Below are 51,039 nucleotides of genomic sequence, written 5' to 3' on the forward strand. Positions count from 1 at the left end.
TAAGGTAGTGTATCACCTTCAGCCCTTGGGCAATATTGGTGTCCTATACGCCTTTTTTATGTTTTCTGAAAAAAGGAACTTCACAATAATGGTAAGGCTTAGATAACGCCTCATCTTCAACACTTACGCCTTGTTTTTGAGTTTTTTAATCAAGGAAAGAAAAAGAAAGGAAGGGGAGGATAAGAAAGGGAATGGAAGGAAATTCTTTTTAATAGGTGTGTTCTTGTGTTGGAAGGAAATTTAAGGAAATGAATGGATAACTTATTGGGGAAAAACTTATCTTTAGTAATCATTTCATTTTTGGGAGGATAATTTATTGGGGAAAAACATCAATTTAATCCATTCTAACTCCTCCGACTCATTTCCTTTCCATCCTAAAAAAACTTAAGAACACCTACTTTTTAATTATCCTTAGTTTTCCTTTTCTTTCCATAGTTTAAAAAAACTAAAGAACAGAGCGTTAGACTTAGCTACCAATGTAGCCCAGTTGTGACACGCGTCCCATTAGATTTTTTCAACTTATTAGTTTTTCATGATTTTTTTATGGACGCTCATTAAATTGTTGGACAAAGATCTCTATATTGATATTTTTTCCTTGTTTTATTTGTGCACACAATATACTTTATATTAGGAAAATATCTCTGTCTATGGGTAATATGAAACCTACGCTTCACATTGATTACTACAGATATTCAGAAATTTGCATCAGCCATAAAAATGTTCGGAAATAAGTTGTCTTTTTTAATTTTTTTTTGTTAAAGAGTTGAAGCCTTTTATTTTCTTTTTCTTTTTCTTTTTGAATATCCGATTTTTTTCATTTAATCATATATTTCAATGTACAATAAAAATACAAACAATCAAGGCCATCTCGAATTCTCGAGAATGTTAAAAATTTTTGGGCTGAAAGCGAAAAGAATTTCGGGCCTTAAGTAAAAGTTTTTTTTAATTAGCTTTAAACAATTAAATTTTAAAATGTACTTATTGTGTTATGATTTGGGTAGTGCAAAGTTCTTTTTTTATTAAAAATGGGCTTAATTAATGAAATAACTGGGTATTAATTGAATTTAAACATTAAAAGTGTGTGTATGTATATATATATTACTCCGGGCCTACCGGGTAATCGGTCCAGACCGTTTCCCATCCCCATCAAAGTCGGCACTGCTAAACAGGGCCGTCTCTAAGAATCCATTAAAATTTTGGGGCTCGGGACGAACATAAAAAGGGCCCTGAAATCACGTTTTTTATTATGTGAGAAATAATTAAACAATTTTACCAATTTGATTGCATTTCTAATGCCTAAAATGACAAAAAAAAAGTAATAATAATAAAAAAGTTACTAAAAATACCATATAAAACACAAAGAAAAGTTTTCTATATAAATAAAAACACCACCAACCCATAACTTTTTTATTGCATCAAGGAGTCACTTTGTAAACTAATTAAATTATATATATGATTTTTTTAATAATTATGGGCCTCTCTGGAGAATGAGCATAGGTCTGTAGCACTCCTCAACCCACTTAAGGGCAGGCCCTGCAGCAAACGATTATAGAGCCGTGTGGTGGTACCTTAAGTCGAAGAAGTATAGCGATGGGCGCAATGGGGAGTCACGGGAGCAGCTTTATGGTCGATGGTCTTAAATACCTGATTATTTATAAGTTTCCTTAATAGTAGCTAGGTATTAGTGTTGTTAACTTCAAATGTTACGGCTATTCGTTATAGATTGACAAGAGATTAACAATAAGTACCTGCAACAGCGGTCTGTTGACGCACTTGCAGAAGAATTGATTACGTTTAAAAGGGACGTTTGGATGCCATTTTAGTCTATCTGAGGTAGTAACGCTCCATATGTCATGTGTAGTATGAAGATGAGCATGATTCAAGGTTGTTTTGGAACATTTTTGTGAGTAAATGAAGTAACTGCTGACAAAATATTTTGTGATGCCATTGAAAGTTGGTTGATGTTTTGCAACAGAAATATTGTTATGGTACTTATAATAGAAGGTTTAAGGAACACGTGGACTATTTGAATGAAGGAGAATGTGACACGATTTCCAGTCGTTATTAACCATTTATTGATAGTACTTAATTACTGAACCTGATAAATATCCCCACCTAATACACATGCGAGTACGTAACAAATACTTTGTTTTTTTGTGACAAAGTCATGGCTAGAGTGCGCCTTGTCTGGGTCGATACTACGTATAACACATAATGCACTTTGATTGAAGAGGACCCGCGAAGATAAACCATTTTTAGATGATATTGCTGGAGTGTGATCGGTAAAAATAATTTAACTACTTGTCACATGCAATAATTTGATCAGTAGGACCGACTAGAGGCCATGCAAGGCTCGACCGTCATCTAGGGTCAAGTTGTAGCATCTTGAAATAATGAAATTTCAAAGTTATTTTAATGAATGGTGGATTTTTATTTTTAAACCTTGTTCTCATTATATTCAAAGTATCAAGGGGTTGAATATATGGAAATAATTTTAATGAGTATTTATAAGAGCCCGCTAATACTGTGTCACCAGTATTCCATTTCTTCCTCTTCCTCGAGCTTACTATGGTGTGTGTATGTATATAATTTGAATATGTGTATTTCTTGGGATTTGTCAAATTATAAAAATAAATAAGTCTGTTATTTGAAATAAAGGAACAAAATTGAAGATAAGAGAGAAATGAATACTATATAGAACAAACAATTTAGAATTTGAAAATGATAAATTTTATAAAATCTCTTTATATGCAACATTTGTTGTTTTATAACAAGTATTCCCATCGTCATCCAATATTTACATTTTAGATCACGTCTGTTAGTTATCATGTATAATGCAACATATAGTGTCCATAGGGAAAAAAAACTGGATATCGAAAAAACAAACCAACCCTAGAAAAAGATTGTTCTTGCCTATTTTATATTTTTTAACTTTCATATTTCTATTTGTTTGATCTTCAGTCAATATTTAGCTTTTACTTTCCTAACTATTTTATAACTAAATGTGACTCATGAATAGTTGAGATGAATGAGATGTGATATTAGAATATTAGAAGGAAAAATGACTATTTTATAACCCATTTTTTAACGACAAATTTTACTCATTAGATATAAATAATCTCACATTTGGTGTATTAGTCGATAATAATCTCAACTTTAAAAAGCATTACCAACGGTCCAACTATTTTTGTCTCAATGGTCCACCGTTAAAAAACACTTAACATCGTTAAGTTTTTTTTATGAGTTTCAAGCTGATGTTTTAGGGGTTTTATAGGAAGAAAGATATAAGTGACTGATGTAAATCTTATCTCGAAACGGTGATTCAAATTACTTATTTTTGTTAAATAGAAATCCAAACACCCTAATTGAAACATTGTTTCGTCGTTTGGATCACCATGCTGAGATAAAATTTACATCAGTCGACTCGTATACTTATTCCTATCAAAAACCCTAAAACATCGGTTTGAAACTGGTAAAAAACTTAACGACGTTAAGTGTTTTTTAACGGAGGACCATTGAGACCAAAATAGTTGAAAGGTTGGACCGTTGGTAAAAAAATTTAAAGATGAGGCATTATATGGTCGAGAAAATTCCATATAACGAGGGATTCTCTTTAAAAAAAGAATCCCTTAATTATTGACCTTTAATAATTAAGGGATTCTTTTTTTAAAGAGAAAATTCCAATTAGCCTCCCTAGAAAATATAGTCGTGAGATGGATTAACCACTGAAAAAAGAATTTGCACATGTTGTACCATTGGATTTCTCGGGCGGGTTTTTTTGACTCCTACCGTCAGTTGGTAATCATCTCTTATACAATAATAATAATAATAATAATAATAATAATAATAATAATAATAATTTCAAGTCTGCATCATACACTCATTACCTTCATCTCTCTCTCTCTCTTGTTCATCTCCATCTCACATCCACAGTGCACCTCCATCAAGCAATCAAGTATTCAATACCAAGATTCTTGTTTTATTATTATTCTTGAATCTTGATTTTTACACAAAATTACCACTTAGATTTACAACTGGGTTTCTTTCAAATCTTAAAATCTTGAATTGGGTTTTCATTTTCATTTTCATTAATGGGGAACGTAAATGATAGAAAAGACATATATGTGTGACTGTGTGTTTGTTTGTGAATGCAAATGTTATAAATAATAATAATAATAATAACAACCCCACCCATCTTGTTCTCAATCTCCCCCCCCCCCTCTCTCTTTGTGTACTTACATATATGTGTGTGAGTGTGTGTTTGTTTGTGAATGCAAATGTTATGATGATGATGATGAAAAAGATGATTGGAGATGGCGATGATGATATAAATATTTGTCTGATCTTCATATTACAAATCTGAGCCATGGAGGTGACTGTACCCAGACTTTTTCGTCCCGGAATTTTTAGTCGGCGCCGGAGCCATTAGGTGGGTCGTCGAAACTTTCGGGCGACGGCGGTGGTGGTTGATATGGGTTTTGTTGACTTGGGGTTTCGCGAAAAAATGGGTTGTCAGAAATCGGTGGCGGTGGTGTGGTTGAGTTTGCCGGAAAAAATGGGTAGTGGAGGATTCTCCGGTGGGTGGTGGGTGTGACGGATAGGGTGAGCATGGTGAAGGTGATTAAGAAAGATTACATGATGGTTGTTTGATGATTAATGGTTGTAATCCATGATATTGGAAAACCTGCAACTTTTTAGGGTTCTTTGGGTAGTTGGGTTGTTGTTGATTAAAGTTGTGTTTTTGGGTTGTTGATTGAAGACGATGAAGGAGTTCACGCAAAGACGAGAGTGCGCCAAGAAACGTAAAACAACACACTCAACCACCACTAGCCATGGCTGCACCACCACCGCCACCAGCAGCCGCTATCTTTCCCGCTAACAACAGCCTTACTAAGGTGGACCCCAACATGGTGGGCCAGGTTGTCACATGTGTAATAGATGGCATCTTTGACAATGGCTACCTCCTCTCGGCCCGCGTGGGGCCCACCAACTCAATCCTCCGTGGCATTGTTTTTCAACACGGGCATTTTGTTCCCGTTACCCATGTGAATGACGTGGCACCACATGTTGAGATGTGCACCCGAGGTGAATTTACCATTCCGCCCTCGAATCCAGGTAACCCAATACAAATTTCTACTCCTGAGTTAGTTTGTGCAAATCAACCCGAACAGCCCGTGTCGATAGAAAATTACCAAAATACCCCTGCGATGGTGACGGGCGAGTTTTTAAAAGACAACAGTTTTCGATTCGGTTCGGTTTCAGTTTAGTTATCAAGCAAAAAATCTAAACCGAGCCGAAAGCCCAACTTTAAGTAATTTATAAGAAAAATAATGAAATGTGTAATAATCAATTAATCAATAACTAATAAAAGAAAACTAGTCCCATAATCAAATTCATATAATTGTTTTTGAGTTTGAGACATCCAAAAACCAAGTATATATATATGGATTGGTTATAATATTAGGTTATTGAAGGGGATAAGGGAGTACCGTACAGAATTGGGCGTGGAAATAATAAGTTGAGAAGCGGCTATGCTACTGTAGCTGTGGCGGTTGCCGGTGGTGGTGGTGACCAACCTCCGGAATTTGAGAAGCCTTAACAGTGATGATGAAGCAGCCATCTTCACGACGGAGGGAGTAGAGTGTACTGTATATACAGGATTATTCGGGTGTATCTATATATCTATCTAAACAATTATTTGTCTCGACTCCGCCACAATACACTATACCGACAACGCTCGGTTTTTACTGAACTAATTTTACTTCGTGTTGGCTCCCAGCCACAACACCCGAGACCGACAACGGAGGGAGTGGAGTGTATTGGGATTATTCCGGATAAATATTAGGGATATATGAGGTCTTGAGCATACCCGAAAATTCTGTCACAGCTTGGGATAACATGACAAAATAAATGTTATAAAACCTACAGAAATCGAGCCGTCAATATAACAACTGATTACATACACGGACTCATAGTCATAGTCATAGTCATGTGATAGTCACATCAACCCTAATATATCTACTATGTTCACTAGGGGTGTGCATAAAACTGAAAAAACCGAATCGAAAAACGAAAACCCAAATAAACTGAACCGAAAAAACCAAAAACGAGTTAGAAACCGGTGGTTTGGTTTTGAACTTTAGCAAAAACCGAAATACTGGTGTTGGTTCGGTTTTGTATATTGTTAAGAACCGAATAAACCAAACCGCACCGAAATAACAAAAAAATTCAAAATAACCATAATATCTTAACAATAACCATTAAAACAAAATCTACCGATTACTATTTGTTTAGTTATAACATATGGTTAATCTATCTATAATATATATAAACGAAACCTTTAAAAACTCTGTGTTTGCTCCCTACATTCTCTTAAGCCACCAGATTGCATTATTTGTAAATTGGGGTTTCTCATGTATTTGACCCAAATTCACGAGTATGAGTCTTACCAAACCCATATATTCCTTAAACGGGTTATAACATCTCATTAAATTAAAAATTAATCTCACCAAATATTTGATATGAAAATCCTACAAAATAGGGATATACTAAAAATTAATATATGATTTCTTTATATATATATATATATATATATATATATATATATATATATTAGTTATAATTAAAAAACAATTTTAAAAATAAAATTTTATAAGCGGGTCATGGGTCTCACCAAACCCAAATAGTTTTTAAACCGGGTTATAACATCTTGTTTATATGCGAAACACTTTCATAATCAAATACTAAGTATATTATTAACATTTGTACAATAAATAAAAGGAAAACTGGATTTTATTGGTCCCAACTATCGTCTTTTAGTCACTGTCAGTCCCAACTAACGAATTGGCTGCTGACGGTCCCAACTTTTAACGTATTTGTTCCTAACGGCCCGCGACTAACAGAATTCTAATGTCGTTAGTTTTAGGTCGCCGGAAAAACGTTTGTTTGCTGGAAAACACACATTTTTTTCCCGTAAACTCAACAATTTTGTCCCAAACATCATGGTAACTTTGTATCGTATCTTTAGGAACCTTTTCCTAGCAAAAGCCCTAATTATTGAGGTCGCCGGAACCCTAGAACCATCGTCGGAATCAGTTGATGTGGCTTAAGTGATGGTGGTTGGTTGGCGGCGAGTCAATTAGTGGTGGTGGCGGTGTTCAGGTGGTGTTTTCCGGCAAAAAAAATTACTTTCCCGGCCAAAAACATTTTTCCGGCGACCTGAAACTAACGGCGTTAGGATTATGTTAGTCGCGGACCGTTAGGAACAAATATATTAAAAGTCAGGAACAAATACATTAAAAGTTGGAATCATCAGTGACCAATTCTATAGTTGGTACCGGCAATTACAAAAGCCAATAGTTAAAACCAATAAAAACCAATTTTCCTAAATAAAATTAAATTCCAAAAAATATTAAATATTATAAACAAATAATGTAAAACAACCCCCGTAATATGGGGATAAAAGCTAGTAACAAATATATTTTGTTTCTACATATGGTTAATAACTAATAATACCGTATTTTTTGTTTTGATTTTTGAATTTTTATTTTAAATGTATCTTTTTATTAGTTTTTAATATTTCAAGTCCAAATATTCAATATTATATATTAGTTTAAAGAAAAAAATATCATGCCCAGTTTCAATATTTGAGTCAAATTTTTTTTTTACCCAAAAAGTTTTGACTCGAATAGCAAAATCGAAAAAATCGAATCCAAAAACGAACCAAAAACCGAAACCGAATGGTTTTAAAAAATCATAAAACCGAATGTTTGGTTTTCGGTTCAGTTTTATTTAAAAACCTCACCGAACCACATCACGCACACCCATATCTTCACTCATAGTGTTACTTTTATGTTAGTATTTTCCATTCATTTCTCTATCAAATAAATACACACATATGCAAAGAGGTTGGCCCATTGTCGCATGGTAGTCTATAAAAATATTCCATTCTCTTTTGGAGTCGATACCATTTTCTGTGATCCGCATGCGTCTCTCTCCTATCACATTCCATCTTTTTCCTATTATCTTTCGTTTTTCTTCTGTCCGTTATTTCTTTCGAATCCTTTTCACCTCCGTGTTACACAAATACGATCGATCTCTTACCAACACCTTGGTGTATTATGCCTCCACCACTTCTAGGTTTTCTTTTCAAACGGCAACATACAACCTTTAAACATTAAACATATTATCATTATTTGTTGATGAAACAATATATACAAATGTAAAATAAAATTGCATACATTGGACTAGAAACAAAGAATTTGAAATCTCCCATTGCTTGGAGAGTTACAGTAACGAGCACACTAGTCATGGTTTAACAGGAATTAACACGGGTCATGAAGGTGAGGTGTACGTTCGATGGTGTACGATGATGGCACGTGGGTGTGGTAGTGGTGGTCAACAGCGACATGGTGGGTGTGGTGGTGTGGTGTATGTCAGTCGCTAGGTGATTTTGAGTAACAGGGATGACCAAGGTGGTTTTGAGAAAGGACGGAGATGAAGATGGTTGTCGCTTGGACGATACGGCGGTTGTGACTCATAGTTAACGCACAAGGACACATATTGCTACCCGGTGTAAAGAAGGGTTGAAGTGGGTATGATTTTGTAAATAGGGGTTAAAGTACGAAACTGTCCCTTCAGTTGAATTATTAAACGGAAATATGGCGAAGAGAGGCAATGTGATACCGCCTGACAACCACAACGACGCAAACAATTCATTGTTAAAACAAAGGGGCGCAAATGGTTCCCACCTAAAAACTACATGAATGCAACCTGCAAATTTATCTAGATTCTAATTTGATGCTAAACACAAAAAAGTTAGGAAACCATCATCCTTTTTTCATGAGGTGGGTAGTAGATAAAAGGCCAGATCAAATAAAGAAAACCGCACGTTCATCTTAAAAAAGGTTATTCCCCTCGTTATTTAATATAAGAAATAATATATGGATTGGTTATGTGAATATTTTAACCTAACGAGTAAAACTAATACGTTATGTTTTGTATCAATAACGAAATTTTCTTGTAACGGAATCCACGAAACCAAAGTAACCGAATAAAAAACCGACGGTTGGTTTTGAAATAAAAAAAAAACTGGTTTTTCGATTCGGTTTTAGTTTGGTATCAAGCAAAAAAGCAAAAAATCTAAACTGAGCCAAAAGACCAATTTAAAATAATTTATAAGAAAATAATGAACCGTGTAGCACAACAATTTCAGTTTCGAATGTCTAATAATCAATTAATCATTAACTAATAAAAGAAAACTAGTCACATATGAGGCATCCAAAAACCAACTATATATGGATTGGTTATATTAGGTTATTGAAGGGGACAAGGGAGTACCGTACAGAATTGGGGATAGAAATAAATATGTTGAGAAGCGGCTATGGTAATGTAGTGGTGGCGGTCGGTGGAGGTGGCGGCGGCAAAATTTGTCTTATGGCGACCAACTTCCGAAAATTGGGAAGCCTTAACAGTGATGATGAGGCAGCCATCTTCACTAGTGTATGCACAGAGGGAATAGAGTGTATGTATGTATAAACAATTATTTTTCTCCACTCCGCTGCAACACTTCAGACTGACAATGCTCGGTTTTTACAAACATTTGGGTTTTACTGAACTGTTTTTTTACTTCTGTCAAATTCGTGTTGACTTACTGCCACAACATTAGAGACCGACTATGGAGGGAGTGGAGTGTATTGGGATTATTTTGGATGAATATTAGAAATATATGTGGTCTTGACCAGACCCGAAAATTTTGTCACACCTAGGGATAACATGATGATATACATCTAGTTATACATCTCGAATCCCTTGTAAAGTTGTGTTTATTTAATGTTTCGGTTTCGTTTTAGTTCGTGTTTGGTTTATCTTTTATTATTTAACGTCTTGAGTCAAGTATTTTATATATTTATCGTGTTTTAACTCTTTTGGTGTCTTGTATGTTAAACTTAATTCTTTCAATCTTTTCATGCGAAGTTTATGCTCGTTTTGCTCATTATTAGTTACATGATTACTTCATTTACGAGTTTTGATTTATTTTCATGTAGATGGTGGCTTAGTGATCAAGGGAAAGAAGGTTTAGAAGGTTCTATCGTTGCTTGGAACCAAAGGATGAGATCTAACTTATTTAAGCAACAAATAACAAGAAAATTCGGTGGAGCCATTCTATAGCACGCCGCGCCGCGCGGAGCCCAAGGACCAAGGGGGTCGCGCGGCGCCTAGCCTCTCTGACCAACCGTTTTGTGCAAGTCCAAGCCCAACTTGTTCTATATAAGCATCTCATTATAAACCTAAATGAAGAGGAAGAAGTGGTAGCCGATTTTTAGAGGAGAACTAAGGTTGTGAAGGTGTTTTGAAGCTATGAATCAAGGAGGATCGAGAGTTCTTTCATACGGGTGTTCAAGGATCAATTGCAAAGGGTTTTATCGCTCTAACTTTCGTTCCTTGTTCGTTGTTTTTATCATGTCTTTCCACTTTGTTTTTATTACTTGTTTAGGATTGTTTTTAATAATGATTCTAGGCTAGACTTCATGTCTACCTAGGTTTGATGAACATGCTTGACGCTTGATTCTTGCTTTGTACTAATGTTTTGATTATGGTTTCGTTTTATTAATAGTAAAATACTTGGTTTTGTTTTCATGATGCGTATGAGTATTTGTTATCTTGATTGATTGTTAACTATTGCTTCACATATATCTTTTATCTCTTGATTTTGTTCTTTAGATTTAAGGTTTATGTTTAATCATTACTTGGTGTTTTGATTATTGTGATTGAATGGGCCCATTAGATCATAGAACCTTGTTGATAGTTGGTTAAGGTTTTGAATGTTCTACTAAATTTCAATAGCTGTAAGGTGAGGAGTTGTTCATGTGTCTTGGTCAATCGCATGCTAGGATAGATTAGTGACAATATTCTTGCTTATTGTGTTGATCCTTGTTCATGATGTCATGATAAGTTTATCAAGTTATCTAGGGTTTAGTGTTTCGTGAGATTGTTTGTTTTAGATACTATTAATTAACCCTAATTGATGATTGTAAGGAAATCAATAATACTTATTGCTTAATAATCTAATAATTGTTCTTTGGGATTTCGTTTGATCCGGTCAAGGGTCCTTAGGGTTTGTTAGATGAATATGTTTAGAAATCGGTTTCCATAACCATGTTATTTGTTCATTGCTTGATGATTGTTGATGCATGGGATTCTTACCTAGGTAGATTCCTTCTCTTATTGGTTTTGATCTTGTGTTTAATTGTTTGTTTCTAGTTTACTTGTTTATTTAATTTCTTAGTTTAATATTAGTTTAAAAACCCCCTTAAAACATTAATAATAAATAGTCGTGTCGTAAGTCGAGTCTAATTAGTTAATTTACGTAATTTATAGAGTCCCATGGGTTCGATATCCCGGACTTACTTAGCTTTAGTACAATTGACCGGTTCACTTGCCGTTGTTTTGTTTAGTTGAGTCTTAGGTCTAGTTTTTATTACTTGTTTAATTTAGTTAATATTTAATTGACTGTTTTGAGCATATCACATGACAAAATAAATGTTTAAAAACCTAGAGAAATCGTGTCGTCAATATCACAATCGATAACATACACGGACCCATAGTCATAGTCATGTAATAGTCACATCAACGCTAATATATCTACTATGTTCACCGATATCCATTCATTTTCTCTATCAATTAAATATACACTTACGCAAATAGGTTGGCCCATTTTTTGATGGTAGTCTATAACAATATTCCATTCTTTTTAGGAGTCGATACCATTTTTTGTGATCCACGTGCGTCTCTCCCCTATCACCTTCCATCTTTTTCCTGTTATCTTTCGTTTTTCTTATGTTCTTTATTTCTTTCGAAGCCTTTTCACCTCTGTGTTACACGAATCACAATCAACCTCTTACCAACACCTTGGTGGATTGTGCCTCCACCACTTCTAGGTTTCCTTTTCAAACGACAACCTACAACCTTTAAACATTAAACATATTATCATTATTTGTTGACGAAACAATATATACAAATGTAAAATAAAATGACATACATTGGATTAGGACAAAGAATTTGGAATCTCCCATTGCTTGGAGAGTTACAGTAACGAGCTCACTAGCCATGGTTTAACAGGAATCAACACGGGTCATGAAGCTGAGGGTGTACGCTCGATGGTGTACGACATGGTGGGTGTGGTGGTGCGGTGTATGTCAGTCGCTAGGTGGTTTTGAGTAACGATGATGGCAAAGGTGGTTTTGAGAAAGGACGGAGATGAAGGTAGTCGCTTGGAGGATAAGGTTGTAGTGAACAACGGAAGTGGCTCATAGTCAACGCACAAGGACGCAGATTGCAACCCGGTGTAAAGAAGGGTTGAAGTGGGTAGACTTTTGTATATAAGGGTTAAGATACGAAATTGTCCTTTCAATTGACGAATTTTTCAACAGAAAGATAACGAAGAGACATAATGTGATACCGCCTTACAACCATAATGACGCAAACAATTCATTTTTAAAACCAAGGGTCACAAATGGTTCCCACCTAAAAACTATAAGAACGCAACCTGCAATTTTATCTAGTGTTTTTCCTTGTGCATTGCTCTGCGATAGGTCAGTAAAACCCAAGTGTTGTCATTTCAAAGCTTTAAGATGGTACGTCAACTCGAATTCGGTTGATTTTGGTTGTGTGAGTTATTGTACGATAACTAAAATAAAAAACAAACAAACAAAATGGTTTAACAGGAATCAACACGGGTCATGAAGCTGAGGGTGTACGCTCGATGGTGTACGACATGATGGGTGTGGTGGTGCGGTGTATGTCAGTCGCTAGGTGGTTTTGAGTAACGATGATGGCAAAGGTGGTTTTGAGAAAGGACGGAGATGAAGGTAGTCGCTTGGAGGATAAGGTTGTAGTGAACAACGGAAGTGGCTCATAGTCAACGCACAAGGACGCAGATTGCAACCCGGTGTAAAGAAGGGTTGAAGTGGGTAGAATTTTGTATATAAGGGTTAAGATATGAAATTGTCCTTTCAATTGACGAATTTTTCAACAGAAAGATAACGAAGAGACATAATGTGATACCGCCTTACAACCATAATGACGCAAACAATTCATTTTTAAAACAAAGGGGCACAAATGGTTCCCACCTAAAAACTATAAGAACGCAACCTGCAATTTTATCTAGTGTTTTTCCTTGTGCATTGCGCTGCGATAAGTCAGTAAAACCCAAGTGTTGTCATTTAAAAGCTTTAAGATGGTAAGTCGACTCGAATTCGGTTGATTTTGGTTGTGTGAGTTATTGTACGATAACTAAAATAAAAAACAAAACAAACAAAATATAAAAATTTAGGTGGACCAATCGGGTGACGCCGGTCGGTAAAACTCGAGCAAAACCCGAGTGTTGTTGGTCACGAGCGTTGCGGCAGTGACTTGGTAAAACCCGGACGTTGTTGGTCCTGGGCATCGCAGCAGTGAGTTGACGCAAATTCAGTCGGTTTCGGTTACCTTTGTTATGGTATTAGAACCAAAACAAAATGACCGGTAAAGCCTAGGCGATGGTAAAACCCGAATGTTGCGCAGAGAGTTGATAAAACCCGAGTGTTGTTTCCAGGCGTTGTTGCGACGAGTTGACATAAATAGCCGTTTACTTATGAAATTTAATTAAAAAACAAAAATAAATATATAACTTGACCAATCGTACAAGCAAGTGAACCAATAATGATATTACGTCACCAAACTTCTCTTTTATATTATATAAAAAATAATAATAATAATAATAATAATAATAATAATTTGAATGCTAGACACAAAAAGTTAGGAAACCATCAATTTTTTTTTCATGAGGTGGCAGTAGATGAAATGCCAAATCAAATAAAGAAAACCGCACGTTCATCTTCAAAAATCTCACCTCCCTCATTTTTTAATATAATATACAAAAAAGATATATGTAAAATATTAAATATTACGAGAAAATGTTGAAGAAAATAAATTTAGGTATTAAGACTCATTAAACCGTATAAAAATAGACATTAAAACTTTGAACCGTGCATATGCATTATGGCTCGTTCTCACATGTTACAGTACGTTAAAACATGATAATAAAATTTAGACCGAAACAGTATACACTATCATAAAAAACAATAATCAAATCGTAATGGTGAAGAAGAACCCACTTACCCACCTAAACTTTAATAGTTAACATACTTAAAAACTTTTTTAATAATAGAATTTATCATGTAATATTGAACCAAAAGGTTATGGGTACTTATCTCACTTAAGACATTGAGTAAAATAATAATAAAAAAAAGACATTAGCTGCTAAAAAAATAAAATATGGAACTGAACTCTTTTTAGATATTAGCGAATTTAATTTAATTCTTTATAAGAAAATAATTGATGTAAGCCCAAGTGTAGAATATCGGGCCATGATGTTTCTAGAGGCTCAACATCGCGCTTCCAGAGGTGCTGCACGAAAATAGGCATAACTTGGGCTACTAGTCAAAACGACCGTTGGAACGTGGGCCATGTCGTGGTAACCAGCCGTAGGCGGGTTATCCCATTTATTTTTCCGAAATAAGCCTTCCAAATAGACTTTTAGGCCACTTTTATGTTTTTGTCAAGTTTTTGGTTTTCTTTTGGGTTGTTGTTTGGTCTGTGGCTATTTTTGTTGGCCCAAACCAATTTTGGATGTTTTAGTAATACGCTGAGTTACCTTGTGGCTATTTTTGTTGGCACAAACCAATTTTGGATGCTTTAGTAATATGTTGAGTTACCTTGTGACTGATCATTGATAATATTTTAATAAAATGAATTGGCTTTTCAAATTCCTGCCTTTTGGGGTAGAATTTGAGGGTTTGGGGATAGATCATCACGGGTATTCAAAGAATCAACGTGATTAGCCTTCGTTTACTATTAGTACGCTGCATCAATAATCCAACCATTTGATATTCATATACTGAACAAAATAATCCAACTACCATAGAGATGTGGGTAAGCGAGCAACAAGCTATGCCACTACCTTTTTTTGAATGACAAAACTGATGGAAGACAAAGTTATAGTTCTTTGACGTCGAAAACCTATCCTACTGTTATTGATTTCTTTTGAAGAGAGGTAGTGTATCAAGCTGTTCGCAAGGACCAACCTGATCCTCTTTCCTTAGGATTCCCGGTAAGGGGACTTTAGGAGAAATCCTATAAATCAGAAAATTTTTTTTATTTTATTGTTATAAACTACATTTAATGTATGTTTTTTCTTGATTTCCGTATATCTTTTAAGTTGTAATTTGTTATATATCATAACATGAGAAACTTTCTAAAAATAGGCATAATTTTTTTTTTAGTTAAATCAGTATAAAGTAATTAAAAAAAATGTAAAGAGGATCAGCCTACAAGATATTTTATCTTTAAGGGGATGGTGAAATATTACTAATTTGTAGCAGGACCGGACTACTTGATTAGTTTTTTCGATGAAATGACATCTTTTCAAGTCTGGTTTGCATATCTTTTGAGGGTGGGCATTAACTTCCACCTTAAATTTCAAATTCATGTATGTCGGTCCTAGTTGTGATTGTGACAATATATAACAATTTTAGTAACTAACATTCAACAAACATCTATTCGAGTCACATGCTCCTTCATTTAAATTAGGAAAATTGGTTTTTATTGGTTCAAACTATCGTCTTTTGGTCACTGCCGGTCCCAACTAACAAATTGGCTGTTGACGGTCCCAACTTTTAACGTATTTGTTCCTAACGGTCCGCGACTAACAGAATTCTAACGCCGTTAGTTTCATGTCGCCGGAAAAACGTTTTTTTACCGGAAAACACATTTTTTTCCCAAAAACTCAACAATTTTGTCCCAAACATCATGCTAACTTTGTATTGTACCTTTAGTAACCTAGTTCTAGTAAAAACCCCAATTATTGAGGTCGCCGGAACCTTAGAACCATCGTCGGAATCAGTTGATGGTGCTTAAGTGATGGTGGTTAGTTGGCGGTGAGTCAATTGGTGGCGGTGGTGGTGTTCAAGTGGTGTTTTCCGGCAAAAAAATTGACTTTCCCGGCCAAAAACGTTTTTCCGGCGACCTGAAACTAACGGCGTTAGGATTCTGTTAGCGGCGGACCGTTAGGAACAAATACATTAAAAGTTGGGACCATCAGTGACCAATTCGTTAGTTGGGACAGGCAATGACCAAAAGATAATAGTTAAAACCAATTTTCCTTTAAATTATAATCTTTTCCTCAAACCTTCATTATAAATACCAACATTGTTGTCACAAGAAATTAATTTAACACATCTATCTATCTCTATATACCTGTCTTCAATGGCAGCTCAAAATACTTTGTCAGCAATTACTTCATTTACTCACAAAACTATTCCACAGCTCTTAAAACCTGGCCATTTTCATGCAACTTTAGCACATGGTCATACACATACGTGGACCGTTACTCCCTCAAATCGACTCAAATGGTGTTCTAAGCGTAATGAATCCCTATGCAAGTGCATGAGCAGACCACCTCTGCAGGTACGCACTTATAATGTCTTTTTTATTCGCATGAAAATCTATAACGATTTGCATACCCAAAGCACGCATCTCCTTGGCATTGTTTGACGGGAAAATTCCCTAAATGTCCTATTAATGGAAAGAGATTACATTTTTGTCTCCATAAATAAAAGTTTTCAGAAATATCCCTTATAAACACATCTTTGACGACATGTTTAGCCATCAAACGTGTCTTCACGGCCTGTTAGCCTTCAATGTGTCTTTCACGACATGTTTGGCCTCTTAATTGTTTTTTTGTTTTTTATTTAACCTTATTATAATTAATTTTACTCATATTTGTTTTATATGCATCAGCTTTTTCGTTTCATATTTTTTTCAAGTTTCCTGTTATTATGTTTTAAAATTTAACTCTTTGCAAATCTACATTGCAGTGCATGCCCGAAGACACTGTTGTGAAGCATGCAAAATTGGTAGAAAGTGTTCGGGAATTGATCAGCAATGATACAAATGATGTCAAATTCGATGATCTGTTAATGGTCGATGCTCTTGAACAGCTAGGACTTGATTATCTCTATGAAGATGAGATCAATCAAATTCTTGAAAGGTGTTACCTTCAATTGATTAACAAAGATTTCCTTCAACATGGAAATCTCTATGAGGTCTCCCTATGTTTTCGAATCTTAAGGCAGAAAGGTTTTCGTGTGTCGGCAGGTTTCTAAGAACTCTTACTCCCAACATTTCTGTTTTTACCATCTTCCATTTATAAGTCACTAATATAAGTTTTTCATTGTCATAGATATTTTTGAGCAATTTAAGGGAAAGAATGACAAGTTTGTGGATAATCTTAAATCTGACATTAGAGGTTTGATGGAACTATATGAAGCTTCACATTTATGTGTCGAAGGTGAAACCATACTCGATGAAGCTGCAATATTTAGCAGCCACATGCTACAAAAATCACTCAATTTTCTTGATGACAAAGAAGCAAAAATGGTTAGATATACACTTGAAAATCCCTACCGAAGAAACTTCACGAGCTTCAGTTTACTTAACTCCCCCAAAGAATCTGACGCCAAAATCTTGAAAGAATTAGCGGAAGTGGAAAGTAGGATGGTTAAGTCCATTCGCAGGACGGAAATAAATGAAATCTTAAGGTGCAATTCACAAAAAACTGGTAAAAAAGTATCACGGAAGGCAAATTACTGAGAGATCTCTGACGAAAGCAATTACATCAAAAATTTTAGATTAAAGCAGGTCGTCAGTGATCACTCAGTAAATTCTATGAATAGCGTATTGCAAATGAGATTACTCGTAATAAAATTGCGAAAGCAATTACTGACAGATTTTCGTTAGTAACCACTTTTATGGACAGATATGGGCTGATGGTGATGCTCCTTTTGGTATTCTTTTAGCATTTTTCTTTTCCTTTTTTCCACCTAACATATCATGGCTTTGAAATAATAATAATCTGCTTAGGGAAGAGGCATTCCTCGTTTACAGAACCCTGCAAGAAATGTTTTGAAAAAGGGTTAGGGAAGAGGCATTCCTCGTTTAAACACTTCCACGTGTCTGAAATCATCTGCTTGACATGAGGAGACACTTGACATATGATCCATCGTGGCCGTCTTGATTTTCATGCTGCTAGAAAGATCGTACATATAGAGTCATTTACATATCGCAATTATTGTGTGAAAAGGATTGGCTAATGTACCCCTCCGTTTAAAGTTTAATCATACCCGATTCCTAAATACATTAAATTAAGAAGTTTTGTAGCCTCTTAGTATGAAACGAAAGTGCAACATGAAAAGATAAGGGATAGGATAAGTTCAGCCAACCCGTCAAGTATCAATTATACTATATTTGTTAACATGAGAAAAAAATAAAAAATTAACCTGTTCAGATTCATTTTTGAAACGGATGATACAATGTCATGCTCATTGTCATTAAGGTTCGCATTTTCTTTGATGACGCCATCACCAAGGAGAAAAAACATGTGAACTAGGAAAACTTGTACTCCCGAACTGATCATCCCATTCTTCAAGTATTCTTCCGACTTTGGAATATGCCCAGAAGCAAACCATTTTGCTTCCACCAAAAACGCATCAAACAGTGTCACCCACTGCAAAATTGTTTTGGAAAGTGTTGTAGAAGTAATAATATATTGGATAATAAAAACATTACTTGCAAGCAGTTTGGTGTTTGTCCCCACAAAAGTGGCGCGCGTGGGTTCAAATCCGTAATGACTTTCTCTTTGTGTTCGTTAATAATTTAGTTAAATCTGAATTTCACAATGAACAATAGATCATACCGACTTTCGTAAGGATTTTAGGGGGTTAAATCCATGTTTGTCATAAACTCTGCGTGCAATCTCATTTGTGGTGTCATATAAAGCTTTGAAGGATGACTTCACATAGTATGGAAGTTGCTCTACAGGGCCGATATCCCACCTGCATAAATATATATATGTATGTATTAATGATCGAAAAAATTGGAAAGTAAAACATGAAAAAATATGAAATGATGCTATAGTTTGTTGTGTACATGTTGACCGCTTCTGTAAGTAAAGTAAGTTCATTAAGGCTCCCATAGATATCAAAAATATCATCTATGATATAAATGAGCGAGACGGTTTTTGTGAGATCGATTCTCTGCTGCGACAAGGTCGGATTTGATAAGGAAACCATAGGCACAATATACCACTTTAAAGGTTGGTTCCTTGCAAGATTTAATTCTTGCCCCAACCCTAGGTCATCCCACCACCTACGTACACAAAAAAGTAGAGTAATCAGTAAATACATATGATTTAATTCCTTCACATCACAATATATTCAAATATTATTATTAAGATAAAGGAAATCATACACACGTGCATACCACATACATACACACGAACATACATGTTTAGTATAAACGGTTTATATATAATCAAGGTAATAAAGTTGTAGAAAATTTGGTTAGTGGAAGTGCTAAGAAATAATTATAAGACATTTGTGTTGGTAGGATACTAGGATGAATTGTGAAAGCAGGATGATATGTTATATATATATTAGAGGGATACATCCGACTATCCCAGTAGTGTAATGTAGTTAAAAGAAAGAAAATTGTGAATTGCACCTTAAGATTTCATTTATTTCGGTCCTGCGAATGGACTGAACCATCCTACTTTCCACCTCTGCTAATTCTTTCAAGATTTTGGCGTCAAAGTCTCTGGGGGAGTTATGTAAACTGAAGCTCGTGAAGTTTCTTCGGTTTGGATTTTCAAGTGTATATTTAACCATTTGGGCTTCTTTGTCATCAAGAAAATTGAGTGTTTTTTGCAGCATGTGGCTGCTAAATGTTGCAGCTTCGTCGAGTATGTCTTCTCCCTCTATAAATAAATGTGAAGCTTCATATAGTTCCATTAAACCTCTAATGTCATATTTAAGATCATCAATAAACTTATCATTCTTTCCCTTGAATTGCTCAAAAATATCTGCCGAGACGCGAAAACCTTTCTGCCTTAAGATTCGAAAACATAGGGAGACCTCGTAGAGATATCCCTGTTGAAGGAAATCTTTGTTAATCAATTGAAGGTAACACCTTTCAAGAATTTGATTGATCTCATCTTCATAGAGATAATCAAGTCCTAGCCGTTCAAGAGCATCGACCGTTAACAGATCATCGAATTTGACATCATTAGTATCATTGCTGATCAATTCCCGAACACTTTCTACCAATTTTCCATGCTTTACATCAGTGTATTCTAGCGTACGCTGCAATGCATATTTGGAAATAGTTTAAAACATAAGAATGAAAAAAGAATTATATAAACAATTATAAAATTCTAGAGGTTGGTGTATTGGTGGACCCCAGAAATTTCTCCATGTGGGGCGGAAATTTTCTATAGATCGTTTGGCTATTACTATATAATAATTTCTTTTGATCGGTTTATGGTTGGGTCATATTTAAAAAAATACAATCAAACTAATTTACATATAACTATTAGAAAGACGAAAAAATCTCCAAACTAACCTAAAAATACATCAAAAGACCTCATCGTCTTCATCATAGCCTTCAACCGGTGAAAAAAATGGAACCTTTAAATGGGGTTTCTGAGTAGAATTTGTTTTTTCAAATTCACAATATTAAGTCGGTAACTTTTTTCAATAATGACTTTTTTTAATGTTATTTTAGTTTTATTTAGATGATATGATAATTAATATTATGTTTTTGTATTATAATAAATTTAAAATATGTATACATATATATTATAATAATAAAACTAAACAGTCAATCATAGAATATAAATCAAACAGAAGAGGTTTTAATAAATATACAAAGAATAAAAGAAAATAATAAATAAATAATTAAAATCATTTATAGTGATTTTTAAAAGTTGATGGTGCATTGATGCCAGCTTTTTGTCAATGCTTTAAATCATTTAAATTTCCCGGTAACTAAAACTTAGTCTTTTCTTTTTCTCAACGCTTTCAAAAGCTTAAGGGGCGTGGTTGGAAAATTTTGCAGGGGAAGCTCGAGATTTTCAGATATATATAACACTAAAAAAAAAAATTCTGAGGTGGACGACAGCCCCCTTCCTTTCTCTTTAGGTCCGCCTCTGGACTCATTGCACATTGCTTGCCATAGGCTCATAGCTCCAGAGGTGTCTAAGCATCGATAAACATGTTATAGATGCCTTGCTTGTCATTGCTCTAGAGGTGCCACACCTTCAACACTTAGGCAATGTTGATTCCCTACTAACTTTTTATGTTTCTTGGGGATAAGTAAATTTGCAAAAATGGTAGGCCGACATGGTGTTTCACATTTGGTGCTTGGGCAATATTCTTGCCCGACACATGTTTTTATGTTTCTTGTGAAGGAGGAACTTTGCAATAATACTAAGGCTAAGGTAGTGTATCACCTTCAGCCCTTGGGCAATATTGGTGTCCTATACGCCTTTTTTATGTTTTCTGAAAAAAGGAACTTCACAATAATGGTAAGGCTTAGATAACGCCTCATCTTCAACACTTACGCCTTGTTTTTGAGTTTTTTAATCAAGGAAAGAAAAAGAAAGGAAGGGGAGGATAAGAAAGGGAAGGGAAGGAAATTCTTTTTAATAGGTGTGTTCTTGTGTTGGAAGGAAATTGAAGGAAATGAATGGATAACTTATTGGGGAAAAACTTATCTTTAGTAATCATTTCATTTTTGGGAGGATAATTTATTGGGGAAAAACATCAATTTAATCCATTCTAACTCCTCCGACTCATTTCCTTTCCATCCTAAAAAAACTTAAGAACACCTACTTTTTAATTATCCTTAGTTTTCCTTTTCTTTCCATAGTTTAAAAAAACTAAAGAACAGAGCGTTAGACTTAGCTACCAATGTAGCCCAGTTGTGACACGCGTCCCATTAGATTTTTTCAACTTATTAGTTTTGCATGATTTTTTTATGGACGCTCATTAAATTGTTGGACAAAGATCTCTATATTGATATTTTTTCCTTGTTTTATTTGTGCACACAATATACTTTATATTAGGAAAATATCTCTGTCTATGGGTAATATGAAACCTACGCCTCACATGATTACTATAGATATTCAGAAATTTGCATCAGCCATAAAAATGTTCGGAAATAAGTTGTCTTTTTTAATTTTTTTTTGTTAAAGAGTTGAAGCCTTTTATTTTCTTTTTCTTTTTCTTTTTGAATATCCGATTTTTTTCATTTAATCATATATTTCAATGTACAATAAAAATACAAACAATCAAGGCCATCTAGAATTCTCGAGAGTGTTAAAAATTTTTGGGCTGAAAGCGAAAAGAATTTCGGGCCTTAAGTAAAAGTTTTTTTTAATTAGCTTTAAACAATTAAATTTTAAAATGTACTTATTGTGTTATGATTTGGGTAGTGCAAAGTTCTTTTTTTATTAAAAATGGGCTTAATTAATGAAATAACTGGGTATTAATTGAATTTAAACATTAAAAGTGTGTGTATGTATATATATATTACTCCGGGCCTACCGGGTAATCGGTCCAGACCGTTTCCCATCCCCATCAAAGTCGGCACTGCTAAACAGGGCCGTCTCTAAGAATCCATTAAAATTTTGGGGCTCGGGACGAACATAAAAAGGGCCCTGAAATCACGTTTTTTATTATGTGAGAAATAATTAAACAATTTTACCAATTTGATTGCATTTCTAATGCCTAAAATGACAAAAAAAAAGTAATAATAATAAAAAAGTTACTAAAAATACCATATAAAACACAAAGAAAAGTTTTCTATATAAATAAAAACACCACCAACCCATAACTTTTTTATTGCATCAAGGAGTCACTTTGTAAACTAATTAAATTATATATATGATTTTTTTAATAATTATGGGCCTCTCTGGAGAATGAGCATAGGTCTGTAGCACTCCTCAACCCACTTAAGGGCAGGCCCTGCAGCAAACGATTATAGAGCCGTGTGGTGGTACCTTAAGTCGAAGAAGTATAGCGATGGGCGCAATGGGGAGTCACGGGAGCAGCTTTATGGTCGATGGTCTTAAATACCTGATTATTTATAAGTTTCCTTAATAGTAGCTAGGTATTAGTGTTGTTAACTTCAAATGTTACGGCTATTCGTTATAGATTGACAAGAGATTAACAATAAGTACCTGCAACAGCGGTCTGTTGACGCACTTGCAGAAGAATTGATTACGTTTAAAAGGGACGTTTGGATGCCATTTTAGTCTATCTGAGGTAGTAACGCTCCATATGTCATGTGTAGTATGAAGATGAGCATGATTCAAGGTTGTTTTGGAACATTTTTGTGAGTAAATGAAGTAACTGCTGACAAAATATTTTGTGATGCCATTGAAAGTTGGTTGATGTTTTGCAACAGAAATATTGTTATGGTACTTATAATAGAAGGTTTAAGGAACACGTGGACTATTTGAATGAAGGAGAATGTGACACGATTTCCAGTCGTTATTAACCATTTATTGATAGTACTTAATTACTGAACCTGATAAATATCCCCACCTAATACACATGCGAGTACGTAACAAATACTTTGTTTTTTTGTGACAAAGTCATGGCTAGAGTGCGCCTTGTCTGGGTCGATACTACGTATAACACATAATGCACTTTGATTGAAGAGGACCCGCGAAGATAAACCATTTTTAGATGATATTGCTGGAGTGTGATCGGTAAAAATAATTTAACTACTTGTCACATGCAATAATTTGATCAGTAGGACCGACTAGAGGCCATGCAAGGCTCGACCGTCATCTAGGGTCAAGTTGTAGCATCTTGAAATAATGAAATTTCAAAGTTATTTTAATGAATGGTGGATTTTTATTTTTAAACCTTGTTCTCATTATATTCAAAGTATCAAGGGGTTGAATATATGGAAATAATTTTAATGAGTATTTATAAGAGCCCGCTAATACTGTGTCACCAGTATTCCATTTCTTCCTCTTCCTCGAGCTTACTATGGTGTGTGTATGTATATAATTTGAATATGTGTATTTCTTGGGATTTGTCAAATTATAAAAATAAATAAGTCTGTTATTTGAAATAAAGGAACAAAATTGAAGATAAGAGAGAAATGAATACTATATAGAACAAACAATTTAGAATTTGAAAATGATAAATTTTATAAAATCTCTTTATATGCAACATTTGTTGTTTTATCACAAGTATTCCCATCGTCATCCAATATTTACATTTTAGATCACGTCTGTTAGTTATCATGTATAATGCAACATATAGTATCCATAGGGAAAAAAAACTGGATATCGAAAAAACAAACCAACCCTAGAAAAAGATTGTTCTTGCCTATTTTATATTTTTTAACTTTCATATTTCTATTTGTTTGATCTTCAGTCAATATTTAGCTTTTACTTTCCTAACTATTTTATAACTAAATGTGACTCATGAATAGTTGAGATGAATGAGATGTGATATTAGAATATTAGAAGGAAAAATGACTATTTTATAACCCATTTTTTAACGACAAATTTTACTCATTAGATATAAATAATCTCACATTTGGTGTATTAGTCGATAATAATCTCAACTTTAAAAAGCATTACCAACGGTCCAACTATTTTTGTCTCAATGGTCCACCGTTAAAAAACACTTAACATCGTTAAGTTTTTTTTATGAGTTTCAAGCTGATGTTTTAGGGGTTTTATAGGAAGAAAGATATAAGTGACTGATGTAAATCTTATCTCGAAACGGTGATTCAAATTACTTATTTTTGTTAAATAGAAATCCAAACACCCTAATTGAAACATTGTTTCGTCGTTTGGATCACCATGTTGTGATAAAATTTACATCAGTCGACTCGTATACTTATTCCTATCAAAAACCCTAAAACATCGGTTTGAAACTGGTAAAAAACTTAACGACGTTAAGTGTTTTTTAACGGAGGACCATTGAGACCCAAATAGTTGAAAGGTTGGACCGTTGGTAAAAAATTTTAAAGATGAGGCATTATATGGTCGAGAAAATTCCATATAACGAGGGATTCTCTTTAAAAAAAGAATCCCTTAATTATTGACCTTTAATAATTAAGGGATTCTTTTTTTAAAGAGAAAATTCCAATTAGCCTCCCTAGAAAATATAGTCGTGAGATGGATTAACCACTGAAAAAAGAATTTGCACATGTTGTACCATTGGATTTCTCGGGCGGGTTTTTTTGACTCCTACCGTCAGTTGGTAATCATCTCTTATACAATAATAATAATAATAATAATAATAATAATAATTTCAAGTCTGCATCATACACTCATTACCTTCATCTCTCTCTCTCTCTCTTGTTCATCTCCATCTCACATCCACAGTGCACCTCCATCAAGCAATCAAGTATTCAATACCAAGATTCTTGTTTTATTATTATTCTTGAATCTTGATTTTTACACAAAATTACCACTTAGATTTACAACTGGGTTTCTTTCAAATCTTAAAATCTTGAATTGGGTTTTCATTTTCATTTTCATTAATGGGGAACGTAAATAATAGAGAAGACATATATGTGTGACTGTGTGTTTGTTTGTGAATGCAAATGTTATAAATAATAATAATAATAACAACCCCACCTATCTTGTTCTCAATCTACCCCCCCCCCCTCTCTCTCTCTCTCTCTGTGTGTACTTACATATATGTGTGTGAGTGTGTGTTTGTTTGTGAATGCAAATGTTATGATGATGATGAGAAAGATGATTGGAGATGGCGATGATGATATAAATATTTGTCTGATCTTCATATTACAGATCTGAGCCATGGAGGTGACTGTACCCAGACTTTTTCGTCCCGGAATTTTTAGTCGGCGCCGGAGCCATTAGGTGGGTCGTCGAAACTTTCGGGCGACGGCGGTGGTGGTTGATATGGGGTTTGTTGACTTGGGGTTTCGCGAAAAAATGGGTTGTCAGGAATCGGTGGCGGTGGTGTGGTTGAGTTTGCCGGAAAAAATGGGTGGTGGAGGATTCTCCGGTGGGTGGTGGGTGTGACGGATAGGGTGAGCATGGTGAAGGTGATTAAGAAAGATTACATGATGGTTGTTTGATGATTAATGGTTGTAATCCATGATATTGGAAAACCTGCAACTTTTTAGGGTTCTTTGGGTAGTTGGGTTGTTGTTGATTAAAGTTGTGTTTTTGGGTTGTTGATTGAAGACGATGAAGGAGTTCATCAATTTCTAGGTTAAATGATGATAATGAAGAAAGTTCATCAATTTTTGGGTTAAATGATGAAGACGAAGATATATGGGTAAATGGATCATTTCAACAATTTTTAACAGGTTAAAGGAAAGTCAACTGACGAGAGGAGTCAAAAAACCTGCCCGAGAAATCCAATGGTACAACATGCGCAAATTCTTTTTCGGTGGTTAATCCATCTCGCGATGATATTTTCCAGGAAGGCAAATTGGAATTTTCTCTCTCTCTCTCTCTTTTAATAATTCCTTATTTGTAGCTTGATTTACTTTCAATTTACATTTTTTGTTTAGTATCATTAGTATCAATTAGGTTGATTTTCTTGATCCTCATAGACGTCAAAATTTTTGGGGATGACATGTGTGGCTCAATGAAGGAAGGTTGGGGATCGTTGTGATCTTTGATTCAATCCTAAGGGCGTTCAGGTTTTATCACTTTGAACGGATGAACTTTTCTCATATTTGGAGATAACTTGGAGGCGCTTAAGGATTTCGTACGGCTAGGTTAAGCCAGCTAGCATTGACTTTTGCCATTGGGTCACCTTGTACGAAGTCCCTAGACAATAATCTATTTGTTGAACGTTTAAAAATAATAATTTGGGTTACAATTTGAAAGGAGTGGCCATTCAAAAACGGTAGCCTAATAAAATGTAGTGTGGCATAAAAATGATTTTGTTTATTAGATTAAGATTATTCTTATTTTAATTGTTGTTACATTTTTTTTATTGTTATTTTAATTTTTGTTTTAGGATTTACTTTGCGTTTTATATGTCATTTTTTTTACGCTTCTTTTATATGTCATAGAAACATCCAAACGATTTACAATGAAGTGGCAGGTAAGCGGGCAACAAGCTGCGCCGCAACCCCCTTTTAGATAGCAAACCCAATCCGACTAAAAACAAAGTTTTGATTTTTATGGGCTTATACGTTACTATACACAACTTTCTGAACCATATTCAAAAGGTCCACGGCATCCGGAGCTAAGAAACCAAAAGTGTCAAAGGCGAAGGGGATAAACACGTGTTGATTCTCCAAACAAGCTCTCTCGTGTTTAGCAACCTTGTCCGATGCCGCCTTCAATGCTGCCCTGGCCTGCTACAAATCCAGTGTCCCTAATCCCAACAAGAGGGGACACTCCTGTGAGGTCGACGCAAGCGTGTTTTCCCCCCTACCCACCCAAAAACAAGTATATCGGCCGGTCGTAATATAGATCTTCCTTCTTGAGGATCCGTAAGAAAGTTTACGGGGGCTTCCTTTTTAGCCGAAATTCCGGCTCGTTTAAGAACATCGCATAGAACATCCCTCACCAAATCATGCCTATACTTAAACCCAGACAACTCTTTACAGTGAACCGCATACTCGCCAAAAGAATCCAAACAAACCTTACGGCAAACCGGGCACGGCATTCAAACTTGCACCACACATTAATTTTCAAATAGATGATGACAGCCTACACCACACATTAACAACCTGGACCACATCGCAAATTGGCGTAAGTTTCTCGTGTTCTTTGCTTTTTCATTATCACACTAATTTCATGTATATAAGTATCCCACAACAAAACTTAATTCAAGTCATCTTTTAAAAAACGAGTTGATACATTTAAAAGGTGAGCCACAAGAAAGTATTCAACAATTGAACATAGGAAAACTGATGTAATTTCAACATTTCTCATTTGTAAGTCCTTCATGTAATGGTTGATCGTGTCTTCGGCTGGCACATTGCTAGTGATTTTTGTTTGTTTTAATGAAATTCTCTCTTTCTAAAAAAGTTATCACACATAAAACTTTCAATATAGTTAATGAAAACAATTAAAGAGTTCTATAACAAATACAAATCATCATACACCTTTAACATTAAATTTTCAGACGACATTAACAATACATTTTACATCAGTTAATTATTAACTGTTAAACAATTAATGTGTGGCGTTTTAACTTTCAATCAACCAAATGATAATTTCCACTTTGCATGGCGGGTTCAAAATGTAAACACGAAACAAATCGTTTCCGACGTCTTTTACGTCAGTATTAACTTATATGATTTAAAAATAAACATGTATTGGCTGCTCGACTTAGAACAAAGTTTATATGTAAACATAGATAAAAATAAGTTAAAAACTAATTATAGAAACTAAAATAATTTAAAAAACTATGTAACAAAAAATAATTTATTTAAAAAACCATCTATCTAGTAAATTTGTTTAAAATAAAATGAAAAAAAAACTTACAAAAAGAAAATCAAAAAAGAGAAAGGAAAAAATTATATATAATAATAAAAAGTTTATTAAAACACCGAGCGTGGGGACACATAATTCTAACACTCATTATTTTGAGATGATACGTCATAAAAAATCTAAACGCACTGTTGTGTTGGATAATGTATCACAAAGCAATCTTAACTATAAAACGACCATGCGAATGACTTTGACGATCACCTATGCCCTAGAGGCCATTTACTTTTGCGGCCACTAATTAATTGCAGAACTAAAATATCATTGCAGAACTGTAGTTTTCGTCGTAAAACTTGAGACCGGATTTATGATTAAAGATATTATGCTACTGATTTTATTTTGATATTTCTTTTGCTACTAACTTATCAACTGAACAAAATAGTGATCGTTCATGCACCAGAACCTATTAGCAAAGACTGAAACCAAAGAGGCTCTTTATAAGAAAATAAAACACAAACTGAAACCAATAGTTTATTCAAATCCGATCATCAAAGCAATAAATTACTCTTCACTATACATTTCTTTTACAAGAGGCTACATGTGAATCGGTCAAATATACAATATATATAGTTCATAAAAAAGACATCTCTTAATAGTTCATTAAGGTTTATAATATGTATGTTTTAGAAACATACTGAATTATTTATATACTACCTCTTAATTGGTCAAACCCCAATTCAACATAACTTTCTTTATACGAAGGTAGAATATTAATGAAAATATATTAAAACATAGATTAAGCTTGAAATGGTAAAAAAGTAAAACTTGATGATTATTTTTTTGATTAATATATTTTCCATTTCAGTTATTCCATCCTAAATATCAGTTACGCTCCTTCGGTTTTTTCCTCTTAATAATCTAAGAAACCAAAATGAGATCCATATTATTATTTCACCTATAACAACAATTATCACTTTTTATGTATACCCTCATATATTAAACCGCAGCAATTATTTGTGCCTCACAAACTCACCCACATCACCATCTTTCGGATCGTATACGACACCCTCATAATCTCAAATTTTCCCAAGTAAGTTCTTCAAAGCTTCGTGTGTTTCACTTTGATATTATAATCGTTCTATGTAACCGGTTAGATTAATTATCTATTTGTTTTTTAAGGATAGAACACATTTACACATGTTTGAATAGATTTGCATCGTACGATTCACCTGTTATAGATCAACCTTTGCATGTGCAATTTTTAGGGTTTCGATTTTGATTCAGGTTTTGAGAAAATTATCAAGGGAATATTAATTACTTTTTCTTTTATTTTTTATTGTTTGAATCGTAAATTACACCTTTTTAATATGTATAATTGATTTAAAAATAAAAGAATTTAGTTTATAGGTTTTTCTGGTATTAGATCTTTTCCAAAACTTATAAGGTTCATACTTCATAGTCATGAGTTCACTCGACGAGTCGCGAAAAGATTTCAAGATTTGATGCCATGTGAGGACGATTGAAAATTCAAATTTTTATTCTCTTCTTAGTTTATGCGAGTTGAGAAATTAAGAGGGCTTGCTTGTTTTAAGCTCGATCTATATACTCAATTTGAGACGTACTCATAAATGTTTCTAGAAGCTCTAGCTTGACTCGGTTTATTTATTATTTATTAGTTATTTTATGTATTATTTGATTACTTCAAAAGTTAAAATGAATTACAATATACATTTAATATAATGTATTATTTATTCTTTACTACAATAATTATATGTGATAATATTTATTTTCTAATTATATCATATGAGTAATATTATGTTTATATGGTAATAAATTATTTGTATAAAAATTAATTATTTTAATATAAATAATTGTCTCGGTAAAACTCATGAGTCTAATAAAATTCGACCTATTTCTTGTTTAGTTAAGATCGAGTTGATTGAAGCTTTTAATAAACCGTCTAGTGACTTGCTAGTAGCTTTGCTCATTTACGCGTACGATAATAGAAATGCTTTCATAAACAGATCAGATCAACCGGATATTTTATTTAAAAATAGCATTTAATGATCAATTTATTCATTTGAACTCCATATATTTTCTACTTAAGGCTCTATATTTTGTCTACATTCACACATAAAAAATGTGTTTAATTTATAAATAATGACTTTGTTTTTTGTGTAAAAACAAGAGCTTTGTAGAATGAATCAACAAAACATATCAAAGACACCCGATCTCCTCGTGAAGCGTAAGCGCGGTCGTCCACGCAAAGACGAGAGTGCGCCAAGAAACGTAAAACAACACACTCAACCACCACTAGCCATGGCTGCACCACCACCGCCACCAGCAGCCGCTATCTTTCCCGCTAACAACAGCCTTACTAAGGTGGACCCCAACATGGTGGGCCAGGTTGTCACATGTGTAATAGATGGCATCTTTGACAATGGCTACCTCCTCTCGGCCCGCGTGGGGCCCACCAACTCAATCCTCCGTGGCATTGTTTTTCAACACGGGCATTTTGTTCCCGTTACCCATGTGAATGACGTGGCACCACATGTTGAGATGTGCACCCGAGGTGAATTTACCATTCCGCCCTCGAATCCAGGTAACCCAATACAAATTTCTACTCCTGAGTTAGTTTGTGCAAATCAACCCGAACAGCCCGTGTCGATAGAAAATTACCAAAATACCCCTGCGATGGTGACGGGCGAGTTTTTAAAAGACAACAGTTTTCGATTCGGTTCGGTTTCAGTTTAGTTATCAAGCAAAAAATCTAAACCGAGCCGAAAGCCCAACTTTAAGTAATTTATAAGAAAAATAATGAAATGTGTAATAATCAATTAATCAATAACTAATAAAAGAAAACTAGTCCCATAATCAAATTCATATAATTGTTTTTGAGTTTGAGACATCCAAAAACCAAGTATATATATATGGATTGGTTATAATATTAGGTTATTGAAGGGGATAAGGGAGTACCGTACAGAATTGGGCGTGGAAATAATAAGTTGAGAAGCGGCTATGCTACTGTAGCTGTGGCGGTTGCCGGTGGTGGTGGTGACCAACCTCCGGAATTTGAGAAGCCTTAACAGTGATGATGAAGCAGCCATCTTCACGACGGAGGGAGTAGAGTGTACTGTATATACAGGATTATTCGGGTGTATCTATATATCTATCTAAACAATTATTTGTCTCGACTCCGCCACAATACACTATACCGACAACGCTCGGTTTTTACTGAACTAATTTTACTTCGTGTTGGCTCCCAGCCACAACACCCGAGACCGACAACGGAGGGAGTGGAGTGTATTGGGATTATTCCGGATAAATATTAGGGATATATGAGGTCTTGAGCATACCCGAAAATTCTGTCACAGCTTGGGATAACATGACAAAATAAATGTTATAAAACCTACAGAAATCGAGCCGTCAATATAACAACTGATTACATACACGGACTCATAGTCATAGTCATAGTCATGTGATAGTCACATCAACCCTAATATATCTACTATGTTCACTAGGGGTGTGCATAAAACTGAAAAAACCGAATCGAAAAACGAAAACCCAAATAAACTGAACCGAAAAAACCAAAAACGAGTTAGAAACCGGTGGTTTGGTTTTGAACTTTAGCAAAAACCGAAATACTGGTGTTGGTTCGGTTTTGTATATTGTTAAGAACCGAATAAACCAAACCGCACCGAAATAACAAAAAAATTCAAAATAACCATAATATCTTAACAATAACCATTAAAACAAAATCTACCGATTACTATTTGTTTAGTTATAACATATGGTTAATCTATCTATAATATATATAAACGAAACCTTTAAAAACTCTGTGTTTGCTCCCTACATTCTCTTAAGCCACCAGATTGCATTATTTGTAAATTGGGGTTTCTCATGTATTTGACCCAAATTCACGAGTATGAGTCTTACCAAACCCATATATTCCTTAAACGGGTTATAACATCTCATTAAATTAAAAATTAATCTCACCAAATATTTGATATGAAAATCCTACAAAATAGGGATATACTAAAAATTAATATATGATTTCTTTATATATATATATATATATATATATATATTAGTTATAATTAAAAAACAATTTTAAAAATAAAATTTTATAAGCGGGTCATGGGTCTCACCAAACCCAAATAGTTTTTAAACCGGGTTATAACATCTTGTTTATATGCGAAACACTTTCATAATCAAATACTAAGTATATTATTAACATTTGTACAATAAATAAAAGGAAAACTGGATTTTATTGGTCCCAACTATCGTCTTTTAGTCACTGTCAGTCCCAACTAACGAATTGGCTGCTGACGGTCCCAACTTTTAACGTATTTGTTCCTAACGGCCCGCGACTAACAGAATTCTAATGTCGTTAGTTTTAGGTCGCCGGAAAAACGTTTGTTTGCTGGAAAACACACATTTTTTTCCCGTAAACTCAACAATTTTGTCCCAAACATCATGGTAACTTTGTATCGTATCTTTAGGAACCTTTTCCTAGCAAAAGCCCTAATTATTGAGGTCGCCGGAACCCTAGAACCATCGTCGGAATCAGTTGATGTTGCTTAAGTGATGGTGGTTGGTTGGCGGCGAGTCAATTAGCGGTGGTGGCGGTGTTCAGGTGGTGTTTTCCGGCAAAAAAAATTACTTTCCCGGCCAAAAACATTTTTCCGGCGACCTGAAACTAACGGCGTTAGGATTATGTTAGTCGCGGACCGTTAGGAACAAATATATTAAAAGTCAGGAACAAATACATTAAAAGTTGGAATCATCAGTGACCAATTCTATAGTTGGTACCGGCAATTACAAAAGCCAATAGTTAAAACCAATAAAAACCAATTTTCCTAAATAAAATTAAATTCCAAAAAATATTAAATATTATAAACAAATAATGTAAAACAACCCCCGTAATATGGGGATAAAAGCTAGTAACAAATATATTTTGTTTCTACATATGGTTAATAACTAATAATACCGTATTTTTTGTTTTGATTTTTGAATTTTTATTTTAAATGTATCTTTTTATTAGTTTTTAATATTTCAAGTCCAAATATTCAATATTATATATTAGTTTAAAGAAAAAAATATCATGCCCAGTTTCAATATTTGAGTCAAATTTTTTTTTTACCCAAAAAGTTTTGACTCGAATAGCAAAATCGAAAAAATCGAATCCAAAAACGAACCAAAAACCGAAACCGAATGGTTTTAAAAAATCATAAAACCGAATGTTTGGTTTTCGGTTCAGTTTTATTTAAAAAACCGCACCGAACCACATCACGCACACCCATATCTTCACTCATAGTGTTACTTTTATGTTAGTATTTTCCATTCATTTCTCTATCAAATAAATACACACATATGCAAAGAGGTTGGCCCATTGTCGCATGGTAGTCTATAAAAATATTCCATTCTCTTTTGGAGTCGATACCATTTTCTGTGATCCGCATGCGTCTCTCTCCTATCACATTCCATCTTTTTCCTATTATCTTTCGTTTTTCTTCTGTCCGTTATTTCTTTCGAATCCTTTTCACCTCCGTGTTACACAAATACGATCGATCTCTTACCAACACCTTGGTGTATTATGCCTCCACCACTTCTAGGTTTTCTTTTCAAACGGCAACATACAACCTTTAAACATTAAACATATTATCATTATTTGTTGATGAAACAATATATACAAATGTAAAATAAAATTGCATACATTGGACTAGAAACAAAGAATTTGAAATCTCCCATTGCTTGGAGAGTTACAGTAACGAGCACACTAGTCATGGTTTAACAGGAATTAACACGGGTCATGAAGGTGAGGTGTACGTTCGATGGTGTACGATGATGGCACGTGGGTGTGGTAGTGGTGGTCAACAGCGACATGGTGGGTGTGGTGGTGTGGTGTATGTCAGTCGCTAGGTGATTTTGAGTAACAGGGATGACCAAGGTGGTTTTGAGAAAGGACGGAGATGAAGATGGTTGTCGCTTGGACGATACGGCGGTTGTGACTCATAGTTAACGCACAAGGACACATATTGCTACCCGGTGTAAAGAAGGGTTGAAGTGGGTATGATTTTGTAAATAGGGGTTAAAGTACGAAACTGTCCCTTCAGTTGAATTATTAAACGGAAATATGGCGAAGAGACGCAATGTGATACCGCCTGACAACCACAACGACGCAAACAATTCATTGTTAAAACAAAGGGGCGCAAATGGTTCCCACCTAAAAACTACATGAATGCAACCTGCAAATTTATCTAGATTCTAATTTGATGCTAAACACAAAAAAGTTAGGAAACCATCATCCTTTTTTCATGAGGTGGGTAGTAGATAAAAGGCCAGATCAAATAAAGAAAACCGCACGTTCATCTTAAAAAAGGTTATTCCCCTCGTTATTTAATATAAGAAATAATATATGGATTGGTTATGTGAATATTTTAACCTAACGAGTAAAACTAATACGTTATGTTTTGTATCAATAACGAAATTTTCTTGTAACGGAATCCACGAAACCAAAGTAACCGAATAAAAAACCGACGGTTGGTTTTGAAATAAAAAAAAAACTGGTTTTTCGATTCGGTTTTAGTTTGGTATCAAGCAAAAAAGCAAAAAATCTAAACTGAGCCAAAAGACCAATTTAAAATAATTTATAAGAAAATAATGAACCGTGTAGCACAACAATTTCAGTTTCGAATGTCTAATAATCAATTAATCATTAACTAATAAAAGAAAACTAGTCACATATGAGGCATCCAAAAACCAACTATATATGGATTGGTTATATTAGGTTATTGAAGGGGACAAGGGAGTACCGTACAGAATTGGGGATAGAAATAAATATGTTGAGAAGCGGCTATGGTAATGTAGTGGTGGCGGTCGGTGGAGGTGGCGGCGGCAAAATTTGTCTTATGGCGACCAACTTCCGAAAATTGGGAAGCCTTAACAGTGATGATGAGGCAGCCATCTTCACTAGTGTATGCACAGAGGGAATAGAGTGTATGTATGTATAAACAATTATTTTTCTCCACTCCGCTGCAACACTTCAGACTGACAATGCTCGGTTTTTACAAACGTTTGGGTTTTACTGAACTGTTTTTTTACTTCTGTCAAATTCGTGTTGACTTACTGCCACAACATTAGAGACCGACTATGGAGGGAGTGGAGTGTATTGGGATTATTTTGGATGAATATTAGAAATATATGTGGTCTTGACCAGACCCGAAAATTTTGTCACACCTAGGGATAACATGATGATATACATCTAGTTATACATCTCGAATCCCTTGTAAAGTTGTGTTTATTTAATGTTTCGGTTTCGTTTTAGTTCGTGTTTGGTTTATCTTTTATTATTTAACGTCTTGAGTCAAGTATTTTATATATTTATCGTGTTTTAACTCTTTTGGTGTCTTGTATGTTAAACTTAATTCTTTCAATCTTTTCATGCGAAGTTTATGCTCGTTTTGCTCATCATTGGTTACATGATTACTTCATTTACGAGTTTTGATTTATTTTCATGTAGATGGTGGCTTGGTGATCAAGGGAAAGAAGGTTTAGAAGGTTCTATCATTGCTTGGAACCAAAGGATGAGATCTAACTTATTTAAGCAACAAATAACAAGAAAATTCGGTGGAGCCATTCTATAGCACGCCGCGCCGCGCGGAGCCCAAGGACCAAGGGGGTCGCGCGGCGCCTAGCCTCTCTGACCAACCGTTTTGTGCAAGTCCAAGCCCAACTTGTTCTATATAAGCATCTCATTATAAACCTAAACGAAGAGGAAGAAGTGGTAGCCGATTTTTAGAGGAGAACTAAGGTTGTGAAGGTGTTTTGAAGCTATGAATCAAGGAGGATCGAGAGTTCTTTCATACGGGTGTTCAAGGATCAATTGCAAAGGGTTTTATCGCTCTAACTTTCGTTCCTTTTTCATTGTTTTTATCATGTCTTTCCACTTTGTTTTTATTACTTGTTTAGGATTGTTTTTAATAATGATTCTAGGCTAGACTTCATGTCTACCTAGGTTTGATGAACATGCTTGACGCTTGATTCTTGCTTTGTACTAATATTTTGATTATGGTTTCGTTTTATTAATAGTAAAAGACTTGGTTTTGTTTTCATGATGCGTATGAGTATTTGTTATCTTGATTGATTGTTAACTATTGCTTCACATATATCTTTTATCTCTTGATTTTGTTCTTTAGATTTAAGGTTTATGTTTAATCATTACTTGGTGTTTTGATTATTGTGATTGAATGGGCCCATTAGATCATAGAACCTTGTTGATAGTTGGTTAAGGTTTTGAATGTTCTGCTAAATTTCAATAGCTGTAAGGTGAGGAGTTGTTCATGTGTCTTGGTCAATCGCATGCTAGGATAGATTAGTGACAATATTCTTGCTTATTGTGTTGATCCTTGTTCATGATGTCATGATAAGTTTATCAAGTTATCTAGGGTTTAGTGTTTCGTAAGATTGTTTGCTTTAGATACTATTAATTAACCCTAATTGATGATTGTAAGGAAATCAATAATACTTATTGCTTAATAATCTAATAATTGTTCTTTGAGATTTCGTTTGATTCGGTCAAAGGTCCTTAGGGTTTGTTAGATGAATATGTTTAGAAATCAGTTTCCATAACCATGTTATTTATTCATTGCTTGATGATTGTTGATGCATGGGATTCTTACCTAGGTAGATTCCTTCTCTTATTAGTTTTGATCTTGTGTTTAATTGTTTGTTTCTAGTTTACTTGTTTATTTAATTTCTTAGTTTAATATTAGTTTAAAAACCCCCTTAAAACATTAATAATAAATAGTCGTGTCGTAAGTCGAGTCTAATTAGTTAATTTACGTAATTTATAGAGTCCCATGGGTTCGATATCCCGGACTTACTTAGCTTTAGTACCATTGACCGGTTCACTTGCCGGTGTTTTGTTTAGTTGAGTCTTAGGTCTAGTTTTTATTACTTGTTTAATTTAGTTAATATTTAATTGACTGTTTTGAGCATATCACATGACAAAATAAATGTTTAAAAACCTAGAGAAATCGTGTCGTCAATATCACAATCGATAACATACACAGACCCATAGTCATAGTCATGTAATAGTCACATCAACGCTAATATATCTACTATGTTCACCGATATCCATTCATTTTCTCTATCAATTAAATATACACTTACGCAAATAGGTTGGCCCATTTTTTGATGGTAGTCTATAACAATATTCCATTCTCTTTAGGAGTCGATACCATTTTTTGTGATCCGCGTGCGTCTCTCCCCTATCACCTTCCATCTTTTTCCTGTTATCTTTCGTTTTTCTTATGTTCTTTATTTCTTTCGAAGCCTTTTCACCTCTGTGTTACACGAATCACAATCAACCTCTTACCAACACCTTGGTGGATTGTGCCTCCACCACTTCTAGGTTTCCTTTTCAAACGACAACCTACAACCTTTAAACATTAAACATATTATCATTATTTGTTGACGAAACAATATATACAAATGTAAAATAAAATGGCATACATTGGATTAGGACAAAGAATTTGGAATCTCCCATTGCTTGGAGAGTTACAGTAACGAGCTCACTAGCCATGGTTTAATAGGAATCAACACGGGTCATGAAGCTGAGGGTGTACGCTCGATGGTGTACGACATGGTGGGTGTGGTGGTGCGGTGTATGTCAGTCGCTAGGTGGTTTTGAGTAACGATGATGGCAAAGGTGGTTTTGAGAAAGGACGGAGATGAAGGTAGTCGCTTGGAGGATAAGGTTGTAGTGAACAACGGAAGTGGCTCATAGTCAATGCACAAGGACGCAGATTGCAACCCGATGTAAAGAAGGGTTGAAGTGGGTAGAATTTTGTATATAAGGGTTAAGATACGAAATTGTCCTTTCAATTGACGAATTTTTCAACAGAAAGATAACGAAGAGACATAATGTGATACCGCCTTACAACCATAATGACGCAAACAATTCATTTTTAAAACCAAGGGTCACAAATGGTTCCCACCTAAAAACTATAAGAACGCAACCTGCAATTTTATCTAGTGTTTTTCCTTGTGCATTGCTCTGCGATAGGTCAGTAAAACCCAAGTGTTGTCATTTCAAAGCTTTAAGATGGTACGTCAACTCGAATTCGGTTGATTTTGGTTGTGTGAGTTATTGTACGATAACTAAAATAAAAAACAAAACAAACAAAATGGTTTAACAGGAATCAACACGGGTCATGAAGCTGAGGGTGTACGCTCGATGGTGTACGACATGATGGGTGTGGTGGTGCGGTGTATGTCAGTCGCTAGGTGGTTTTGAGTAACGATGATGGCAAAGGTGGTTTTGAGAAAGGACGGAGATGAAGGTAGTCGCTTGGAGGATAAGGTTGTAGTGAACAACGGAAGTGGCTCATAGTCAACGCACAAGGACGCAGATTGCAACCCGGTGTAAAGAAGGGTTGAAGTGGGTAGAATTTTGTATATAAGGGTTAAGATATGAAATTGTCCTTTCAATTGACGAATTTTTCAACAGAAAGATAACGAAGAGACATAATGTGATACCGCCTTACAACCATAATGACGCAAACAATTCATTTTTAAAACAAAGGGGCACAAATGGTTCCCACCTAAAAACTATAAGAACGCAACCTGCAATTTTATCTAGTGTTTTTCCTTGTGCATTGCGCTGCGATAAGTCAGTAAAACCCAAGTGTTGTCATTTAAAAGCTTTAAGATGGTAAGTCGACTCGAATTCGGTTGATTTTGGTTGTGTGAGTTATTGTACGATAACTAAAATAAAAAACAAAACAAACAAAATATAAAAATTTAGGTGGACCAATCGGGTGACGCCGGTCGGTAAAACTCGAGCAAAACCCGAGTGTTGTTGGTCACGAGCGTTGTGGCAGTGACTTGGTAAAACCCGGACGTTGTTGGTCCTGGGCATCGCAGCAGTGAGTTGACGCAAATTCAGTCGGTTTCGATTACCTTTGTTATGGTATTAGAACCAAAACAAAAGGATCGGTAAAGCCTAGGCGATGGTAAAACCCGAATGTTGCGCAGAGAGTTGATAAAACCCGAGTGTTGTTTCCAGGCGTTGTTGCGACGAGTTGACATAAATAGCCGTTTACTTATGAAATTTAATTAAAAAACAAAAATAAATATATAACTTGACCAATCGTACAAGCAAGTGAACCAATAATGATATTACGTCACCAAACTTCTCTTTTATATTATATAAAAATAATAATAATAATAATAATAATTTGAATGCTAGACACAAAAAGTTAGGAAACCATCAATTTTTTTTTCATGAGGTGGCAGTAGATGAAATGCCAAATCAAATAAAGAAAACCGCACGTTCATCTTGAAAAATCTCACCTCCCTCATTTTTTAATATAATATACAAAAAAGATATATGTAAAATATTAAATATTACGAGAAAATGTTGAAGAAAATAAATTTAGGTATTAAGACTCATTAAACCGTATAAAAATAGACATTAAAACTTTGAACCGTGCATATGCATTATGGCTCGTTCTCACATGTTACAGTACGTTAAAACATGATAATAAAATTTAGACCAAAACAGTATACACTATCATAAAAAACAATAATCAAATCGTAATGGTGAAGAAGAACCCACTTACCCACCTAAACTTTAATAGTTAACATACTTAAAAACTTTTTTAATAATAGAATTTATCATGTAATATTGAACCAAAAGGTTGTGGGTACTTATCTCATTTAAGACATTGAGTAAAATAATAATAAAAAGAAGACATTAGCTGCTAAAAAAATAAAATATGGAACTGAACTCTTTTTAGATATTAGCGAATTTAATTTAATTCTTTATAATAAAATAATTGATGTAAGCCCAAGTGTAGAATATCGGGCCATGATGTTTCTAGAGACTCAACATCGCGCTTCCAGAGGTGCTGCACGAAAATAGGCATAACTTGGGCTACTAGTCAAAACGACCGTTGGAACGTGGGCCATGTCGTGGTAACCAGCCGTAGGCGGGTTATCCCATTTATTTTTTCGAAATAAGCCTTCCAAATAGACTTTTAGGCCACTTTTATGTTTTTGTCAAGTTTTTGGTTTTCTTTTGGGTTGTTGTTTGGTCTGTGGCTATTTTTGTTGGCCCAAACCAATTTTGGATGCTTTAGTAATATGCTGAGTTACCTTGTGGCTATTTTTGTTGGCACAAACCAATTTTGGATGCTTCAGTAATATGTTGAGTTACCTTGTGACTGATCATTGATAATATTTTAATAAAAGGAATTGGCTTTTCAAATTCCTGCCTTTTGGGGTCGAATTTGAGGGTTTGTGGAAAGATCATCACGGGTATTCAAAGAATCAACGTGATTAGCCTTCGTTTACTATTAGTACGCTGCATCAATAATCCAACCATTTGATATTCATATACTGAACAAAATAATCCAACTACCATAGAGATGTGGGTAAGCGAGCAACAAGCTATGCCACTACCTTTTTTTGAATGACAAAACTGATGGAAGACAAAGTTATAGTTCTTTGACGTCGAAAACCTATCCTACTGTTATTGATTTCTTTTGAAGAGAGGTAGTGTATCAAGCTGTTCGCAAGGACCAACCTGATCCTCTTTCCTTAGGATTCTCAGTAAGGGGACTTTAGGAGAAATCCTATAAATCAGAAAAACTTTTTTATTTTATTGTTATAAACTACATTTAATGTATGTTTTTTCTTGATTTCCGTATATCTTTTAAGTTGTAATTTGTTATATATCACAACATGAGAAACTTTCTAAAAATAGGCATAATTTTTTTTTAGTTAAATCAGTATAAAGTAATTAAAAAAAATGTAAAGAGGATCAGCCTACAAGATATTTTATCTTTAAGGGGATGGTGAAATATTACTAATTTGTGTGTCGGTCCTAGTTGTGATTGTGACAATATATAACAATTTTAGTTATAAAAATGAATCTGAAGCAGAAGTAGTGTTTGTTGCCGGCAATATGAATAAAAATGAAACCCAACGTGTGTTTATTATTATTATTATTATTATTATTATTATTATTTAAAACTAGAAAACTAATCCAACGGTGGAAAATGAATCTGAAGCAGAAGTAGTGTTTGTTGCCGGCAATATGAATAAAAAATGAAACCCAACGTGTGTTTATTATTATTATTATTATTATTCAAACTATCGTCTTTTGGTCAATGCCGGTCCCAACTAACAAATTGGCTGTTGACGGTCCCAACTTTTAACGTATTTGTTCCTAACGGTCCGCGACTAACAGAATTCTAACGCCGTTAGTTTCATGTCGCCGGAAAAACGTTTTTTTACCGGAAAACACATTTTTTTCCCAAAAACTCAACAATTTTGTCCCAAACATCATGCTAACTTTGTATTGTACCTTTAGTAACCTAGTTCTAGTAAAAACCCCAATTATTGAGGTCGCCGGAACCTTAGAACCATCGTCGAAATCAGTTGATGGTGCTTAAGTGATGGTGGTTAGTTGGCGGTGAGTCAATTGGTGGCGGTGGTGGTGTTCAAGTGGTGTTTTCCGGCAAAAAAATTGACTTTCCCGGCCAAAAACGTTTTTCCGGCGACCTGAAACTAACGGCGTTAGGATTCTGTTAGCGGCGGACCGTTAGGAACAAATACATTAAAAGTTGGGACCATCAGTGACCAATTCGTTAGTTGGGACAGGCAATGACCAAAAGATAATAGTTAAAACCAATTTTCCTTTAAATTATGATCTTTTCCTCAAACCTTCATTATAAATACCAACATTGTTGTCACAAGAAATTAATTTAACACATCTATCTATCTCTATATACCTGTCTTCAATGGCAGCTCAAAATACTTTGTCAGCAATTACTTCATTTACTCACAAAACTATTCCACAGCTCTTAAAACCTGGCCATTTTCATGCAACTTTAGCACATGGTCATACACATACGTGGACCGTTACTCCCTCAAATCGACTCAAATGGTGTTCTAAGCGTAATGAATCCCTATGCAAGTGCATGAGCAGACCACCTCTGCAGGTACGCACTTATAATGTCTTTTTTATTCGCATGAAAATCTATAACGATTTGCATACCCAAAGCACGCATCTCCTTGGCATTGTTTGACGGGAAAATTGTTTGGTACAGAGAAAAAAAATGAGAAGAAATGGAAATGGAAATAGGAGAGAAATGGAATTGGAAAGAAATGGAAATATGTGGAGAATTGAAAATCATTTCCTTTGTTTGGTAGAATAGAGAAAAGAAGTGAAAATCATTCTCCTTCTCTCAACCTAACTCTTCCAGCTGCCACCAACTCCATCTTCTCCTCTCTCTCTCCGGCGACCGTTCTTCCTCCTCTATCTTCTTCTAATCCACCACGGCCACCAACCACTAAAACCACAGCTGCCGCCAACCACTCCGCCGCGATTTAGGGTTGCTAGTTGCGAACGGACGGACGCCGGTCGGAGTAGGACGCGACGGAGTAGGGTTCCGCCAGTCGGAGTAGGACACGAACGGATGTTTTTGCCTACATCATCGCCGGAGTTGCTAGTTGCAACGCGACGGAGTAGGGTTCCGCCGTGCCGGACATCATCGCTGGTCGGAGCAATGGAAATAATACCATACACACTTTTTGCCTACACCGAGAAGACAGATGAGTAGAGCAGAGAAGCGATGGCGGCTCACAGAGAATTCCATTTCTCTTCAAAATGGAGAGAATTGGATTTCTCAATTTTTTGCCTACACCCAATTCCTAGAGAAATCCAATTCTCCCCCCAATTCTCTACCTAATTCTCCCAAACAATGGAAATCCAATTCTCCACCCTCTTTTCTCTCTACCAAACACCCCCTAAATGTCCTATTAATGGAAAGAGATTACATTTTTGTCTCCATAAATAAAAGTTTTCAGAAATATCCCTTATAAACACGTCTTTGACGACATGTTTAGCCATCAAACGTGTCTTCACGGCCTGTTAGCCTTCAATGTGTCTTTCACGACATGTTTGGCCTCTTAATTGTTTTTTTGTTTTTTATTTTACCTTATTATAATTAATTTTACTCATATTTGTTTTATATGCATCAGCTTTTCCATTTCATATTTTTTTCAATTTTCCTGTTATTATGTTTTAAAATTTAACTCTTTGCAAATCTACATTGCAGTGCATGCCCGAAGACACTGTTGTGAAGCATGGAAAATTGGTAGAAAGTGTTCGGGAATTGATCAGCAATGATACTAATGATGTCAAATTCGATGATCTGTTAATGGTCGATGCTCTTGAACGGCTAGGACTTGATTATCTCTATGAAGATGAGATCAATCAAATTCTTGAAAGGTGTTACCTTCAATTGATTAACAAAGATTTCCTTCAACATGGAAATCTCTATGAGGTCTCCCTATGTTTTCGAATCTTAAGGCAGAAAGGTTTTCGTGTGTCGGCAGGTTTCTAAGAACTCTTACTCCCAACATTTCTGTTTTTACCATCTTCCATTTATAAGTCACTAATATAAGTTTTTCATTGTCATAGATATTTTTGAGCAATTTAAGGGAAAGAATGACAAGTTTGTGGATAATCTTAAATCTGACATTAGAGGTTTGATGGAACTATATGAAGCTTCACATTTATGTGTCGAAGGTGAAACCATACTCGATGAAGCTGCAATATTTAGCAGCCACATGCTACAAAAATCACTCAATTTTCTTGATGACAAAGAAGCAAAAATGGTTAGATATACACTTGAAAATCCCTACCGAAGAAACTTCACGAGCTTCAGTTTACTTAACTCCCCCAAAGAATCTGACGCCAAAATCTTGAAAGAATTAGCGGAAGTGGAAAGTAGGATGGTTAAGTCCATTCGCAGGACGGAAATAAATGAAATCTTAAGGTGCAATTCACAAAAAACTGGTAAAAAGGTATCACGGAAGGCAAATTACTGAGGGATCCCTGACGAAAGCAATTACATCAAAAATTTTAGATTAAAGCAGGTCGTCAGTGATCACTCAGTAAATTCTATGAATAGCGTATTGCAAATGAGATTACTCGTAATAAAATTGCGAAAGCAATTACTGACAGATTTTCGTTAGCAACCACTTTTATGGACAGATATGGGCTGATGGTGATACTCCTTTTGGTATTCTTTTAGCATTTTTCTTTTCCTTTTTTCCACCTAACATAACATGGCTTTGAAATAATAATAAAATATTCCGCTTGTGACAAGTGACAAGTCATCTTGGTCACCCTTGATGTTCTACTCATAGATTGATATGTTGTCGGGCTATCTTTAGTAGATCCAGGCACCCCAGCCACTCGAATAAGCTAGAAACACCATCTCATCATTATTGGCGGGGCCTTTTCACGGCTTTTGGGTGCAAACGTTTTGACAAAACACAGCATGCGGGCGGAATATCATGTTTTACTTGTTTATTTTTATTGCATGAACCAATCAAACACCAAAATCTCATATTTATTTTATAAAAATTAACTAAAAACATAATGTTATGTAGGTAAACATGCATATTTTGTTTTTCTATTGTAGGTGGTGGGATGACCTAGGGTTGGGACAAGAGTTAAAACTTGCGAGGAACCAACCTCTAAAGTGGTACATTGTGCCTATGGTTTCCTTACCAAATCCCACATTGTCGCAGCAGAGAATCGATCTCACAAAAATCGTTACGCTCATTTATATTATAGATGATATTTTTGATATCTATGGGAGCCTCAGTGAACTTACTCTACTCACAGAAGCAGTCAACATGTACACAACAAACTATAACATCATTTCTAAATTTTTTTCATGTTTTACTTTCCAATATTTTCGATCATTAATACATATATATATATATATTTGCAGGTGGGATATCGGCCCTGTAGAGCAACTTCCATACTATGTGAAGTCATCCTTCAAAGCTTTATATGACACCACAAATGAGATTGCGCGCAGAGTTTATGACAAACATGGATTTAACCCCCTAAAATCCTTACGAAAGTCGGTATGATCTATTGTTCATTGTGAAATTCAGATTTAACTAAATTATTAACTAACACAAAGAGAAAGTCATTACGGATTTGAACCCACGCGCGCCACTTTTGTGGGGACAAACACCAAACTGCTTGCAAGTAATGTTTTTATTATCCAATATATTATTACTTCTACAACACTTTCCAAAACAATTTTGCAGTGGGTGACACTGTTTGATGCGTTTTTGGTGGAAGCAAAATGGTTTGCTTCTGGGCATATTCCAAAGTCGGTAGAATACTTGAAGAATGGGAAGGTCAGTTCGGGTGTACAAGTCCTCCTAGTTCACATGTTTTACCTCCTTGGTGATGGTGCCAACAAAGAAAACGCGAACCTTGTTGACAATGATCATGGCATTGTATCATCAGTTTCAAAAATTCTGCGTCTTACAGATGATTTGGAATCCGAACAGGTTAACATGTTTATTCAAATTTTATGTTAACAATGTATTAGATCCTTTACGAATTGTGCTAAACATACCCTGACCCTCTCTTTTAACAATATATTATATACTTTAACATGTTTATTCAAATTTTATTATTTGTGTTTTCATGAAGGGGTATGTTGAAATTCTCGCAGGGGTACGTTTAGCCAACCTCTATACTAATTTGTGATGTGTGAGTGACTCAATATATGATCTTTCTAACAGGAAGAGAATCAAGACGACCATGATGGATCATATGTCAAGTGTCTCCTCATGGAACATGAGTATAGTACTATTAATATTGCTCGGGAGCACGTCAAGAAGATGATTTCAGACACATGGAAGTGTTTAAACAAAGAATGCCTCTCCCCTAACCCTTATTCGGAAAATTTCTTGAAAGGCTCTATAAACTTTGCACGGCTGATTCCATCAATGTACGGTTACAAACGCAATAATTCATTTGATCTGATAGAAGACGATATCAAGTCTATCATGTGAGACAGTCTTATATACCAACTATTTTAGTTAATACAATGAATTGGACATGTTATATATCATGTACAGAATACAAAGCTTGTGTGTGTGTGTAGAACTAAAGAACAACTTAATTTAAAGATTTTTCACATTCACATATTTTTTCTTATGAACAAACTTGAGATAATAAGAAAAAAAAAGCAGAGCAAATATTGAAGATTCATTTTTGAGAAGAAGTTCGGTAGTCAAAACTCAAGAACACGTTGCATCTTCGTTATAATATACTTGACAAATCTACTGCTCGTAATCAAACAACCATGTTAAGCATGATCAAGGCCATTAAACACCCATTATGATATTAAAAAAGAAAAAAAAAAGTCATACTTAAAATCAAAAGTCAAAACAATTCCATCAACCAAAACCTCAAAAACTGAATCATTCACAAGCCCTATAACTTTCTTGGACTAATTCTTATTCGGCGCATTCACCATATTTAAAAGACATAAAAGACGACGCTTATTGATCAAACCTATGAACTCTCACAAGGATGGATTTAATTTGTGGCCACAAAAACATCTTTTGCTGCAACTATAAGGAAGAGCCTCATTAACACCAAGATCAAGCTTCGGGTCATTTCATGGTGAACATAATCCGCCAGTATCTCTTCAATACCGTTATTTATATGCCAAAATAAAGCAAGATTTGGTAGGAAAGTTGAAGAGACTGTCGAGCCCATGCCCAGTTTAGCCGCCTGCAAATGCCAAAAAAAAATTAAAAAATAGGTAAATAAAACAATGTGGATTAATACAAATTTCTTTGGGCATTCCAGAGTAAATGATTTAGAAGGCTTGATGCCTTAAGAATACACCTTCGGGATTTGCAACTCACCATCTGGTCCATTTCTAGGCCTGTAAACGAGCCAAACAAACACGAGCAGAGCGTGTTCGTGTTTGTTCGTTTAACTTTAACCGAACAACTGATCCAACACGAACAATTAAACAAACAGGGTGTTCTTGTTTGTGATTGTTCGTTAAGAAAATGAGTGTGTTCGTGATCGTATATGTTCGTTTGTCAACAATATAAACGAACGCTTCACAAATGTAACTGAAAATATATGAACATAACTGAGCTAAAACCGGTTAAAAGTAAATGCGAACAATGATGTATTGGGCCTAAAAAATTATTAAAACTAGAATAAACTGTAATAAGCCTAAAAAGTTTAGGAGTAAACTAACGAACGTACACAAACGAACTTAAACTAAACGACCATAAGTGAACAAAAGAGACGTGTTCATGTTCGTTCGTTTAACTAACTGAACAAAAAATTTTGTTCCTGTTCGTTTGTTTACTAAATAAACGAACATAAACTAACTTCACGGCAAACGACTCATTGAACGTTCGGTTCGTTTACAAGCCTTCCTGTTTCTTTCAAATTAATTGACTAGTTTCTGTTTTACCCCCATTTGACCGGTTAGAGATAAAACGTAATCAGAATCAACGCATTCATAAGTAAACAGGCCGTATCTTCACCACTAATCAATAATTGATGATTTGATGGCAATGATTTGGTCTCACATGATTCCATTACATTGTCATTAGTAAAAGATACTTCAGAAATTTGAAAAAAAAAAAATTAACACGTTACCTGAATCTATACACTTAGCCATATCATCTCATTTTTTTTACAATTTTCGATTGACAATAGTATATTACAATTACAAAAAAAATGGTTGAGAATTAAGTCTGGTAGTTAGAAACAAAAGATTTAAACACGCACCTGTGGAGCATTTACAATGGGAGTACTTAAAACACTTCCAGCAACAGCACCCGATGCGGTAAAATAAGCAGGGGCAGTGTGTGTCCTTTTGACCGAGGTGTTGACTATCTTTTCTATTTTAGCAGATTCTGTTTCAAGATAATCACATTATGAGTACCAAAACTTACAAAAGAAGATTATACATAAAATTAAGCAAAAGGAGTTTCATCATGCAAACATCAAATACAAAATAGTATTCAACATATATTGAATATTAAAAAACTTGCAAGGTTTATAAATTATAATAAGTATTGTTATGACACTCGAAAGAGTGTATGTAAAGAAAGATCTACTCCATGTTTGGGTTGGAAAATCTGTTTTAGGCAATGATACAACGTCCCTGTGACAAGAAAATTGTTGTAAATAAAAAGTTAAGTTCAAATGTCCGGTCAATAAGGGTGTGTGTTTTATCTTTTTTATTACAACAGTAAAATAATTATATGCTAACTACAATAATATTTTTTATAAACTATAAGTCAATAAAGGTCTCATCAACAATTATCTTTTTCGGTTTTTCCACAAGATTAACAACAAGAAACATAAGAAAAAGTATTCAATAAAGGATAAATGAAGAATAATAGAATATCTCTACCTCAACGGTTTTGAATAAACAGGCCTAATCAAGCTTCGTGCAAGTTGGGCACACGGGCCTAATCAAGCTTCGTGTATGAAGCTCAGGCCAGTTTTTTAATTAGGCTCGAGCTCGTTTAAACTTGGCTCGATTCAAGCTTTAAGCGAATCTAGAGTAACTAACAAGTGGCTCAGTTGGAAGTCTACGCTTGGGGAACCAATAATAAAGGCGAGAGCTCCTTGTGGCCAATATTGGCTGTTAACTTGTTATTAATATGTTAAAATCAAAATGAATAAATTTAGACTCAAAATGTTAAGTGGGTGTATGGACATGCGTTTTGAAAGTGATTATCAGACTTAGAGAATAACTTGGGCGTTTGGTTATGTCATAATATGAGCAGGAAGGCCGTGGATCCAGGTGAAATCCAAAATTAGGAAGGAATACCCTACAGTACAGTATACAGGGTGGACGGTACTTCTCTATTTCCATTTTTATAAATTTTGTAACAAGTGAATAATATTTATCAACCAATGTTCAGTTCTGGCCGGTAATCGGGTGGATAAACCACCGACACGTGCCGCTGCAATTCCGTGTCATCGTCCAAAGCTTTGTCGCAATGTGCTGGTACGTGTTTTCAGTTTGTACAATAGATTGACGGGTTTATTTGGTTATGTTGTTTTATACCATTCTATGATGGTAGACTAGTGAACTTAGGGGTGTAGTCGAGCCAAGCCTAAGCTCATTTAACTTAAGATAGCTCGAACCCTACTCGTTCAGAGCTCTATTTCTAAAGCTCAAGTCCGTGTCTTGAGCAGGTTCAAGCTCGAGCTCAGATCGGGCTTTGCTCGTTTATTATTTAATTATTTTTTTATCTATATTTATAATAAATCAAATATAAATTTTTACAAATAACATAATATGTATTATTTGATTATTTTTATCATAAAGTTGGATGTAGCATATAAAATATTGTGTTAATATATATTAACTAAAAATTATATGAATAATAGGTTTGTTTAGTCAAGCTCAGACTCATTTATTAAAAGAGCTCCCATATATGTTTGGGCTTGGGCTTGGGCTTGTTTTAGCTCGGGTTGATTCAAGCTTTTAGCGAATCAATCTTGAATAGTTCACGAGTGATTTGGCTCGTTTACACCCCTAGATGAACTAGACTGGTTATCTTTATTTTTGAATTCAATTTGTAGGGATATATTCTTGAATTTAAGAGCAAGATCAATGACAATAACCAAAGGTTAAGCAAATTTAAAGGCATGTCTCTAATAACATATGCTGCTGTTGCTGCTACTGCTGTTATGATTATATTTGCTATTGTTTTAGCTCATAAGTTATTAAAAGTTTGTTTACCAATATTTTCTATCTTATTTTTATCTATTGGAATATTCGAACAGCAAAGGGGTACACGTCCCATTATCTTGTATCTTGATTATTAAGCTAGTGTCGAATTAAAGCTATGTAATGTAACAGTGATTGTTCTGAATCAATGATATGGTTAGAATTATGCTAAATAAATTACTTGTGCATCTATATATGGCTCGGTCCGAGTGCAACACGTTCGATCATTTGCTTATTTTAGTGTATATGCGAGTAGGTCAAAACGTATGGTTAGTGTGTTTCCATGTTATTTAGGATTAGGTATACATCCGGTAAATTTTGAAATGTTTCGTCATTAATGCTTGTATCCTAACATCATTTTGAACTGTTCCATTAATGCTTGTATCCTAACACCGAGTCGTTTCATGTTGTATTTGCCGTATGCATGTTGGCCCAAAGCATTATCTTATGACCTTGAACATCATGGCGTCATTGTATAATGCTGCATTTAATGTTGGTATTCAGCCTATAAACAAACTGAATTAACATGAATTAAGCATGTTTGTGTTCGTCTGTTGCTTGTTAAGAAAGTGAATGCGTGTGTGCCCACTTATGTTCGTTCGTTTATATTCTAAACGACTGTTGGGCCATAGTTCGAGGCTGAAGCAATCAAAAGTTGTTTTTGTAGTTGATCCGGATGTGTAGTGTGTATCCGAGTCAACTTAACTCGGATATACAAGTTCACCCGAATAGGGATGAGCAAATTCGGTACCGGTAACAAAATGACAAACACCCAACCCTCTTTCATAATGAATTCATGTGGAAGCATCATATGAAGCAACAACCAATAATCTAGTATCCAATGTTGTGGAACTCATTTTGCTTTGGACCATACATATGATGACGTTATCGATTGACAGTGGTAAAGTACTGGGACTTAACAATCCTTCCAAATACTATGATTCTGATAACAATCATAAGAGGGCGGGAGTTAATAAAATGACACTAGCTCATAAGTCATAATGCTCTTCAAAATTAAGTTTACGAATAGTTATTTCACTATTCTATAGGAAAGAAATTGTGGAACAACTTGTTTGATTAACT

At 34.8% G+C, this 51,039-nt stretch overlaps 2 protein-coding genes, 1 long non-coding RNA gene and 1 pseudogene across 4 annotated transcripts; 2 read left to right on the plus strand and 2 right to left on the minus strand.

The window, feature by feature from the left end:
• Positions 1–16,263: 16,263 nt before the first annotated feature.
• On the plus strand, positions 16,264–17,832 carry LOC143545798 ((E)-nerolidol synthase TPS18VF-like). Its single transcript, XM_077037614.1, has 3 exons — positions 16,264–16,506; positions 16,917–17,196; positions 17,282–17,832. Exons 1-3 carry the CDS (start codon positions 16,306–16,308, stop codon positions 17,689–17,691), a joined length of 891 nt encoding a protein of 296 aa, XP_076893729.1. The 5' UTR covers positions 16,264–16,305; the 3' UTR covers positions 17,692–17,832.
• A 97-nt stretch (positions 17,833–17,929) lies between these two features.
• On the minus strand, positions 17,930–23,316 carry LOC143545845 (putative terpene synthase 13; annotated as a pseudogene).
• An 18,786-nt stretch (positions 23,317–42,102) lies between these two features.
• LOC143545818 ((3S,6E)-nerolidol synthase 1-like) lies at positions 42,103–46,355 on the plus strand. The gene is made up of 7 exons (XM_077037630.1): positions 42,103–42,345; positions 43,465–43,744; positions 43,830–44,187; positions 44,839–45,057; positions 45,154–45,292; positions 45,482–45,730; positions 45,968–46,355. Exons 1-7 carry the CDS (start codon positions 42,145–42,147, stop codon positions 46,238–46,240), a joined length of 1,719 nt encoding a protein of 572 aa, XP_076893745.1. The 5' UTR covers positions 42,103–42,144; the 3' UTR covers positions 46,241–46,355.
• Positions 46,356–46,550: 195 nt separating this feature from the next.
• Positions 46,551–48,647, minus strand: LOC143545819 (uncharacterized). 2 transcript variants are annotated; one of them, XR_013137501.1, is made up of 3 exons: positions 48,625–48,647; positions 47,994–48,372; positions 46,551–46,967 (listed from the first exon to the last, which is right to left on the minus strand). It is a non-coding gene; the product is annotated as an uncharacterized LOC143545819 (long non-coding RNA). The 2 variants fall into 2 exon arrangements; XR_013137500.1 differs by lacking the exon at positions 48,625–48,647 and having other exon boundaries at positions 47,994–48,600.
• Positions 48,648–51,039: the final 2,392 nt, after the last annotated feature.

The sequence above is a fragment of the Bidens hawaiensis genome, unplaced genomic scaffold (assembly GCF_021521415.1).
Source record: "Bidens hawaiensis isolate Kalapana, Puna unplaced genomic scaffold, B.hawaiensis_p1.1 tig00014039_1, whole genome shotgun sequence".
In the NCBI taxonomy this organism is placed as follows: Eukaryota; Viridiplantae; Streptophyta; class Magnoliopsida; order Asterales; family Asteraceae; genus Bidens; species Bidens hawaiensis.

Bases quoted from the DNA above. Each gene is read 5' to 3' on its own strand.
- LOC143545818 (XM_077037630.1), top strand. From the start codon at position 42,145: ATGGCAGCTCAAAATACTTTGTCAGCAATTACTTCATTTACTCACAAA. The intron at 43,745-43,829 runs GTTTCTAAGAAC...TCATTGTCATAG, and splicing joins AGGTTTTCGTGTGTCGGCAG to ATATTTTTGAGCAATTTAAG. The intron at 44,188-44,838 runs GTGCAATTCACA...TTTCTATTGTAG, and splicing joins GAAATAAATGAAATCTTAAG to GTGGTGGGATGACCTAGGGT.
- LOC143545798 (XM_077037614.1), top strand. From the start codon at position 16,306: ATGGCAGCTCAAAATACTTTGTCAGCAATTACTTCATTTACTCACAAA. The intron at 16,507-16,916 runs GTACGCACTTAT...TCTACATTGCAG, and splicing joins TGAGCAGACCACCTCTGCAG to TGCATGCCCGAAGACACTGT. The intron at 17,197-17,281 runs GTTTCTAAGAAC...TCATTGTCATAG, and splicing joins AGGTTTTCGTGTGTCGGCAG to ATATTTTTGAGCAATTTAAG.